This window comes from Dasypus novemcinctus, chromosome 17, assembly GCF_030445035.2.
Source record: "Dasypus novemcinctus isolate mDasNov1 chromosome 17, mDasNov1.1.hap2, whole genome shotgun sequence".
Classification (NCBI taxonomy): domain Eukaryota; kingdom Metazoa; phylum Chordata; class Mammalia; order Cingulata; family Dasypodidae; genus Dasypus; species Dasypus novemcinctus.
This window is the reverse complement of record NC_080689.1, coordinates 86,585,581-86,657,669: the sequence shown is the minus strand read 5'-3', so window position 1 is coordinate 86,657,669 and position 72,089 is coordinate 86,585,581. Positions and strand designations below refer to the sequence as shown.

At 38.3% G+C, this 72,089-nt stretch overlaps 1 non-coding gene, 1 pseudogene and 1 gene segment (V, D, J or C); all 3 read left to right on the top strand.

Annotated features, from left to right (window-relative positions):
- The first annotated feature begins 34,578 nt into the window (after nt 1–34,578).
- LOC131273880 (immunoglobulin kappa variable 3-20-like) lies at nt 34,579–35,199 on the top strand. The segment is given in 2 exon segments: nt 34,579–34,659; nt 34,841–35,199. Coding segments are annotated over 2 exon segments (393 nt in total).
- A 9,691-nt stretch (nt 35,200–44,890) lies between these two features.
- LOC131274124 (small nucleolar RNA SNORA9) lies at nt 44,891–45,025 on the top strand. Its single transcript, XR_009181336.1, has one exon. It is a non-coding gene; the product is annotated as a small nucleolar RNA SNORA9 (small nucleolar RNA).
- Nucleotides 45,026–65,599: 20,574 nt separating this feature from the next.
- LOC139436717 (immunoglobulin kappa variable 3-15-like) lies at nt 65,600–66,205 on the top strand (annotated as a pseudogene).
- Nucleotides 66,206–72,089: the final 5,884 nt, after the last annotated feature.

The following is a 72,089-nucleotide window of genomic DNA, read 5'->3' as shown; positions in this document are numbered from 1 at the left end:
AACTGAAAATTTCAAAATTCTCAAAAAGACATGAATATATCTGTCCAAATTGTGCAGTGTAATGTACTCTGGATAAATTCATATAGACCTAATCCAATATATGTACTGTTCAGAATGACAAATGGCTAATACAATGAGAAAATTCTGAAAGCAGAAAGGGAGAAGTGAAACATCATATATAAGTGATACCCAGAAAGATTTAAAGCAGATATCTCATCAGAAACCATGAAGGTAAGAACATAGTGTTATTATATATTTAAGATACTGGAGGAGAAATATTGCCAGACAATAATTCTTTATCTAACAAAACTGTCCTTCATATGTGGTGATTTTAAATATTCACAAAAGGACAGAAACCAAGTGTTTGTAACAAGAATCAAACTCTACAGATAACACTAAAGGAAGTTCTGCAGCCTGAAAGAAAAATACACAAAGAAAGAATGACTTGCAGGGGAATTTAGAAATTAAGATGATCAGAAAGGATGACCAACTTTGTTAAAAGGACAAAAATAAGATATGATATATAAAAGTCAAAGGATTAAATGACTTAAGTAAGTAATGAATGTTTAATAATAACATCAAATACTAATGGATTAACCTCCCCAATTAAACGATGAAGGATAATAGAATGGAATTAAAAAAAAAAAGAAAACATGAGCTATCCGTATGCTGTGTATAAGAGAGTCACATTAGACTAAAGCATACAAATAGGCTTTATATTTAAAGGATGGAAAATGATATTTCACTCAAACATAGACAAAAATAGCAGGGATAGCTATACAAATATCAATGAAAATAGATTTTAAATTAAAAGGGTTGCATTAGGCAATTATATATTAATGAAATAGGCAATTCACCAGGAAGAGGTAACAGACATAAATATCAATGGACCTAACCAGGGAGCCACAAAATATATGTGGCAAACTCTGCCAATACTGAAAGGAGGAGATTTCTCTGCAGTAATCAATAGATAGAACAACTAGTCCAAGGATAAACATGTAAGCGGAGAACTTGGGCAATGTGATAACAAGCTAGACATAAAAGACAAATAAAGAAAATTGCACCAAAAATGGGCAAGATATGCATTCTTCTAAACTGTTCATGGAGCTTTCTCCAGGAGATATTACATGTGGTGTCAAAAATCAGATCTCAATAAATTTTAAAAAATGAAATTATACAAATCATTTTCATGTACTATAAATGGAATGAAGCTGGAAGTCCATAATAGGCAGAGAATGGGAATATTTGCAAATACATAGACACTAAACAATACATTTTTAAACAATCAGTAGTTCAAAAAGAAATTGCAAGCAATATTAGTAAGTGTCTAGAAATAAATGAAAATGAAAAGATAGCTTATCAAAACTCATAGAATACACAGAAGAAAGTTCTGTGAGTGAAATTTATAGCTCAAATGCATATATTAAAAAGTACAAAAGAGCTAAAATCAAAGACCTAATTGACGTCCAGGAGGAATAAGGAAAAAACAGCATACCAATCCAATACAAGCAGAAAGAAAGAAATAACAAAAATTAGAGCAGGAGGAGGAGGCAAGATGGCGGCTGAGTGAACTTCCCGGTTACTAGCTCCTGGGGGGAATCAGCTGGGAGTCTCGGAGACTCTTTGGGACTGGGCTGTTTTGGGATTTTTCCTGGTCTGCAGGTGTCTGGACATCGATTTGGAGGGAAGGTAACAGAGAGGATCCGTCTGTGAAATAAACACGGAGATCCCAGCTACGTGTGGAGGATTCCCTCCTTGGGTAGGCGGAGCCGAGGCAGCTAGCACCGCGCGGAGCCCCAGCGGGTGGCAGCCAGGGTAGCCTAGCTGGGCCAAGGTGGGAAGCGGGTGGGAGAGCCGAGCCGCGCTGCACCGCGGCGGGCGGCGGGCGGGGGAACCGGGCTCGGCCTAGCCCAGCCGAACCCAGCCGAGCTGTGGCGGGCAGCGGGTGGGGAAGCCGAGCCCAGCCGAGCCTAGCCGTGCCGCAGCGGGCGATGGGCGGGAGAGCCAAGCTGCGCTGTGCCGCGGCGGGCGGCAGGCGGGAGAGCCCAGCCGCGCTGCGCCCTGGCGGGTGGTGGGCGGGGAAGCCGAGCCCGGTTGAGCCTAGCTGAGCCGCGGCGGGCGGGGGGGCCAGGCCCAGCCGAGCTAGGTCGAGCCCAGCAGCGCCGCGCTGCGGCGGGTGGCGGGAGGGGAAGCTGGGCCCAGCCGGGCCCAGCCGAGCCGCGGCGGGCGAGGGAGCCGAGCCCAGGCGAGCCCGGCCGAGCCCAGCCGAACCACGGCGGGCAGCAGGCGGGGGACCGGAGCCCAGCCAAGCCCAGCCGAGCCCAGCCAAGCGTGGCGGCGGGGTTTCTGTTCTTTGTTTTTTGTTTTTTTTTTATTTTTTTATTTTTTATTTTTTGTTGTTATTGTTGTTGTTGTTGTTTGTTTTTTTTGTTTTTTTTTAATCCTCTCTTTCTTGTCCCCAATATTCTTCTTATACTATTTTACCTTAACAATACAATAGGTCCTACAGGAAATACCTCACATTGGCTGGGTTTCCTCACCTTCCACTGCCTCATTTCTCTGTGAATAGATTTAGCCTATCTACACTATCCCCTTTCCCCTACAATTTGATATCCTCCACCATCTGCTATCTCTCCTATATTCCATCTCCCTTTCTTTGATCCACAAAGTGTCTAACTCTTAATTTCTAATACCTTTGTTTAGTTTTCCATCTGGTATTCGTCCCTGAAACTATTACCTTTCTTTTCTCTTTCCCTCTCTCACGAAAACAATAGCCTCTTAGTACGTACCACATTCCTCCCATATTCAGTCGTCTACCTCATTATAGGTACTTTCCTACTACTATAACTCAACACAATTTACATGATGTAACCTCCATCCTCCCAGAACTCATATTGTTGCTTTGTTAACATATATCACCAATACTACTTCACACTTTTTCCTTCCTTACACAATTGCCTTTCCCCAGCACTAATACTTTCCTTTAAAGTGAGCTTAACTAGCAATAAGAAATTGGAATAAGAAGAACAAAGTGACAAAGAGAAGAAATAACACTTACGCAAAAACAACAGCTAATCTCCAAGACTAGACAAAGAAGCTAAGGAACTGATTAAACCCATCAAGAAAAAATGTTGACAAGACAGCAACAAAAATCTACAAACCCAACCAGTAATCAGGAAAACATGGCTGAATCCAATCAACAAGCTAAAAATCAGGAAGGGGGGCAGGACTTCGCACAAGCAATGAAAGATGTCAGAACATTTATCACCGACAAATTTGATGAAGTAATGAAAGAGGTTAACAGCATGAAGACAACACTTGGAGGGGAAATTGCAGACATGCGCAAAAAAATAACAGATATGATGGAAATGAGCACCACAATTCAAGAAATCAAAAATACACTTGCAGCAAATATCAGCAGACTAGAAGAGGCAGAGCAGAGAATTAGTGATGTGGAAGACAGTGCATTGGAAATCAAACAGATAGTAGAAGTGGTCAATAAAAAGGTAGAAAAAATCCAGATAGGACTTAGGGACCTGAATGAAAACGCAAAACGCTCAAACATACGTATTATAGGCATTCCAGAAGGAGAAGAGAAGGGAAAGGGGTCAGAAGGAGTGTTGCAGGAAATAATGGCTGAAAACTTCCCAAATCTACTGAAAGAGACAGATGTACATATCCAAGAAGCACAGCGCACTCCACTGGTCATAAACCCCAACAGGCCCACCCCAAGACATATACTTGTCAAATTATCCAATGCTCAAGACAAAGAAAAAATTCTAAAAGCAGCAAGAAAAAAGAAAACCATCACATACAAGGGAAACTCCATAAGATTAAGTGCTGATTTCTCATCTGAAATGATGGAGGCAAGAAGGCAGTGGTATGATATAGTCAAGGTACTAAAGGAAAAAAATCTCCAACCAAGAATACTCTATCCAGCTAAACTAGCATTCAAAAATGATGGAGAGTTCAAAATATTCACAGATAAACAGAAACTGAAAGAGTATATCAACAAGAAACCTCCCCTTCAAGAAATTCTTAAGGGAGTTCTGCAGGAAGAAAAGAAAAAACAGGACAGTCAGAGATGGAGGAGAGTGTAAAAGCAACAAGAAAGACAAAAATAGAAGGGGAAAATAAAATAATACAAACAAAATATAACAAACACAAATCCAACCAAAATATGGCTACCATAAATAACTCTCTAAACGTAATAACACTGAATGTCAACGGATTAAACTCACCTATCAAAAGATTCAGACTGGGACACTGGATAAGGAAATACGACCCATCTATATGCTGCCTACAAGAGACACATCTTAGACCCAGAGACTCATGGAGGTTGAAAGTGAATGGCTGGAAAACAATCATACAAGCAAACAACAACCAAAAAAAGGCAGGAGTAGCTATATTAATATCAGACAAAATAGACTTTAAATGCGAAACAATTGTGAGAGACAAAGAAGGATACTATATTTTAGTGAAAGGGACAATCTGTCAAGAAGATCGAACAATCATAAATATTTATGCTCCTAACAAGGGCGCCTCTAAATATGTGAGGCAAACGCTGGAAAAACTAAGTGAAAGAATAGATGCATCTACAATTATAGTGGGGGATTTTAATACACCACTATCAACTCTGGACAGAACATTCTCAAAAGAGAATCACTAAAGAAACAAAACATTTGAACAGTATATTAGAAGAGCTGGATCGAATAGACATATATAGATCATTACACCCAAATACAGGAGGATATACATTTTTCTCAAGTGCACATGGAACATTCTCCAAGATTGACCATATGCTAGGCCACAAAGAAAGGCTTAATGAATTCAGAAAGATCAAAATCATACAAAACAATATCTCTGACCACAGTGGAGTGAAGCTGGAAATTTGCAAGGGACAGAGACCCAGACTTCACACGACAATTTGGAAATTAAACAGCACACTCTTAGAAAAACAGTGGGTCAAAGAGGAAATCTCAAAAGAAATCAATGATTACCTTGAAACAAATGATAATGATAAAACAACATACCAAAATTTATGGGATGCAGCAAAAGTGGTACTGAGAGGGAAATTTATAGCCATAAATTCATATATCAAAAAAGAAGAAAGAGCAAAAATTGGAGAACTAACTGCACTTTTGATGGAATTAGAAAAACAACAACAAAGTAACCCAACCAGAGAAGAAGGAAGGAAAAAACAAAGACAAGAGCAGAACTAAATGAAATAGAAAATAAGAAAGCACTTGAAAAAATAAACAAGACCAAGAGCTGGTTTTTTGAGAAGATCAACAAAATTGACAAACCTTTAGCTAGACTAACAAAGAAAAAAAGAGAAAAGATGCAAATACACAAAATAAGAAATGAGAAAGGTGATATCACCACTGACCCCACAGAAATAAAGACTATCATAAGAGGATACTTTGAAAAACTATATTCCAACAAAAATGACAATTTAGAGGAAATGGACAAATTCCTAGAAACACATAAGCAGCCCATACTGATGAAAGAAGAAATTGATGATCTTAACAAACCAATCACAAGCAAAGAGATAGAATCAGTCATTAAAAATCTCCCAACTAAGAAGAGCCCAGGGCCAGACGGCTTCACAGGTGAATTCTACAAAACATTCCGGAAAGAACTAACACCAATCCTGTTGAAACTATTCCAAAAAATCGAAACAGAAGGAACACTGCCTAATTCCTTCTATGATGCCAACATTACCCTAGTACCAAAGCCAAACAAAGACACCACAAGAAAGGAAAATTACAGACCAATTTCTCTAATGAACCTAGATGCAAAAATACTTAACAAAATACTTGCTAATCATATTCAACAACACATTAAATGAATTATACACCATGACCAAGTGGGATTTATTCCAGGTATGCAAGGATGGTTCAACATAAGAAAATCAATCAATGTAATACACCATATAAACAGATTGAGAGAAAAAAACCACATGATTATATCTATAGATGCAGAAAAGGCATTTGACAAAATACAGCACCCCTTCCTGATAAAAACACTCCAAAAGATCGGAATACAAGGAAACTTTTTGAACATGATGAAGAGTATATATGAAAAACCTAAAGCCAATATTGTTTACAATGGCAAAATCCTGAAATCCTTCCCTCTAAACTCAGGAATAAGACAAGGATGCCCATTGTGTCCGCTCCTATTTAACATTGTCTTGGAAGTACTTGCTCAAGCACTGAGACAAGAACCAGATATAAAAGGCATTCAAATTGGAAGGGAAGAAGTCAAAATTTCATTATTTGCAGATGACATGATCCTATATAGAAAACCCTGATGGGAAACGGACTTTGGCCCAGTGGTTAGGGCGTCAGTCTACCATATGGGAGGTCCGCGGTTCAAACCCCGGGCCTCCTTGACCTGTGTGGAGCTGGCCCATGCGCAGTGCTGATGCTCGCAAGGAGTGCCGTGCCATGCAAGGGTGTCCCCCGCATGGGGGAGCCCCACGCGCAAGGAGTGCACCCCGTAAGGAGAGCCACCCAGCGTGAAAAGAAAGAGCAGCCTGCCCAGGAATGGTGCCGCCCACACTTCCTGTGCCGCTGACGACAACAGAAGCGGACAAAGAAACAAAAGCAGACAAAGAAACAAGACGCAGCAAATAGACACCAAGAACAGACAACCAGGGGAGGGGGGGGGAATTAAATAAATAAATAAATCTTTAAAAAAAAAAAAAAAGAAAACCCTGAGAGATCTACAACAAAGCTTCTAGAACTCATAAATGAGTTTAGCAAAGTCGCAGGTTATAAGATCAATGCGCAAAAATCAGTAGCATTTCTGTACACCAATAATGAGCAAGATCAGGAGGAAATCAAGAAACAAATACCATTCACAATAGTAAATAAAAAAATCAAATACTTAGGAATAAATTTAACTAAAGAGGTTAAAAACTTATACATCGAGAACTATACAAGATTGTTCAAGGAAATCAAAGAAGACCTAAATAAATGAAAGAATATTCCCTGTTCATGGATAAGAAGACTGAATATTATTAAGATGTCTATTCTACCAAAACTGATCTACACATCCAATGCAATCCCAATAAAAATCAACACAGCCTTCTTTAAGGAACTAGAAAAACTAACTATGAAATTTATTTGGAATAGAAAGAGGCCCCGAATAGCCAAAGACATATTGAAAAAGAAAAACGAAATAGGAGGAATCACACTTCCTGACTTCAAAACATACTACAAAGCTACAGTAGTGAAAACAGCATGGTACTGGCATAAGGAGAGACACACAGACCAATGGAATCGAATTGAAAGTTCAGATATAGAACCTCATGTATATAGCCATATAATATTCAATAAAGCCACCAAACCCTCTCAACTGGGAGAGAATGGCCTATTCAACAAATGGTGCGTGGAGAACTGGATAGCCATATGTAGAAGAATGAAAGAGGATTACCATCTCACACCTTATACAAAGATCAACTCAAGATGGATCAAAGACCTAAATATAAGAGCCAAGACCATAAAGACCTTAGAAAGCAGTGTAGGGAAACATCTACAGGACCTTGTAATAGGAAATGGCTTCATGAATATCACACCAAAAGCACGAGCAGCAAAAGAACAAATAGATAAATGGGACTACCTCAAAATTAAAGCCTTCTGCACCTCAAAGGAGTTTGTCAAGAAAGTAAAAAGGGAACCCACACAATGGGAGAAAATATTTGGCAACCATATATCTGATAAGAGACTTATAACTTGCATACATAAAGAACTCATATGTCTCGAAAACAAAAAGAAAAACAACCCATTAAAAAATCGGAAAAAGATTTAAACAGACACTTCTCCAAAGAAGAAATACAAATGGCTAAAAAGCACATGAAAAAATGCTCCAAATCTCTAGCTATCAGGGAAATGCAAATCAAAACTACAATGAGATACCATCTTACTCCCATAAGATTGGCAGCCATGAAAAAAACAGTAGAATACAAATGCGGGAGAGGATGTGAAGAAAGGGGAACACTCATCCATTGCTGGTGGGAATGCAGAAGGATCCAACCATTCTGGAGGACAGTTTGGCGGTTTCTCAAAAAATTATCCATAGATTTGCCATATGACCCAGCAATACCACTGCTGGGTATATACCGATCAGATCTGAAAACAAGGACACAAACCGATATATCTACACCAATGTTCATAGCAGCATTGTTCACTATTGCCGAAAGTTGGAATCAATCCAAATGTCCATCAACAAATGAGTGGATCAATAAAATGTGGTATATACACACAATGGAATACTACTCAGCTGTAAGAACCAATACACTACAATTGCACGTGATAACATGGATGAACCTTGAGAATCTTATGTTGAGTGAAGCAACCCAGGCATTGAAGGACAAATACTATATGACCTCAATGATATGAAATAAGTTAACTGCCTCAGAGAGCTAGAGTCTGGAAAAGTGGCTTACAGGAAATCGGGGGGTGGAGGAAGGATGTGAGTTAATGTCTGCAGGGGTGGAATCTGTGATGAGCTGGCGGTAAGTATGAGCACAAAGAAGGGACAAAATGGGGGCAAGGGGTTACCTTCAGGTGGGGTTTTCTGGGTTTGAGGGGGGCTGGGGATGGGAAGAGGGGTAATATTGTCCAAGAAATAGGTGGGAGGGAGGGGCAACATACGAACATGGGAGAGTGTCAGAAGTTCGTTGAGAACTAAATGTTGAGTAAAACGTATCAAAGTATAAGTAGGAGGGTTACCTGGTTAGGACGCTCAGGGGGTATGGTATGATGCAGGACAGACTCCAGAGGGAATAGCTGAAGGCTCATTTTGCCAAGGTGGGTTCTACCATTGGGTGGGGTGGACCCATATCCTGGGGAAGACTAATGCCGTCGAATAGAGAGAACTGTATCTCTCGTGAGAAAGGACGGCTCCCAGGGCATTAGATTTGCAGGCGTTGTGGGCCCCAAGGGGAGGGGAAAATGGATGTGCAATGGATGGAACAAAGGTAAATAAGGGGGCAAAAGAGGAGTTATGTGAGAGTACACGAGGATGAATATAAAACAGCTACTATTACACCAAAAACATATAGGCGACGACAGACTAATAATGAAAACCATAAGACAAAACATAGGATAACTAAAAAATTTAGAAAACTGTACAACCTAAAGTATGGACCACATAGTAAGCACAAATGTCACCTTGTTTGAAAACTATAGTTTCGGAATCTGTACATCAGTTTCAGGAAATATGATATGAATAAGTTAAAAGATTATTGCTGTGGAAGGGAGAAGGTTTTATGGTGGATCTGGGGAAATACTGTATATTGTATATATGAATTTCGGTGATCTAAGACTCTTCTGAAGCTGACATTATGTTGGGATTCACTTTACGGGAAGTTTTGGATCACAGAGTGGTTCGGCAGTGGCAGCGGAGGAATGCTGATGTGGGATGTTATTGGCAGGATATATATGGTTGACAGGGAGTTATACAGGGCATATGCCCAGGGTATATGGTAATGTCTATATATACTCATAGTGGAAACAATTAAGGACAACGGCTGGGGGGTGCTGGGCTCCTGGCCGGGGGATCACTGTTGTGGGCCCTGGGAGAGCAGGGGCAATCCTCCAGGTGCAACGGCGGGAACCAGGAAGGAAGGAGGGCCCAGCAGTGGGCTCTTGATACTAATGGCTACACTTTTGAGCCTGTGCACCTGCAATAAGAACAAGACCTAGAGTAGCATTGTGCCTGGGGGTTTCCTCCTGACAGCCTTCATGTTACTCAAATGTGGCCACTCTCACAGCCAAACTCAGCGTGTAGATGCGATGCATTCCCCCCAGCGTGGGACACGACACCCGGGGTGACCCTCCCTGGCACCGAGGGATCACTACCACATACCAGCTGAAGAAGCAACTAGAAAATGACCTTGAATTAAAGATTCAATGCGGAACAGCAGAATATACCTGTCTACATATAATAACATGACTTCGGGAAGCGGTTTGACCTAATGTAAGGGGGAAATGGAAAGGAGAAATGAGATTATAAGGCTGTGAGTCTCTAAAAAAGAGTCTGGAGGTTGTCAGAAGGAATACCCCTATGTACAACTGAACAGAGTCTAAGAGACAGATGAGGTGGATGCAACCCCAGGTGTTGGTTCTTTTGAGGGATAGAGAGACCCACGGGTTCTATGGTCATGGCAGAGGGGGTTCACTGCCATGACAGATGGCCCTTCTTTGGAGCTGGTGTTTCTGCGTGATGGAATTGGACTCAGAGGGGATCTCTTTTCACAAGACTTGCATGCTACTTTGTTGGAATTGTAGTTGGTGCTGGGTTTGAGGTGTATGTAGGGGATTTGAATCTCTGGACTGATAGTATGACACCCAGGCCCAGAGCCTCAACAGACTTCAGCTCCTACACTTTGATTTATTGGACTTACTCCACTCAGCTGACATGGAGTTGAAGAGGGTCAACCACCACAGCGTGGAGCCTAGAGTGTCTACAACTGGAAGCGGGAGGAGTGCATCCAGTACCCATGTGGAATCCAGGTCCTCAGTTGACATGGGTGTGCAATGGACACAACCAATCCAATGTCCACAGAGAAAATGTGGAATGGGTGTGGGAACAGTGGCCATGGGGGCTGCTGGGTGTGGGGAACGGGAGGAAGAGATGAGATGTGGAGGCATTTTCAGGACATGGAGTTGTCCTGGATAGTGCTTCACGGACAATTACGGGACACTGTAGATCCCCCCAGGGCCCACTGGATGGAACGTGGGAGAGTCTGGGCTATGATGTTGACCGTTGACTATGGGGTGCAGTGATGCTCAGAGATGAACTTACCAGGTGCAATGGATGTGTCATGATGATGGGAGAGAGTGTTGCTGTGGGGGGAGTGGGGGGCGGGGGCAGTGGGGTTGAATGGGACCTCATATTTTTTTTAATGTAATTTTAAAAAATAATAATAATAAATAAATAATTAAAAATTTAAAAAAAATTTGAGCAGAAATAAATGAAGTTGAGATTTTTAAAAAATCCATAGAGAAATTAAGTAAAACCAATATGTGGGTCTTTGAGAATATCCATAAAATTGAAAAATACTTAGCTAGACTAACCAAGAAAAAAGAGAGAAAAGGCAAATAAATATATCCAGGAAAGAAAGGAGGAACATTATGACTGACACCAAACAAATAAAATGGATCATAAGAGGATATCATAAAAAACTTTGTGCCAACATATTAGCCAATCTATGTGAAATGCACAAATTTTGAAGAAGCACAACTACATTGACTTTACTAGGAATCAAGAAGTAAATCCCAATAAAGAAATTGAATTAGTCAAGAAAAATCTACCAACAAATAAAAGCCCATGACAATGGTTTCCCAAGAAAAATTCTATCAAACAAACCTAGAAGAATTTTGACCAATTCTGTTTAAACTCTTGCAAAATATTAAGGACTATGGAACATTACTCATCTTGTTTTATGAAAGCAAACATTGCCTGAATATCAAAATCAGAGTAGATATTAGGGAAAAAAAAATTAGAGTCCAATCTCTGTAATGAACAAAGATGGAAAAATTCTCAACGATATATTTGCAAATCAAATCCAACAGCATTTAAAAGTATTAAACTCCATGAGCAAGTTGGTTTTATTACTGATGAGCAAGGGTGGTTCAATGCAAGAAAATCAATTAACATAATTCACCACATGAACAAATAGAAGGGAAAAAACTTCAAGACTATCTCCACTGATGCTGAAAATGTATATGGCAAAATATTATACCCTTTCTAGATAAAAGTCCTTTGAAAAATAGGAATAGAAGGAAAGTTCCTCAACACAATAATGAGGATGTATTAAAAATTCACAGCCAACGTCATTCTCAATGATGAAAGCATTCCCTCTAAGATTGCAAATATGACAAGAATGCCCATGTCACCACTGTTCTTCAACATTGTACTAGAAGTTCTAGCTAAAGCATTTAGGCAAGAAAAATAAATAAAAGGCACCCAAATTGGAAACAAGGCAGTAACACTCTCATTGTTTGCATATAATATAATCCTATATTTAGAAAATTCTGACATATCTATGATAAAGTTACTAGTGCAAGTAAATGAGTTCAGCAAAGTGGCTTGATGCCAGTACAACTAATAAAAATCAGTAGTGTTTCTAGACACTAATAATGAACAATCTGAATTTTGGAGACTCCATGTATGGAATGTCTTCTTCCAACCTTTCATTTTTGATTTCTTTGTATCCTTAGGCCTAAGGTGAGTCTTTTGGAGATAGCACAGAAACAGCTTAAATATTCTTACCCATTCTGCTAATCTGTCTTTTGGCTGGGAAGTTTAATAAAGTAACATTCACTATTATTACAGTATAGGCAGCTCTTACTTCATCAATTATTTTTAAATTTATTTTTAGAAGTTTTAGATGACAGAAAAGTTACATTAAAAATATAGGAATTTCCATATACCCCTACGCCTTTCCCTGTAACATTCTCCCTTATTAATAATATCTTTATTAATGTGGTATTTGGTTACAAATGATGAGTGCATATTGAAGCATTGCTACTAGCCATGGCCTACAGTTTACATTATAGTTTACACTTTGCAGCTCTCAATTTTATAATTTTGACAAAACGTATAATGGCCAGTATCTGGAATTTCCATATCATGCAGAACAATGCCAATATCTCAAAATTGCCCCGTTACACATATTTTTCCCTCTCCCTCCCCTCAGAAACTCTGGATACCACTGTCTTTTTTTTTCTTTTTCTTTTTTTTTTAATTATTTTTTTTAATTACATTATGAAAAATATGAGGTCCCATTCGACCCCACTGCCCCCGCCCCCCACTCCCCCCACAGCAACACTCTCTCCCATCATCATGACACATCCATTGCACCTGGTAAGTTCATCTCTGAGCATCACTGCACCCCATAGTCAATGGTCCACATCATAGCCCAGACTCTCTCACGTTCCATCCAGTGGGCCCTGGGGGGATCTATAATATCCCGTAATTGTCCGTGAAGCACTATCCAGGACAACTCCACGTCCCGAAAACGCCTCCACATCTCATCTCTTCCTCCCGTTCCCCACACCCAGCAGCCACCATGGCTTTATATCAATATTACAAGATCTTCAGTTACTAGAATATTAGTAAGTTTGCTTTGTTCAATAGCTGCATTCCACCCTTACATGTGTTCATTTCTCAATCATGAGACTTTTGGGGATGGTGATGCCTACTCTGCCTCTGACTTAGAGGTGGCTGAGATCCCATGGGCGAGGTGGATGGCACTTCTTGACTTAAGTTGTAGATACTCTCTGATCTTTTCCAGATGGACATTGTCTATCATCACCATTTTGTTAGTTGTCCTGACTGAGTCATATAAACTGGACAGTAGGTGTTGGCAGGAACTTTTCTGAGATTCAGTCTCAACTGGCTAATGAACAGACTGAAGGTTTAAGGCTTTGGGACAGATATTTAATGGATATAGTGCTAATTATAGCCTCAAATGAAAGGGGAAGAGGAATCATGTGAAAGGAAATTATAAATGATCTTAAGTTGGTTGCATTGGAGAGATAGGTTAACACAAAATCCAAGTTAAGGCCCACTGATGGGGTGCTGATTTGCTGGGGTTGTCTGCCCTGCCCTGTCCAGATGTCTCTAGAGCCCTCAGAAGCTGTGGGTCTGAAGGCAGACCATTTGTACTGTCCTTAAATACGTATTGGATAAAAATGGCTTCAGAGTTAAAAAAAAATTATTTCGTCATTAACTTTTATAAAATTTGGGCTCAAAGTTACACATTTTCTTCTCTACCCTCTCTTCTTTGCTCTTTTTTTGTCCAGTCTTTTCTAGTCTTCTGTCTTTCTTTTGTTATTGTTTAACTGAACCCATTTATATCCATTTATTTGGAAAATTGCCTGTTGTTTAGAAGAGATAAGTCACGATGTTGCAAAATCAGGAGAAGGGTGAAAATTTCAAGTGTCCTGCTAAAGGCAAAGGACACACACTTATAACTGCACAAAACTTACTTGTTTATTCTTTTCCTACCCCTCTGGCACACAAAGTACCATACTTTCTCCTCCACTTTTGCTACAAAAACTTCTTTTAAAGATACTGACTCTAAAAAGAAAGTCCTTGAAGTGAAAGTCTTATGAGATGCCCCAAAAGAAAGTCTAGGAATTCACTTTTCCTATGAAACATGAGTATTCTCAAGCATTGATACAGAGCAAGAGTTCTCTCTTAAGTCTCTTGGCAAGAAAAATCCAGCAGGTGAAATCAAGGGCAACAATTCTAGTAAGTAGTACTGATCTACTCTTGTAGGGTACAGGAATCTCAGAGCTGTTCAATTTTCCTATCCAGGTCCTTCTAAACTTGGATGTATTAACATAATCTGTACCAATTCAATACAGTATCCTCAGAAAGCAATGGGAATTCTATGGTAATTATTAATAAAATACAACAATAATAAAATTATTATATAATAATTTATTTTAATAAAATTATAATATATAATATATAATAATAAAATATAATAAAATTATCATAAAATAATAAAAATAAAATATATAATAATAAAATTAAAATATAAAATAAACTTGTTCCTCAGTTCTTCTTGTCAAATGACAAATTGAAGACCACTCAGAGAGTACATCGTCTGATATCCTGGTGTGCTGAGTCTTTCCTCCTAGCAGGAGGAGGTAGCAGGGATTCCGATACAGAAAGGACAGTTTAGAAAATGTAGTGATGGTCATTGGATTCAGGTGAATCAAGGGCCCTGCACCCTCATCTAGATGGATAAGAATTTCTTCAGAACATATCTAAGTCATATAGGATTACTCTATTCATCCTTAGTAGTCTGTTTGCAATCAGCTTAAATGTCAGGACATGAGATCAGAAGGAGGTTTGATAACATGGTATCATTAGTGCATCTGAACACAAACAGAAGGAGAGAAGTCATTGTGCCTTTCAGCTCCATGTACAAGTCCCATGCAGTTTCTCAGCTTGCTTCTCTTGGATTGCAGAAGAGGTAGGTCGTTAGCAAGAAATGCACAGGAAACTCTCTTTTCCACTATTTTGATGAATAGAGCTTCTTGTTTCATTCAAATTACAGATGTTCCTGACTATTTTTTAAAAATTAATTTATTGAAGTATATCACTTATACATAAACATACATAAACAATATTCTATAATAATAGTTGTGAACTTACAAAACAAACATATATCACATCATACAGGACTCTCATAACTAACCCTACCACTAATAACTTGCATTGTTGTTAAACCTTTTTATCTAATGATTAAAGAGCATTGTCAAAATATTACTACCAACTAAAGTATTTCCCAAACAAACCTACTATTATTATCTTTATATCACTTATATATGAACATACATAAACAATAAGTATATAGCAAAAGTTGTGAACTTAAAAAGCAAACATGCATAATGCCATACAGGGGTCCCATACATTAACCCTCCACTGACATCTTTCATTGTCATGAGATGTTTGCTATAAATTATGAAAGAATATCATCAAAATCTTCCTATTAATCATAGACCTTATCTTACATTTGGTGTGGTTTTCCCCCAATCCATCCTATTATTATTTTTAAATTTTTTTTATGACAGAAGTTGTAAACTTATGAAACAATCATGCGCATGTGAAGAATTTCCAAACGACACGTCTCTATCAACACACCACACTGTGGTGGAACATTTGCTACAAATAAGATATCATCTGATTGTTACCATGACTATAGTGTATATTTGGCTCACATTTTTCATACTGCCTCATTATCAACATACTGCCAACATTATCGAAGTACAACTTTGGCATAAATGCACATAGCTATTACTACAAACCACTGTCCATAGGTCACGCCAGCTGTATTTTCCCCATGCTTCTTCATATTCCCAACACCATGCAGTAGTGATATACATTTCCCTTAGCTAACACAGGAAACTCTTGCATCTGTACCATCAACCACAATTCTCATCCACCTCTTGGTTTACTGTGCTATTCAGTTCCTAGATTATTCTCTAGCATTCTGTCAATTGGCATTTACATACCTAGACTTTGTAAACTAGCTGTTACTCTGTGTTACCATCCACTGCATACATTTCCGCACTTTTACACTAAAGCTATTTAAAACATCTACGTACATTAAATATCAGTAGTCCATCTTAGTCCTCCTCTTACCTCCTTTAAAAATCTACCACCTATCCCCAGGTCATGAAGATATTTTCCTGCAATTTCTTCTAGAAGTTTTATGGTTCCTGCTTTTATTTTTAGGTTTTTGATCCATTTTGTGTTTATTTTTGGATAAGGTGTGAGATAGAAGTCCTCTTTCCTTCTTTCAGCTATCGATATCCAATTCTTTCAGCACCATTTGTTGAATGGATTGTTCTGCCTGAGCTGTCTTAGTTTGACATGTTAGTCAAAAATCACTTGACCTACATGGGAGGGTCTGTTTCTGAACCATAAATTTAGTTCCATTGGTCTATTGTGTCTGTCTTTAGGCCAGTACCATGCTGTAATATGATTTAAAGTCTGGAGATGAAGGTTTGCTTTACATTTTTATGATGTTTCTGACTATTCAGGAACACTTACCCTTCCAAATATATTTGGTGATTGTGTTTTCAATTTTTCTTTACTGCTGGTGGAATTTTCATTGGAATTTTCATTGGGATTGAATCTGTATATCAATTTGAGTAGAATTAACATCTTAATGATATTCTGTCTTCCAATCCATAAGCATGTTATGATCTTCCAGTTATTTAAAACATTTTTTATTTCTTTTAACACTGAGTTGAATTTTTCTGAATACAAGTGCTTTACATTGATGGTTAAGTTTATTCCTATTTGAGTTTTATGTTACATATTTTATTTTCACCACTCTTTTAACACTTTTAGTTACTTTCGTTGATATAATCTACATTTCTAGTCCCTCTTCTGGGCCTTTGTCTCCTATCTTTTCTTTTCAGACTCTAGCACACCCTTTAGCATTTCCTGAAAATCAGGTCTCTTGCTTAGAAATTCACTCCATTTTTCTGTGAATATTCTGATCTCACCCTCATTTTTGTAAAGAGAGTCTTATTGGATATAAGATTCTTGGCTGAAAGTTTTTCTCTTGTAATATCTTAAAAATATCAGAACACTGTCTTCTTGCCTCCATTGTTTCTTGTGAGAAATCAGCAGTTGATCTTATTGGATATCCCTTATATGTTATGCATTGCTTTTCTCTTGCTGTTCTCAGAATTCTTTCTTTTTCTTTGGCATTTGACATTCTGAAGACTATGTGGCACAGAGTTGGTCTATTTGGATTTTTTCGGATGGGAGTACAACTATGAAAGCCATCTGATCCTGGACTTTTCCTGGTTTGGAGGTTTTTGATGACTAATTCAATCCTGTGACTGGTAGTTGAGATTATCAATTTCTTCTTTCATCAATGTAAGTATTGTGTGTTTCTAGAAATCTGTCCATTTCATCTAAGTTAGTCATCTTGTTGGCATACAATTTTTGAGTGTATCCTCTTATGATATGCTTATTTTTGTGGGATCTGCAGTGATATTTCCTCACTCATTTTTTATTTTAATTACACCATTTCTTCTTTTTCAGTCTAGCAAAGGTTTTGTCAAATTTTTTAAAAGCTGATTTTTTTAAAAATTTACTTCATTTTTCTTTATTTACCTCCCCTTTTCCCCAGATGTTCTCATGTCTGTCTACTCATTGTTTGCTCACCTTCTCCAGGAGGTAAGAGGCACCAAACCCAGGACCTCTCACATGACAGGTGAGAGCCCAAAGGACAGGGCCTCATCCACTCCCTGTGGGCTGTGGGATCTGCTGGCTTGTGGCCTCTGCTTGTTGTGGTGGCTGCAGAGTCTAGCTCTGCTGTGGTGGTGTCCTGCTCTTTCACAGTAGCATGTAGCTCTCTTGTGGCTGGAGAAGACATCTGTTCATCTTCTTTTTTAGAACGCACTGGGACCTGAACCTGGGACATCCGTGTGGTAGATGGGTGGCCAAGTGGTTGAGTCATTTCTGATTCCAAGAGTGTGTGTGTTTATTAATTTTCTCAAAGAGCCATTTTTTGAATTTGTTAAAATTTCCTGGTGTTTTTTTAAATTCTCTTATCATTTAGTTATGCTATAAACTTTGGTTTTTCTTATTTTCTGTTTGCCTTGAGATTAGATTTTTCTTCTATTTCTCATTCCTCCATGTGTTCAATTAGGTCTTTGATCTTAGCTCTTTTATTTTTAAATATAAGTTTTTATGGCTGTAAGTTACCCTTTCATCACTGCTTTTGCTGCATCCCATACTTTTTGATATGTTGTGTCCTCATTTTCATTTGATTCAAGGTAGTTTCTGATTTCTTAGGCCATTTCCTCCTTGACCCACTGAGTGTCTAAGAATGTGTTGTTTAACTTTCATATCTTTGTGCCTGTTCTGGTTCTCTGCCCCGTATTAATTTCCAGCTTCATTCTGTTTTGGTCAGGAAAATTACTTTGTAAATGTCAATCTTTCCAAATTTGTTGAGACTTGCTTTGTTACCAACCATGTAGTCTACCCTGGAGAATGATCCATGTGTGCTAGAGAAGAGTCTTCACCAGGAGTAGAAACTATTTCAAGACGTCTTTTATTTTGCTCATTTGTAAGGAGCAACTTCTCATCTATTAAAGTTTATTATGAGATGCAGAAGTTCAGTCCAATCTTCAGGCTCCACTTCTTACTCAAATTCTCTTTCTATATCCACACCATCTGCAGTTACTTTCCATCAACATCTTCCATATGAGTTGGAATCAACTTCTTTCAAAGTCCTGTTAATTTTTACAGTTTGAACTCCTCCCATGAATCACAGATGTACTTAATGTCATCTATATTCACAATTTTTTCCATATACTTTGTTGAGTTCCAAAAGAAGACTCCCTGCCTATGGCAGATGTAGCTTATAAAATGCATTTTTAAATAATAAGGCCTGAAATTCAAAATGACTTCTCAATCCATTGCCTGCAAAATGGATGTTGGGTTATCAGATATGAAAATGATATGAATTTCATTACAACTCCATCAGAGCTCTTGGGTGCCCAAGTGAATTGTCAATGTGCAGTAATATTTTGAAAGGAATCTTTTGTTCTGAGCAGGAGGTCTCTTTAGTGGGCTTAAATTATTCAGCTAACCATGTTGGAAACAGAGGACTGTCATTCAGGATTTCTTGTTCAATTTCAAGAGCACAGACAGAGCAGATTTGGCATATCTTTTTATTGGTCTTTGGATTTTCTGAACGCTAAATGAGCATAGGCTTCATCTTAAAATCACCAGGCACGTTAGCCCCCAACAAGAGAGTCACTCTGTTCTATCAGGTGAGAACAACAAGGAAAGAAGGAAGACAAAATCAAAGAGAAAGTGACTTTTATTTTTACATTTCCTCTTCCAATTTTCACAATCTTACCTTCAAGTCTTTGACAAGATGCTCTCCTTTCCTCTAAAATGATATATGTTACATGTATTCCAGGATTTTATTTGCTTGAGATGAGGCCTAGGAACCCAATAAATAAATTAATTTATCCAAATCAAAGGAATCCTTGTGAGGTAAAATCAACACTGTTTTCTCATAACCATATGAGAAATATAACAGAGATATAGTATTCCTTTAGGAGAAAAAACTGACAGAGAAAATTCTGGCTTCCAAATTAGTTAACCACATGGTTTTCATGGGATTATAGAGTTCATAATTCTACGACTCTTTCACTAGTGTGTTTTAACTGCCTAGAATTCCAAAAAAAAGAAAATCTAGATCTAGTAGAGACACTGAATAATTCAGCATATTTTACCTGACTTCTACATGTTCATGATTCCTGTAAATTATCTGCTTAATTCAGTAAGTTTCCAGTTAATTAATTCCATGTCATTAGCCTTGAGGAAAATATAATTCAAAACAAAACATCCTGCCAATCATGAAACTACTCCAAAAAGGATGAAGAGAAAAGAAACATTTTGATTAATGAATTAAAATAGGAAAGTGATGCACTTCCAGACAATACTCTAAAGGTTTTGCAAAGACAGAACAAAATATCACCTTTTTAGACAGACAGGAGCATAACAACCAATTGCACACAGGTTCTCAAAGTAAATGTTAACTAGTCCTCTGGTAAGAAGACTTGACAGGTCCATTCATCTCAACTAGATCATCTGAGACTCATCTGGCAATGGAGTTGAACCTCTGGCTTAGTTAATTGATGATTTCCAGGGAAACATAAAATTCTCATATTTTTATGGCATGAGGTAGTTTTTCAACCTGGAACCAGGTGTCCATTTAAGTTTTGCATGTAAAATCCCAGAGGAAATGGGAGGGAAGGGTATTGTCTTCCTGATGGTTCCATTCCAAGAGATGGTTCCCAGGTGATTGGGAAAGATTTTCCTTCTATTTTTATAGAGGTTTTAGATTACATAAATGTTACATAAAAAATATGAGGGATTCCTATATACCCCATCACTCATATGTCCCCCCACTAACAAATTTTCATTAGTGTGATATATTTGTTGCAAATGATGAACAAATACTGAAACATTGCTATTAACCATGGTCTATAGCTTATATTATGGTTTATATTTGGACCACACAATTTGAACCACACAATAATTGTACCAGCTATCTTTCCTTCCCCTGGTTGTAACTTTTATGTAATCCAAAACTTCCCCCAAAAACAAAACCAGTTTTTTTTGGTATTGCACCTTTCATCACTGTATGATCTCTCTTTTATGAATATTGATCATTTCTTCTGTATGTTCTCTCAGTGTCTTATTTGTGTTTATCATTTTATTTTCAAAGAAGCTTTAAGACAAAGAAAAGTCACAGAGAAAATACAGGGTCTTCCTCTACACCCCACCCCCTCTCCTCTCACATTTTAACCTATTAATAATATCTGACGTGACTATGGTCCATTGTTAGAATTGATGAACAAATATTGAAGCATTGCTACTATTCATGGACGATGGTCTCCATTGATTTACACTTTGCACTGCACTATTTTATGGGTTTTGACATAATGTATCATAATGCAACCATTATTAAAAAGTAATGTGGAACAATTCCAGTGATCTCAATATACCCTATGTACCTATTCTTCCCTCTCTGTCCCCTTAGAACCTTTGACAACCACTAAGTTTCAGTCTCCCAAGAATAAGTTTCATAGTTTCCCATTCATATTAAGGTCTTGAATGTGTTCATACTGTTCTAGGGTGTCATTTTATTGGGTGGAGACCCACAAAAAAAAAGGAAATATTAAATTCCCATCCTGGTGTGTCCTGCTACATTCTCTAATAGATTTCAAGAATCTCAAGGGTACATATGCAGTGTCTAATAAAAGAAAACAGATTAATATGTTAAGCATCTATTTATCTTTTAAAAATATACACTTTTGACAAATGAGGTAGATTGTGGTATGGAGTATATGGGAACCTCTTATATTTTTTAATGTAACATTTTTTTGTGATCTATATATCTTTTTTAAAAAGCCAATTAAAATAAATTAAAAAGTAAAAACAAAGAAAAATATACATACCTCTGAAGAGGACAGAGAGATCATTTAAAATCTGAATTTTTCTAAAATAGGTGAGTTAAGGAAAAGGAGGAAAGTAAAGGCATCTACCTTTATGAAGTATGAGGGGATATCAAATTTTCTTTTTTTTACATTTGATTTCACCTTTATAAATGACTGCATCTTTCATTTAATATCCTATTTTAATATGATGGACTTTATATCTGAACAGGAGGATGACCTTGGAAGGAAAAAAACATGTTCACGTTTGCACATCTTCTCTCATCTGAAACACAGGGGAGCAGGAGCCAGAGGTTCTAGGATGGTGTTATCATCTTGTTGCCTTTCTTTCTTTATTGAAAACCTGGAATCAGAGCAATTTCCTATGGTTGCCTTGTTTTCATTAATGAAATTCCCAAGACAAGGTCACATTTAAGAGGAAAGCAAATGCTCTGTACTTCTTTACAGGAAAAGTTGTAAAGGCACATGGTCATAAGCATGGAACATGGAGGAGTTAAAAAATTGGGGACATTGAATGTCATGGAAGTCTCTACTGAGAAGGAAAGATTTGATCCAAGTCTTAGTGTTGTGAGAAAATGACAGGAGAGTGAATCAGAGATGTTGTGCAACTCATAATAGGAAAAATAATAAAGCAAAATACAGTCTCTAACTGGGTTAGGTAGAGAAGCTTGTGCAACTGGTAGCATTTGTGTCATATCCTATTTTATTTCTTGGATCTACCTGAATAAGAGGATCATGTACTAGGAAGATTTCTCGTTTGTAAAAAGTTTGTAATAAGAACACTGTAGAACAGGAGCCTGAGTATTTTTCAGCTTATCCCTAATTATTGTTTCTCTGGCCATATACCTCAGATAAAAGGCTCCATTTGTGAGGCTCAGACCAACAATGCTGCTGCAAAATGTATCTTGGCTGAGGGATGTTCCTGCAGTGAACCAGTGAAGATGAAGGTGAAATTCTCAGAGCACAGTGTTAGGGATTAAAACCTTGTAAGCTGGTTTCTCCATATATATGTATATGTATATACACGCACATGAATATGTATATACATACATTTATAAATTCATATATGTTTAAATTTATATAAGTATAGCAGTCATAAATACACATATATAAACAATAAGTGTATACTATCATTTGTGGACTTACAAGTCAAACATACGTAAGATCATTGAGGTCTCTCATACCTCAACTTACTAACAATACCTTGCACTGTTCTGAAATATTTTAAGTAATGATTTAAGAGTAATTTCAAAACATTTCTGCTAACCAAAAGTATTTATCCCCTAACCACTCTATTATTACTTTCATATAATTCATACATGAACATGCATAAATAATAAATGTATAATACAAGTTGGCAACTTACAAGCAAACATGCATAACATCATACAGGGGTCTCTCATGTCAAACCATCACCAATACTTTGCACTGTTTTGAGAATTGGTACAAATTATGAAAGAATATTGCTAAAATATTACTAACTATAGTTGTTATCTTACATTAGGTGTATTTTCCCTCAACCTACTCTATTACTATTTTTCAATATACTTTTATGACAAAAGTTTAAGCTTACAAAACAGTCATGCACATGTGCAGAATTCCCAAACAACATCCCTCTATCAACACACCACACCATGGAGGAACATTTTTTAGAGATTATGAGACAGTATCATCAGATTACTGCACGGTCCTTAGCATACATTTGGCACACCTTTTCCATTATCCCCAATTATCAACACAGTACATCTTTGGCATAGATGCATGAATATTACATTATTACTATTAACCACAGTCCATTAGTCACTCCAGCTGTATTTTTCCCATACTTCTCCACATTCCCACCATGCTGTAATAATGATGTACACCTGCTCTAGCTCAACAAGGTCACTCTCTTCTCTGTACCATCCACCACAATTCTCATCCACTTCAGGGTTTACTGTGCTATTCATTCCCTAGATTTTTCTCTAGCTTTCTTTAATTTGGTACTTACACCGGTAGACTACCTTTTTCAGCCACATTCCAATTTTTAAACCAGCTGTTACTTACTAAACGTATTACCATCCACTCTATACATTTCCACACTTTTACAGTAAAGTTAAATAAAACTTCTACATACATTAAATATCAGTAGCCCATCACAGTCATCCTCTTATTTCCTTTAAGGACCACCACCTACTACAACATCTTGAAGATATTTTCCTACATTTTGTTGTAGAAGCAATATGGTTCTTGCATTTTTATTTAGGCTATTGATCCATTTTAAGTTAAACTTTGGATAAAGTGTGAGAAAGGTATCCTCTTTCCTTATTTTGGGCATGGATATCCAGTTTTTCAGCACCATTTGTTCAATGGACTGTTCTGCTATAACTGAGTGTGTTTGACATGCTAGTCAAAAATCACTTGACCATGGATGTGAGTGTCTGTTTCTGAACCATCAGTTTGGTTCCATTGGTCTATACATTTGTATTTATGACAGTAGCATGCTGTTTTTACCAAGGTACCTAGGTAATACAATTTAAATTCTGGACATGAGAGTTCACCAACTTCGCTTTTCCTCTTTAAGATTCTTCTGCCTAATCAGGACCACTCACCCTTCCCCATAAAATTGTAATCATGTTTTCCATTTATTTAGAACTTCTGGCAGAATGTTTATCTGGATTGTATTGAATCTGTATATCAATTTGAGGAGAACTGACATCAAAATGATGTTTGGTCTTCTAATCCATGAGCATGGAATGTTCTTTCAATTATCTAGGTCTTTCTGATTTCTTTACCAATTAGTTGCATTTTTCTGGATAAAGTGCTTTACATCATTGGTTAAATTTATTCCAGAATATTTGAGTTTTTTCTGTCTTATATTATTTTCACCACTCTTCTGATACTTTTAGTTACTTTTATTGATAAAATCTCCATTTCTTTATGCTCTTCCAGGCCTCTCTCTCCAGTCTTCTGTTTTCAGGCTGTAGCACACACTTTAGTATTTCCTACAAAGGTGGTCTTTTGGTTACAAACTCAGTTTATTTGGAAGTGAGTATGTTGTGCTTATTGATACAGAAATCTATGTCCTTCAGTAGGTTAGGGATATTTTCTTCCATTATGTCATCATATATTCCCTCTGCCCCTTTTCCCTCATTTTCTCCTTCTGGAACAACCATGACACATCTGTTTGCATGTCACTTGCTGTCATTTATTTATTTGAGACTCTGTACAATTTTTTCCCTTATTTACTTCATGTGTTCTTTTGTTAGTTCACTTTCAGAGGCCATTTCTTTGAGCTCACCAATTCTTTCTTCTGCTTCCTCAAATCTGCTATTATATGACTCCAGTGTATTTTAAATTTCATTTACTGTGTCTTTCATTCCAAAAAGGTCTGATATTTTTCTATGTATGATTTCAAATTCTTCTTTGTACTCATTCAATGTCTTCCTATTATCCTTAATCTCTTTAGCCATCTCAATGAATTTATTAGGGAGATTTGTTTGAACATCTATGATTAGTTGTTTCAACTCTTTATGCCATCCAGAGGCCTATCTTACTCCTTTAACTGGGTCACATCTTCCTGGTTCTTCGTGTAGATTTAATTTTTTTTCCTTGTGCATTGATGCCTGGTTTACTAGATTATTCATTCAGGGTGGAGTTTTGCTCTTTAGTTTAGGGCTTTCTTGCCCTTTCTCCCTTGCTGGTTGTGTAGTAGGAGCCAAGGATGCAGTTGGTGTTGTGAGCTGTAGAGGCTCCAGCTGCCCTCAGTGCCCTAGGGACTGATGAATCTTCTTCCACATTTCTTCTTGCCAGGTGTTTGGACAAAGCTACAACTGTGTGTAGCAATCCAAGTTGTGTAGTTCTAGACTATAGTTGCCCAAAGAGACTTATGAAGCTTCAAGTGCCTTTGTTCCCTTCCTGGGGCTGGGATGGAGCTACAGGTATGGAGAGCAATCTATGCAGTGCAGTCCAATATGACTGCAGTTGCCCTTGTACATATCATACTCTTCTGTTTGTGAAATGTGCACCTTCATTTACCTGGAAAGGCTGTTTTGCAGGGCCTGCAAGCTTTCTCCTTGCTAGAGATGGGGCTGAAGCCTAGGCTTGGGCTGCAGGTCAACCTGGGTGAAAGACACCTGTTCCTACAATCACGGTGATTTTCAGTGAGCTTGCTTGTCCTCATGCTTTTTGTGTAGTCAAAATGGCGGCTACCAAACACTTTCTGACTTGGACATTTTAAACTTCAGCTATTTTTAGAGTTATACTTTAACCAGTCAAATTTATTAATCAGTAGCTGAAATCAGTGGTCAATTGTCTCTTCCTCCCCTGTTTTTGGGAAATGGCGCTTCCAATTCCAACCACAGGGTAGCCCCTGAGGCAGCCTGCAGTGCCCAGGTAGGATGATCACCAGCCTCTTTGGTGTGGTCTATATTTTCCCGGATATGCTGGTGCATGCCTTTCCAGCTATGTCCCTGCCATAAATGAGGATGGGGCTCATGCCAGAACTGCAATTTGATCAGGATGAAAAGAAGCTGGTTTATACAAGCACTGTGATTTTCAGTCCGTGTGCTTCCCCGTGTGTCAGGGGTGGAGTCAAAATGGTGTTACTGGCCTCTTTCTGAAATGCACAGGTTTAAACAACTGCTCTTCTTAGGAATATAATATTGTCCACCACATTTACTAATCAGTTTCTTAAGCTGGTGCCTAACCATCTCTTCCATACCCTTTATGGGAAGTGGAGCTACCAATTACAGCCATGGATTTCCCCTTAGGCAGAATATGCAGCCAGTGGAAGATGGGCACCAGCCTCTGGGATGTGGAGTACCCTACTCACAAATATTCTCTGCAGATGGGTAGTAACCTCCTTCTAATCTTCCAACAATGTTCCAGGAGGACCTTCTTATCTCCTGAAGCCAACAGACAGGTGCTTTAGATAGCTTTGGGTGATTACTAATTGCCCTTAGCACACGAGCTGATGCTAGGAGCTCCTTACTTGCCACCATTTTGCTGGTTCTATTTCTTCTTTCTTATATATTTATATGCAGGATGAGGTCATATCTTGTCTTGGATTCTCTAAAAACACTAAGTTGGAAAACAGTAATTGCATTTAGCAATTTATTTACAGTTGCTAGAGTCACACAATTTTGACATAACATGTAGAAAATTTTCTAAGATGCATCTATGAGTCTAAAATATTTCAGACTGAATCCTCTGCTATTATGGCAGTAGTAGATGTCTTCAACCTCCAATGTCTCATGAGTGGCATCCAGCATTGATGTTGTCATCAGGAGTGTCCACCTTCCATCTGTGGTAGGAGTGGGATCATGTCTTTCTCTTTTTGTTATGTCCCAGACTGTGTTAATGCCATCTAACTTCCCCCACATTTCCTATGCTGCCCCTGCTTGTGATCAGATCTGCAAGCCACACGATATTCATTTTATACTTTCATTTTTGCTTAGCATAACCCACTCCATTTCTGTTGTTTGCTTCCAAGTGTACTAATCCCTAAAACATTTTTCATATTTGGTAGCATTACCCTGAATCAAAATTTATTTCACCTTGAATACTTATGGCTATGCTAAACTATATTCATTTCTGCAAATTTATGAAATAACAAAAGAAATCTAAAATTACTCATTAGTTTATTGCTTAAAACTCTGTTTTACTTGTAAATTAAGTTTACCTCATGGATTTATACATTTATTTATCTTTTCATTCACATACTTATTAAACAAATACTAGTTGCAATCTCCTACAGATCTGGTATTCTTTTGTGTAATAGGGTTATACTAATGGCTGTTAATGAATAACCTGACTTTTGGATGAGAGGGGACGGGAGATAAACCCAACAAAGTACAGGGTCCTTCCATCTCAGTGTATTGGTCTTATAAAGGCTCACTTACCTTGTCAAGTAAGTGACAGTACCTCCAGGACTGGACAATGCTTTCTAGGAAGCTTTTTATGCTCTAAATCAACATTCACTCTATGGTGTTATTTCTCCCCTAGCTGTCATTCACAATCCTAGAAAAAAGGGTTGGAAATGCAAGTGGCAACATTCACTATTACCCCAGGGATTCACCAGGAAAGTTTTTATTTCCAGTCCATGCAAATTCAAGCTCAACTGGTCTTCAGGTCTTTGTCCCAAAAGGAGGAGTGCTTCCACCAGGAAACACAAACACTATTCCATTGATCTTGATGATAAGACTGCAGCCTGCCCACTTTGGTCTTTTCATACACTTGAATCAAAAGAGAAAGAAGAGAATTATGGTATTGGCTGGGTTAATTGATTCTATTTAGAGGAAAAGGACTGCTAGTACACATTGGTGATAGGAAGAGTGTACCTGGGATGCAGATGAACTAGGGAACCTCCTAGTATTACTATGCTCTGTGACTAAAGTCAATGGAAAACTGCTACAAGTCAACCCAGGAATGACTCTCAATGGACCTGTGTCCTCAGGAATGAAGGCTTGAGTCATCCCATCAGGCAAAGAAACACAGCCAACTGAGGTGCTGGGTGAGGGTGAAGGGAACACGAAATAGGTAGTGAAAGAATGTAGTGATGAATATGTGCTTTAACCATATGACCAGCTACAGAAATGAAGTCTACAATGGTCATGAATATTTATTCCTAGCTAGAGTTAATAAACAATTTCATTAGATTGTTAGGATACAGGATCAATACGCAAAAATCAGGCTAAATATAATTTATACTAAATACATTTGATTGTACATTTTGGATGGATTCATGCTTTATTGATATCTACCAATAAAATTGATTTATTTTTAAAAAAGAAAGCAATACACAAAAGATGGGCAATCATCTCTTTCTTTCATACTCCTACTAAGAATCACTCTATTTTGTAAATATACCTATCAATAAATGAGTTCAGATTTCTCTATGACCTTGATCCCTAGAGTATGAAGTTTATGTTTATAGTCCAGGCACTTCCTAGTCCTGGAAATTGAAGTTACTTTACTACTCTGTGGTACAATGATATGAAAACTGTTTCATGTTTTTTAGCATTGTTGTGAGGCTCAATGAGTCTATATATGTAAAATATTTGAGAAGTGCCTGGCACTAAGACCACATTTGGGCACTGTCTCCATTTTCAGAATCCACAAGTGGCTGTTTCTTCTCCGTGTATTGTCTCCTGAGTCTTTTTTTTTTTTTTTTTTTTTTGGCATTCTTAAGCACTTCAAAAGTGTCGTGTTGGAAAATACAAGTACATTTATATGAAAACAGTTGTTGCAGAGTCTTTATCATAATAAAGATATATCCTCACACCTTAGAAGCCTCTAGTTCCTGATGTAACCTATTTTTTCACCTATTCTTATCTTGAATAGTCTGCATATTCCTGCTTTTGCCAATACCACAATAAAGTCAGAGATTGACTTTAATTTCAAAATCACATCTACAGGTTTTCAATCCTTAACCAGGTTGTCATTTCTTTGCTTTTAAAATAAATATAATGATCATCATGCTATGCTCTATTTATCTCAATCTTCATAAAATCTGCCTAAAAACATTTAAATTTGGCCTTTATGTCATTGGTACAGCTTACATGTTGCAGCATTAATTTCTAAATTCCTGTTCATGGACTTGAGCAGCCAGGTTACAAATTCAGTGACTTTGCTCAGGAGAGATTTCCAAACTCCAATTCTGAAAATTTTGACTAGTTTGTCCAAATGTGGCTCAAGATTCTTATTTCCAAACATTTTGACACCTGATTCTGATATTCAGCTAATTTGAGATGCTGAGATGATCTTGGTTGATTATGTAATTGGTGAACTTTCAGAGACTGAGATCTTTGGTCAATTTCTCAACCTTCCCTTTTCAATAATGTCTGAAAAAGTCTATCTTTATATCAATTGTTGTAGTGTATTTTGCTGTTTAACATTAGTTCCAAATTTTTTATTACCTAGAAAGTGTCATTAATAGATACAATTTTAAAAATCATTGTGGTTTTAGTAATTTTTTGTTTATGTTTTTGTTCTAGGCTTTGCTCTTGTCTTAGTTAATGAGATCCCAGTGTAGAACAGAGCTGTCTCTACAATGTGGTTAAATCTGAAAGAAACCTGTATCAACAATTCTTGTGTTCCTCACCATTTCCTTATCATCTTGGGAGAGATAACTCCATCTAGTTTCAGAAGATACTGGATGAAATATTTGATGCATCTGAAACCCCCATTCTCTTGGGTACACTCCCTGGGTCTCTGCTGTCTACCTTGATGCACGAAGATGCCAAGTTGTATTTGGTGTAAATAGTGGCAAACATGGGAGCTTATACGTTAATCAAATTTAAAATATTTGATGGAGAATAGACACAGGAGTCCTGCCATGGAAGTAATAAAGGGCAATATAAATTCCCTTGCTAAAGTGGCTCTGTCTTTTAGTGTATGGGGTTCATTGTGACTATTTTCTTGTTTCTCTCCAGCATTTTTTTCTCAAAAAACCTTTTTGGCAGCAATAAAAAAAGAAAAATAAATGCTCAAGAGCAGAAATTAATGAATATTTTTCTTTTTAAAAATGGGTCTATCTTTTTTATACTTTAAAAAAGTTTTCAAAATATTTATATTACATAAATTTTACAAAAAAATATTGCACCCAACCCCTTCCACATTTTGCCACATTAACAACATCCTTATTTTTTGTGGTACATTTGTTATCATTGATGAACACATTTTGGAATACTGCCGCTTGGCATCGATTTTAGTTTATATTGTAATTTACACTATCTCCTGACCATTTTTGTAAATTATGACAAGACATACAATGACCTGTATCTGATTATGCACATGAGGTGGGAACAGAGAGTCAGCAGCACAACTTGGCTTTCTTTGGAAAATCCAATTTAAGAAAGAATCTGAGCAGAATACATAGATCTAGAAATGTATTCCATTAAACCTATTCTCAACCATGGAAAAATCTTTTTGCCTACCAGTGGGACACATACCCTGGTTGAAGATTTTGCTCTAAAGTAGGTTTGTTTGGACCAAAGGGTCCAATTAAGTCAGAAAAATCAGGAGTCAAAAATCACTATTTCAACTTGTGCAACTCTCACTTGCCAAGTGAGATGCTGAATGTCTGGAGCAAGTGTTTTAATGTCACTGCAGATGGGGTCTGGCTTTAGAGTAGGATTATCTTACATGACCTCATCATTTCAGACCTCACTTGGTTAAATACAATGTTCACTCAACTATACAGATATCTCTCTCCACGTGCTTTGTTAAGTAAGTTTTTATTTTTAAATAATTTTAGATTCTTATATAAGTTGTAGAAGTTGTCCTGAGAGTCCCTGCACACCATTGCCTACTTTTTCCTAATATTTACATCTTACATAATCATGGTACATTTGTCAAACTAAGAGCTTTACATTGGTACAAATTTAGTACCTATACTCCAGACTTCATTCAGATGTATCTAATTTTTTACTCCTGTACTGTGCCCCTTCCAGATTCCAATTCAGGACACCACAAGCATTTGGTTTCCATGAATCTATTACAGGATTATCGTGTGACATTTACTGAAAATGTCTTGGTCACTGCTAATGCATTGCTCACATTTTAAGGGAACAGCATAATGTTTTATTCTATACATCTAAATTCTATGCATTTAACAACAAATCTCATCATTTCCAGTTTAAAGATTAATTTTGGCTTCATATTAAGAATTTGCTAACACATTACTTTCATCTATTCATGCCAAAATGAATAGAGCACATTCACTTGGGCCCTGTATCTATACTGGGGAAAAAGAATTCCTTACATAATGTAGAATTGTTTGAGAACCTGAAGCACATTAGGTCTGGCTGCATATGAATCATGCCTCATATATCAATCAGCCTGATTTCATGTCTGCAACAGCAGCACTTGGCTTGACTGCCCCCTGGTAATTTCATGGGGAAGGGTGAGCTGTGCCCAGAAAATGTACTTGCTAAGTTGATTTTATGTATAATTAATTGAGATTTTTTTGGTCACTTGAACAACAGTAGTATACAAAATTAAATAAAACACGTAGAATTGTAAATTCTAAATAAATTAAAGCATAATACAATTTATCTCTTAGATCAAGACAACATGCAACATTCCCATTTTGTCCCAGGTAAAAGGAATGAGTCATCTTGTCTTAAGCAAATGTGAAGACAGCAACTTGGTTCAGGTCTACCTGGGATGTCCCCAGTGCACTGGCCTCTTACCAACAGCCCTGTCTAGAAATTCTTCAGCTCTCAGAGAACATGGCCATGGAAACAGAGGGGACATATCCTCACCACTTTCAAATCTAGTTCTGCTCTTACCTGTATTTTCATAGCACAGTATTCAGCCCTGACCCTATGGATGTGGTAACACATCAGGAAATCACCTGTGGGTAAAAGTGGCATAAAGCACAACACATTTCATGAGAAGAAACATGTGTCAGCATCATTGAACCATGAGCTAAATGGGATGATGACTCTTGTATCTGGATTTATGACTTCCCTTTTCACAGGTGGTTATTTTAATACATATATATATATATATATAATTTACTCTTATTTCATAACTAATTAGCAATTTATTGGGTCAGAGTTTTGTAGATCAGTAGTCTGGGTCCAGTGTTGATGGCTTTCTTCTCAGGTTCCTACATGGTTAAATAGGGCTGCCTTCTGTCCAGAGCACAGAGTTCTCTTCCAAGCTCATGGGGTTTGGCAGAAGCAGTTCCTCAGGTGGCAGTGCTGAGATCCCATGTCCTTGCTGGCTGTCAGCTCTCTCCTCCTAGAGCCTGCCTGCATTCCTTGACACATGGTGCCCTAGAATTCCACAACCAACTTCAGATGTATTCTTCCATTTCAAATACTAATTATTTATGAATTTCTCTGGGCTCTTTCTCTCTGACCAGTAGAGCAAGATTTAATGGAGCCCCTTCTTAAATTTAATAGCTTTAATGATATCTGCAAAATCACATCACAGCAGCACCTGAACAGTGTTTCAACAACTGAGAGAAGGTGTGAATGTACTAGAGACAGGAGTCCCAGGCTTTTTTAGAATTACTCTTAACAAAATGTGTTGTTTTTAAATCATTTGTCAAAGATTTATTTGGTCTAAATTGGATCTTTGGGATTGGGGGAGCATTTGGAAAATTTCACTTTTAAAAATCCTTATATGACAGAAAGCTTGTTTCCCAGCTGCACTGAAACGTTAGTGGCTTCCACTGTGTCTGCATCTTTGGAGTGTTATAGCTTGTAAAATGATCCAAAATACCTGCTAAAATGGAAAATTAATTCAAACTCTTGTTCCATGGATTCTCATAGTACATAACCTAATCCTCAAACTTTCATCGAATTAATATTCCCCTTGAACATGCCTGTTCTGCTTTCACACTCTGTTTCATTAGTTATTCTTAAATATCCAGGACCATCTTTTCCCAAGTCCTGTTCATTTTCTGAAGTGCTCTTCACTGGGCTTTGAAGGACAGCCCCCTCCTCTATTCACACATTAGGCCAACTGTCCCCTACTTGAAGACAACATTTCCTTACTTCACATTTTACGTGGACCCCTCTGGCACAGTTACCCTTCATGACACATCCTCATTTGTTATCCTGTAATCCATGATGGCTTTAAATTTTTGAATGTGTATAAGAATGGAAGAAAACTGTATTGCACTGATGCAGGAAACCTATCAATTAAGGAGTAGAAATTCAAGCAAATAAGTAAACTTAAGAATGTTTATTAAATGCAACTTCATGGAAGAGGAGGAAAAAATACATGGGTGTAAAGAACAAACCTGAATTAATTATTAACATCTTCTAAACACAGATACTTTGCTGTTCTAAGAACAGGGTGGATTGTTAATGGAAGGAATGCCTTCCCTGATGATGTGGGCATCTGCAGTATTATTCCTCAATGCTGGGAGCAGACCCTCTCCTAAGGTAAAGTGCTCATAAGGAGAAAAACTACAGAAAATGAACTAATTAATTAGAATTAGAACAATACATGCCTTGGGACATTCTACATCATGGAAAACCTCAGGAGCTTTGGAAAAAGTCTGCAGGAAAAGTTATACTCATGACAGTGGCAGAATTTTTCATCCATATAATTGTTAAAGGGTCCTAAATTTTCTCTTACCTCTGACTGTTCATGCAGAGGGTTGATCCTGAAATGGACCAGGTTCACATGGCCCTACCTTTCCTGAGTAACAGCTTAGCTCAGAGGAGGAAATCTCAAAGAAGCAGGTTAGTAATGGCTGCAGAAATTTTACTTGTTTACTGTGTAACCTCCCAGTAAAATGAATCATTCTACTTGTTCATAATTTATTGTCTTATGCCTGGAAGTGTTCATGATATTGTTATTTCCATAATTCTAAAAGTATCATTAGTTTTGTGTAGGAATAAATGAAGAAATGCTCTATCAGACCTTGGGAGCTGAAGCCATTTTACCTATGACCTCTAGGTGGAGGTGTTACACTTTAGGTGTGCTACTCCTTACATTAGTGATTTTAGAAAGTGCTCGACTTAAATGATAGTCCTAAGGGTGACTTGTAAATATTGGTAACTCCTTTCTGGGAGTAATATTGTGTTAAGGGCTTACAGAGGACTTGTTTTGGAGGTATTAAGTGAGGTTCTTTTGGGATGTTAAAATTTAGAATAGACTGAGATAGATACACAATATGTGCACTACATCTTAATGTACCCAATGATATGAGTATATCCTACCTAGGTTTTGGCACCATATTTATAACATTTAACTAAGTTCTTATATTACACTTACAGATGCATGTATTTTATTACAAATTCCTTTTGTTTTCAAGATGGGCACAGTTGATTTGAAAGAGTACAATTGCTGATAAAATATTTCATTTTCTGAATTGTGCTGAATATTGTTGAAAATAGTGGTGCTAAGTTGATTAATTGCCTTTAGCAGGTGAGTAGTTACATTTCCTGTGGTCTTGATATTTTTATCTCCTTCCACTATTTATCTTTACAACTCACTGCACAGGAACATTTGCCTTTATACTCTCTATTGATTTGCATATGCTCCTCGGGGACTTGGTTGTCTGCTCAGAGCTCTATTAATGCAGTTTCCCTGGAGATGGGGCCTGAGTACATCAGTCGGGTGAGCAAGATGATGTCACATTCCCAACTGCTCATCCTGCTGGTGTTCTGGGCCTCAGGTGAGAGGTTTAGAAGGGTATTATCTTTATATTTGTAGAATGGTTTAAACATGCAGAGTGAGCAAACCATTTCATCTAAAGCAAATCTGAATACATATGATAAATAAGAAAACCTACATTTAGATACATATTTTATACATTCATGATTTAATGTAAGCTCTATGTTCTTTTCTGGTTGTAGGTGCCAGTGGGGCCATCGTGATGACCCAGTCTCCAGGCTCTGTGGCTGCATCTGCAGGAGAGACCGTCACCCTCAAGTACAAGGCCAGTCAGAGTGTTAGCAGCTACTTAAACTGGTACCACCAGAAACCAGGACAGGCTCCTAAACTGCTCATCTATAATGCATCCAACCGGCCATCTGGGGTCCCTGATCGATTCAGTGGCAGTGGGTCTGGGACAGATTTCACTCTCACCATCAGCAGTTTCCAGCCTGAAGATCTGGGAGATTATTACTGTCTGCAGCATAACAGCTCTCCTCCCACAGTGCTTCAGCCTCGAACACAAACCTCCTCCCCAGGGCTGTAGGGCAATAAGTCTTGCAGCACCAGCTGCTTCCTCCTCAAATAGACTTGAATATGTTTGCTTCCTCCATCTGCCTGAGAAACCACATCCTTTAGGGGACTATAACATAGAAATCTTTTTTTCACTTGGCCAGATCAAATGACAGGGTGAATTGACCTCTAGGCTAGGGTCTTTTAAACTTTACGCCCTGATGGATTGATTCTATATTCCTTGTATCTCCTTAATAATTAAAAATTCATCATTTTCTCTCTTCTCCCCAATCATCCTCTAAAACTGGACCTTTCCAAGATTAAATCCTTGATCCTCTATATTCAAAACTTCCCCTGTGGAAGATCTTTTTCCTCCCTTACTCTTTCCTTCCCTGGACCCATTGTCATTCATGTCTTTCTTTTCAGTGTCACAAAAGATGATTCATTTTGCTACTCTACCTTGTTTTTTTATTTAGATAAATATTTTCATTTCTAATTACCATCAAATAGCAATTGTGTGTGCCTTAATATACTATACTCATTGAAGAATGCTTAGGTTATAAGGGATGATACTCAGCCAATGAAATATGCTGATTTCAGTTTGGATATAAAATTTTCCAGTGAGCTTCATATTCCTGTGATTGTCATGCTATTTCTATAGTTCCCGTATAAAATACTTGAAGTGTAAAACTTGCCAAAAATAAAATGTTGTCCATATTGTTATAAGGTCTGTGTTTACTTCATCTTGTTCCCATATATTTGAAAGGACACACATATAATTTTATTTTTTACAATATTACCCAATGTTGTATGTTCCATCTGTTTAAAAAAGAAAAAATGATTCAAGTAGAATATATGCATATTTGTTGTTGTGAGGCAGTGTGGACCTCAGTAAGTAGGATCTTAAGGTGTAACCTATTGTAGTTGGAACACTTTGAGGAGGTTCCTTCAGTTCATGCCTGGATCACTGTGAGTCTCAGTCCCTTTACTTTAGTCTTTTATAAGAGAATGAGATATAAGTGAAGAAGGAGAAAGCCATAGCAGCAAGAATCTGAAGCAATGAATCCTGAAAGTTATGAAAGAAAGGAGAAACCACCAAGTGTCTTGCCATTTGACAGAGGATTCGAGCATCACTGACAGTTGGTCTTTTGGAAAAAAGCATTGCCTGATGATGCCTTGATTTAGATATTTTTCTCAGTCTCAAAATTGTAAGCTTGCAAGTTAATAAATACCTCTTGTGGAAGCCAACCCATTTCAGCCTGGCTAACTAGAACAGTCTATTTCCAAATATTTATAGTATAACTGAAAATCTGCCTCTTTTTATAAATCCCTTTTCCTTTTCTCCATCGCTTTCAGCTATTCTCATTCTTTCATGGCAACTCTCTAATTCTTCAGCTTTACCCTTCTAGAAATGTTCTGAACTCTTTCACCAATCATCGACTTCCTTTCTACCATCCTTTGGCCCTGAAGGAATTCATGGTTCTTAAAACTGCTATAACCTGAACAATTTAGATAAACTCTATTTATTTATTCATTTATTTATTTTATTTATTTCTCTCCTCTCATGCCCTCTCCCAGACCGTTGTCTGATCTCTGCATCCATTCACTCTGTATTCTACTGTGTCTGCTTGTATTCTTATCAGCAGCACCAGGAATCTGTCTCTTTTTGTTGCAGCATCTTGCTGCGTCAGCTCTCCATGTGTGTGGTGCTACTCCTGGGTGGGCTGTGCTTTTTTGCACGGGGTGGCTCTCCTTATGGTGCACACTCCTTGCACGTGGGACTCCCCTACGCAGGGAACACCCCTGTGTGGCACGGGACTCTTTGCGTGCATCAGCACTGCGCATGCGCCAGCTCCACACGGGTCAAGGAGGCCTGGGGTTTGAACTCTGGGCCTTCCATGTGGTAGATGGATGCCCTAATCACTGGGCCAAGTCTGCCACCTAATCATCAATTATTGATGATTAAATTAGTCTTTTTGTGACTGCTTTAATAAATTGAGGGAAAAAATCTTGATAACTCACAATACCAGAAGTCAAATCACACATGCTTTTGGAAGCCAGAGAATTGAAATCAGTGTCTCAAGGCTGCAGTCAAGGATGCTGTAAGGCCACACTTCTGGAAGCTCTTCAGGAGCATGTATTCCATGACTCTACCAGCCTGTGGAGGCTGCCAGAATTTTTTGATTTGAGACTTCATTACTCCAGCTTTCAAGTCCAGCATCTTCAAATTACTCTATGCTCTTTCCTCTCTTGCATTTTTATGTTTGTCTGCCAAATTATCCTATATCTCTTTTATAGGAATACATGTGATTGTATTTTGGCCTAACCTGAAATCTCAGGATAATCTCTCCATCTCAAATTAAACAAAGTACAATGAATGTTTCATATGAGGCAGCATGCATGGGCACCAGGATTAAAGACAAGGTACTACTTTCAGGCTGGTATTCAGTGTATAGTGTGTTTCCTTCAACCTCAATGATGCCCATTTATCCATATGCAAAATACCTTGTCCTCATCCAAACAAACCCAAATATCCAAACAAATTATAGCCTCAACTCAATTCCCAAGACATCTAAATATCATCTCCTGAACAGTCACAAGTCACCATCTAAATCATCTAAATTAGGTAAATTAAGTATGTATTACATTCTCAGTAGGGCCCAATCTGAGGTAAATTAATTTCTATCTGTAGACCAGTAACAAGAAAAGAATTTCACTGATTACAAAACACCCTGGTGGGGACCGCATAGTATAAATATTGCAGACATCCTGATTCCAAAATGGAGAGGATGAAAGGAAGAAAGGAAGCACAGCTCCCAAGCGATTTTGAAATCCTCAAGTTCTGTTAGTTCCATTGCCTGGGGTCATCTCTATGGCCTGGGAATGATCTTGGTGACACATCTCTGCCCTCTTTTGCTTTGGCTTCTGTACCCAGGTCTCTGGCCTCTGAGCCCATGTTTGTTATAACTCTCCCTGCAGAGCTGACCTCTGTCTTATCAGGTGTAGATTGAATTACATATGTATTCTTAATCATTGTCAGTATTCCTGTCTGTGTGGGCACATTGTAGGTAGGATATTGAATATGTTATTTGAGTTAAGGTGTGGCTGACATGATTGGAAGGGGGCCTTAATCTAGACCATTGGATTCTCTTAAAAGCATGAAAACTTCATTCAAAGATATAGAAGCTATAGGGAGGATCCATAAGATAGAAGTCAACAGAAACCAGAAGAGAAAGTAGAGGACATTGCTATGAAGGCAAGGCAGGGAGAGTAGCCAAGAACCTCAAGGATCTCTGGTAGCCAGCATCAGAATGACTTTTGGGATAAAGCAATGATTGCTGATGTCTCAATATGGACATCTCCTAACCTCAAACTTGTGAGCCCATAAATTCCCACTGTTCCATCCATCGCATTCTATAGTTTCTATGATAGCAGCCTGGCAAAGTAAGGTATCATACTTTGTTTTTCTTCAAAGGTTTTTTGAAGTTCATAGTTTTATCAGCATGTAGAATTTTGTAATTCCACAGCCTTCTTTAATTTTGTCCTCTTATTGTATCTTTCACCTCAGCAGACAGTACTTTGGATAATATAACATTCTCAAAAATATTCTGGTTTAGGAGAACACAAATCAATAATGTGTGGAGGGACTACGGATAAGGAGTCTGAAATTTCATGAATCCTGAGGAACTCTAACAGGCCTTTCTCCTAAACTAGAAAAGTTTGGTTACAACTGGATTCTATTAGAGGGCCATGGTGCTGTACAAGAAACAAGTGCATTAGGATCAAATAAATGGGAACTTTGCAATATTTCCAATTCCTCACAACATCCTCAAATACATTTCTACATACATTCTTTTAAAAAGGTGCATAACCTGAAAGAACAACCAGCAAGATGGGGCAGAGTAAGGAGTGTCTAGAATCAGCTCCTGATACAGGGCAGTTAGTAGACACTCAGAGCTCTTGAGATAGTTGAAGAACCTGCCTGGGGGCTCCAGGAGACCAGAAGTGCATCCTGCAATACTCTTGAAGGAATGAATGGAAGGAGGAGACTGACCATCTGCAGACAAGACTCATAAGTTGAGCACTCCAAGCCATGAGACTGGTGCCATCCTCCAATAGAGGCACAAGCCACCTCAGGATCTGTTCCGCGGCTGAAATTGAAAGCTCCACTTTCAAAATATGGGGGAGGAAGAGATGGTTGGGCACTAACTTCAGCTACTGATGAGTAAATTCAGTGAGTAAAAGTATAACCCTAAGAACAGCTAAAGTTTGAAATTGTCCAAGTGAGAAAGAAGCTGGTAGCTGCCATCTTAACTCTGAGCCTGGCATGAGGGGAAGAAGGGAGGACTGAAAATCACAGTGCTGGTGGGGACTGGATTCTTTCCATCCAGTACATATTGCAGGTCTAGCCTAGGCCCCAGCTCCAATTCTACAGGGAGGAAGCTGGGGGACCTGTGGCAGCCTCTCTAGGAAATTACTGGCCAAGTCTCAGAGGCATTTGGTCATGCTAAGGCAATGCAAATCACCCAGGAGCAATTGTGTGGCTGGAATTGGAAGCTCCATTCCCAAGAACAGGGGAGGAGGAGATGTTTGGCCACTGCTTTCAGCTACTGATTAGGAAATTTGGCTGGCTAAAGTATAATCCTAAGAACATCTAAAGTTTGAAACTGTAGAAGTCTGAGAGGCTGTTTCCCTCCACTTAGACCCCGTCCCCAGCGTGAGGGGTAACAGGGTTGAACAAAAATCACATTGACTGTAGGAACCAGGTTATTTCACCCAGAACACCCTGCAGTCTTAGACCAGGCTTCAGCCCCACCTTTTGCAGGGAGGATGCTGGCGGGCTCTCACCAGTCTATCCAGGTAACTGCAGGTACATTTGTCTGGCAAAGACTGAATAATCAGAAGTCTACTGGGGCAACTGTGGTCATCTTTGGACCTGAACTGCATAGATTGTTGCCCACACCTGCAGCTCCACCCCTATCCAAGGCAAGGGAGAAAGGGATTTGAAGCTTCATTAGTCTCTCTGGGCAACTAGAGTCTAGGCCTGCACAACTTGTATTAGTCCACAAAGCTGTGACTTTGTCCTTACCCCTGACAAAGGAGAAAGTTGGGAAAAGCTGCATTGGTATCTGGACCGATGAGGGCAGCTTCAGCCTCCATATCTTATAACACCAACTACGTCCTTGGCTCCTACCAAACAACCAACAAGGGAGAAAGGGCAGGAAGCCCTAAATTAAAGAGAAAAACTATACCCAGAATAAATACTCTAGTAAGTCAGATGCCAAGACACCAACAAAAACTTATAATCCCCACCAAAAAACAGAAAGGTATGGCCCAGTTAAAGGAACAAGTTAAGCCTCCAGATGATATAAAGAAGTTGAGATAACTAATCATAGAGGTTCAAACAAATCTCCTTAATACATTCAATGAGATGGCTAAAGAGATTGTGGATTTTAAGAAGACACTGATGATCATAAATTAAAATTTGAAAGCATATGCAAAAAATGCAGATCTTTTTGGAATGAATGGTGCAGTAAGTCAAATTTTAAAATATTGGAATCATAAATTGCAGATTTAAGGAGACAGAAGAAAGGATTGGTGAGCTTTAAAAATGGCCTCTGGAAGTGAGCATACAAAAGAACAGATGAAGAAAAGAATGGAAAAAGTTGAACAAGGTCTCAGTGAATTAATGACATGAAAAATCGAGCAAACATACATGTCATGGATGTTCCAGAAGGAGAAGAAAAGGGAAAATGGGCAGAAGGAGTATTTGAAGACATAATGGTAGAAAATTTCCCAAACCTATTGGACATAGACATGCATGTCTAAGAAGCCCAATGTACTGCCATTCAAAATACTCCAAATAGAGCGACTTCGAGACACACACTGATCAAACTGTCCAATGCCAAAGACTCAGAGAGAATTCTGAGAACAAGATAAAAGCTATGCATAAAAAATAAGGATACCCAATAAGATAGAGTTTCTCACAAGAAACCATGGAAGCAAGAATACAGTGGTATGATATATTTATGATACTACAAGAGAAAAACTTCCATTCAAGGATCTTATATTTGGCAAGATTAGATTTCAAAAATGAGAGCAAGTTAGAATATCAGTGATAAACAGATACTGGGACAATTTCTAAAGAAGAGACCTGTTTTTTTAGGAAATACTAAAGGCTGTCCTAGAACATGAAAAGACAGGAGAGAGAGGCTTGAATGAGAATTTGGAAGTGAAGATTATATCAATAAAAGTACCAAATGTCAAAAGAATGGTGAAAATAAAATAACACTCAAATAGGCAGGAATAAACTTAAGCAATGATGTAAAGCACTAGTATTCAGAAAATTGCAACTCAGTGTTAAAAGAAATTTTAAAAAACCTAAATAACTGGAAAAACATTCCATGCTCATGCATTGGAAGACTAAATATCATTAGATGTCAATTTCACTCTAATTTATATATAGATTCAATGCAATCCTGTAAAATTTCCACCAGCATTTAAAAAAAAAAATACACAATTATCAAATTTATTTGGAAGGGTAAAGGGTCCTGAACAGCCAGAAACTTTTAAAAAGGAAAGCAAACTCTCACGTCCAGAGTTTAAAGCATGTTATCTAGCTATAGTGGTAAAAAAGCTTGATACTGGCATAAAAACAGACACACAGACAAATGGATCCAAACTGATGCTTCAGAAACAGACCTTCACATGTATGGTCTAGTGATTTTTGACTAGCATATCAAACCTACACATCTTGGTCAGAAGAGTCCAATCAAGAAATGGTGCTGTAAGAACAATATCTATAGCCAAAAGGAGAAATGAGGGCCCCTACCTCACATCTTATCCAAAAATTAACTCAAAATTGATTTAAAAAAAAAAAACTAAAATCAAGAACCATTAACTTTCTAGAGGAAAATGTAAGAAAATATCTTCAAGACCTGGTGTTAGATGGTGGTTTCTCAAAGGAGATAAGAGCAGGCCAGGGACAGACTACTGATGTTGAATGTATGTTTTAATCAGCTTTACTGTTTAAGTGCTGAAATGTATAGAGTGGACAATAATACATAGTGATTAACAGATTATAAATGGGGTTGTGGCTGAAAATGGATGTCTAGGGATGTAAGAGCCAATCAACAGAATGCTAGAGAATATTCCAGGAACTGAATAGCACAGTAAACCAAGAGGTGGATGAGAATTGTGGTTGATGGTACAAATGCGAGAGTGTCCTTTGTTAGCTAGGGCAAATGTACATCTCTAATGCAGGGTGGTGGGAATGTTGGGTAGCATGGGAAAAATACAACTGGAGTGAACTAAGGATTGTGGTTTGCAGTAATAATATAATATTCTTGCATCTATACCAAAGATGTACTTTGTTGATAATGGGTCAGTATGCAAAATGTGTGCCAAATGTACACTATGGAGGTGGTAATAATCAGAGGACATTATCTTACCTATAAGAAATATCCCACCACTCTGTGGTGTGTTGCTAGAGGGATGTTGTTTGGGAATTCTCCACATGTGCATGATTGTGTTATAAGATTACAACTTCTGTCATAAAAATATATTAAAAAATAATAACAGGGTGGTTTGGGGGAAAATACAGCAAATGCAAGATAATGACTATAATTAGTAGTAAGATTTTGACAATATTCTTTCTTAATGTGTAAGAAACATCTTACCACAATGCAAAGTATTGGTGGAGGGTCGATATATGGGACTTCTGTATGTTACTCATGTTTGCTTTGTAAGTTCACAACTTTTACTATACATTTATTGCTTTTTTATTTTCATATATAAATGATATAAATATAATAATAATAATAATAGGGTGGATTGGGGGAAAATTCTTTGGTTAGTAGTAATATATTGACAATGCTCTTTAATAGCTAGTTAAAAATGTTTAACAACAGTCGAAGGTATTGGTGGTAGGATGAGGTACAAGAGTCCTTTATGATGTTACATATGTTGGTTTTGTAAGTTCACAATTATTATACATGTATTGTTTATGTATGTTTATGCATGAGTGACACAATTCAATAAATTTTTAAAAATGTGAATAACCTGAAAACAATTTCATAGACTGAAATAATTGTTGAATTAATGTTGTCTGTCATTCAACAGAAACTTTTAAGTGGCATCTGTTTGCTTGACTTAGAGAGACTTTGCTACAAAGCAGTATAAAAATCCTAATTTGGAATATGTGTGTACCTGACATAGCTACATGGAAGCTTCCAGGAAGTGTATAAGATAAGACAAGCTAGGATCAATTCCAATTAAGATTTGGTTAAAAAGATGGGTTGAAATCTATTTGGGTTCTTTAGATATTCTTAAAGTCAATAAAAGCAACTATTGCTTGTATGATGGATGATATATGTACGTCAGGTTTAATAATGTAACTACAGTGAATTATACATCTTTTTATTTTATATTAGAAAAAATAAGTGAAATATTATTGAAAATTTAATACCTGATATGAAGGAGTATCAGGTATTAAATTTGCACATGTCTTCTGATTATTTCTCATATCATTAAACAGGAGGGTCCTCCACAGATCTTTCCAGGGTATTCCCATCTCTGTTCCTCATTTCTGCTCCTTGGCTGAAGTGATCCATATGCACATGCCTAATGTCTTTCCACTTGCAAAAGTTGTCAAGTCTCCCTTGACCTTATCTCCAGTTCATTCTTTCTTTACAGTTGATATCTTACTTTTAGCATCTTTTGCAATCCAGACAGATGAAGTATTACCCAAATCATAATTCTTAGTTCCTTTTAACTTAACAGATTTTATTTTCAGTTTACCATTTTCCTTTTCCATTTGTGGTTTGCCTATATAGCAAGATGAACCTGGGACGTGGTTGAACTCTTTGCTTGGAAATCTCCTAGGCTAAGTGTAGAAGTTTATTGATTTCAAGTTCTTCCTTTTACACGAAAAACTCTCAGACAAAATTCAGCAATGTTCGGCCCTTGGGGAGCTGAGCGCTCTTCTTTGCCAGGCCCATTGGGTTAGCATCTTAGCGATACAGCAACAAAGGGCACAAACTGGGTGGCCGGAAACAGCAGAAACTGCCTGGGTCAGCTCGGGATTCCACCACTTGTCCACCAGCCGCCTGGAAAATCCCCACCATCAGCACAGTCTGTGAAGTCCAGGGAACCCCCGAGGGATGCTGGATGGGTCTGTCCACCTTCCCTTCCCTCCAGCTCCTGGAACAACCTCTGCTCGTGGCAGCCTGTCAGAAAAGCTTTATTGAACTAAAAAGCAAACAGAAATGTATTCTCTCACAGTCCTGGGGAGCAGAAGCTGGAAATCAGGGTGTTGCAGGGTTGGCTCCTCTGGAGGCTCAGAGGGAGAAACCGCCCCTCCTCTCCCACAGCTCCCGGGGTTTCCCTCAAGCCTTGGTGTTCCCTGGCTTGCAGGTGTGTCCCTGCACTCCCTACCTGACCTTCCCGAGCTGGATTCCAATCACCCCTCCTTACTAGGACACCAGGCACTGGGTTAGGGCCACCCCAGTCCAGCATGACCTTATGTGAACTAAGTGCATCTGCAAAGACCCTATTTCTAAACAAGGCCACGTTCACAGTATGGGGAGGTTCATATTTCAATATACCATTTTGGGGGACACAATTCATCCCATGAAACGTGGATTTACTAGCTTCAGTCCTGGGGGTCTGGTTTCAGAGTGTTGCTTTCTGAAGCGGAGCTGACGTCAGGTTCATAGATGAATTATAGAGGAACGAGGGGCTTGCAAGGCTCCAGCGTGCATGGATCTGCAGTGACCCTGTGCATTCCTACAGTGCTTGCGAGAACAGGTTTGAAATGGTTTGAGGCCTTGCTCTGCTCCGTCTACAGAGCAAGGTAATAGACATTTCAGACAGTTGCTTCCCCCTCCCTAATCTCCTATACTGGGCATTTTGTCTGAATTGTCTAATACTGTAGCCACCTGGGCATATGTGTCTTGTTTAATGCTAAGTGAAATTTAAGATTCAGATTTTCAGAGGCTCTGAGTCTACAGGATGTTCAATTAGAGAAATGAAGGCTAAGTTTTACTGAGGAGCTGAATGCCTAAGGAGCTAAGGGAGGGTGAGGGCAGTACGAGCTGAATTTAATGGAAGAACATTGGAGAGTCAGGTGAGAATGTCTGCTGAGCATACATCTTGTGCCAAACCTGCTGATACTCAGCTTAGTTTCAATGTTGAGGAATAGTTGTAGCTCCAGAACAGTATGGGAGCAGAGGCTGAACATGTTGGACCTCAGCAGGGTTCCTGTTGGAGACAAATCTTGGCTGTGATATCTTCCCACCACGGTGCACAGCACTTCGGAGTCAACCATTCCCCTGGTGTTTGAGCAGCAAAATTCCCATAATGCCAGAGCTGGAGGATCCTTGAAAGGCTGTTCATTCAGGGCCCATCAAGCTCTTCCACGGAATCTGTGTAGTGTTGAGGAAGTCGATGTGGCTCAAGAAGTTGGGCACCTGCCTACCACACAGGGGTCCCCAGATTTGGTCCTGGTGCCTCATAAAGCAGACAGCAAGCTGATGCAATAAGATGATGCAATGAGGAAACACAATGAGAGGCACAACAAGCAACCAACAGAGGTGGCTCAAGCATTTGGGCACCTCCATCCTACATGGGAGGTCCCAGGTTCAGATCCCTATGCCCCCTTAAAAGAAAAGAAGACGAGCAGACTCTGTGAGTGCAAACAACGGGGAGGGGGAGTTAAATTATCTCCCAAAAAGTCGTTGGAATTTCTGATTCCTGGAGTAACGCTGGTGGGTAAAGGGTCCAGCTGAGGCTTAAGCCTGGGGTGGGGTGGGAGTGGTTGAATAAAGGTGATTTTAAATCTGTGGGGAAAAAAATAATGAGGTGAGCCCTTAATTATTGAATGTGGCTCCCAGGGATGGGTAAGCAAGTTTATGTAATTTGAAGGGATGATATTGAACATTTCTGAACTCTACGCAGACATTCTAAGTTTCAAAAATGTGGTAATAGTGAATATTCTCAAGAGGAAGGATGGCAAGGGGTCTTCCTATCCAGCTTTCCCACCACTGAGCTAACCATGTTGGAAACAGAGGACTGTCATTCAGGATTTCTTGTTCAATTTCAAGAGCACAGGCAGAGCTGATTTGGCATATCTTTTTATTGGTCTTTGGATTTTCTGAACGATGAATGAGCATAGGGTTCAACTTAAAATCACCAGGCACATTAGCCCCCAACAAGAGAGTCACTCTGTTCTATCAAGTGAGGACAATAGAGAAGGAAGGAAGGCAACATCAAAGAGAAAGTGGCTTTTATTTTTACATTTCCTCTTCCAATTTTCACAATCTTACCTTCACGTCTTTGAGAAGATGTTCTCCTTTCCTCTAAAATGACATAAATTACATGTACTCCAGGATTTTATTTGCTTGAGACGAGACCTAAGAACCCAAGAAATGCATTAATTTATCCAAATCAAAGGAATCTTCTTGAGGCAAAATCAACACTGTTTTCTCATAAGCCCTTTCCCAATATAATAGAGATATAAAACTCCTTTAGGAGAAAAAGCTAGCAGAGAAGATTTTGGCTTCCAAATTAGTTAACCACATGTGTTTTCATGGGATTATAGAGTTCATAATTCTCAGACTTTTTCACTATTGTGTTTTATGTGCCTAGAATTCCAAAAAAATAAAAATGTAGTAGGGACACTGAATAATTCAGCATATTTTACCTGACTTCTACATGCCCATAATTCCTGTAAATTATCTGTTTAACTCAGAAAGTTTCCAGTTAATTCAGTCCATGTCATTACACTTGAGGAAAATATAATTCAAAACAAAACATCCTGCCAATCATGAAACTACTCCAAAAAGGTAGAAGAGAAAGGAAACATTTTGATTAATGAATTAAAATAAGAAAGTGGTGCACTTCCAGACAATTCTCTAAATGTTTTGCAAAGACAGAACAAAATATCACCTTTTTAGACAGTCAGGAGGATAACAACTAATTGTAGTAAATGGTAACTAGTCCTCCAGTAAGAAGACTTGACAGCTCCATTCATCTCAAATAGTTCATCTGAAACTCATCTGGCAATTGAGGAGAGCCTCTGGCTTAGTTAATTGATGATTTCCAAGAAAACATAAAAAGAAACATAAAATTCTCATATTTTTATGGCATGAGGTAGATTTTCAATCTGGAGCCAGGTGTCCATTTAAGTTTTGCATGTCATCTCCCAGAGGAAATGGGAGGGAAGGGTATTGTCTTCCTGATGGTTCCATTCCAGGAGATGGTTCCCAGGTGTTTGGGAAAGATATTCCTCCTATTTTTATAGCGGTTTTAGATTACATAAAAGTTATATAAAAAATATGAGGGATTCCTATATACCCATCACTCATATGTCCCCCCACTAACAAATTTTTATTAGTGTGATAATTTGTTGCAAATGATGAGCAAATATTGAAACATTACTACTTACATTGGTCTACATTATGGTTTACACTTGGACCACACAATTTGAACCACACAATAATTGTACCAGTTATACTTCCTGTCATAGTTGTAACTTTAATGTAATCCAAAACTTCCCCCAAAAACAAAACCAAATTTTTTTTGTATTACATCTTTCATCACTGTATGATCTCTCTTTTATGAATATTGATAATTTCTTCTGTTTGTTCCCTCAATGTCTTATTTGTGTTTATCATTTTATTTTCAAAGAAGCTTTAAGTCACAGAAAAGTCACATAGAAAGTATATGGGCTTCCAAAGACCCCCAGCCCCCTCCTCTCACATTTTAACCTATTAATAATATCTGACATGAGTATGGTCCATTGTTAAAATTGATGAATAAATATTGAATAATTGCTATTATCCATGGACAATGGTCTCCATTATGGTTTACATTTTGCACTGCACTATTTTATGGGTTTTGGCATAATATATCATAATGCATCCATCATTGTAAAGTAATGCAGGACAATTCCAGTGATCTCAATATGCCCTATGTACCTATTCTTCCCTCTCTGTCCCCTCAGAAACTTTGATAACCACTAAGTTTCAGCCTCCCAAGAATAATTTTCATAGTTTCAAATTAATATTAAGGTCTTGATTGTGTTCATCTTGTCCTAGGGTGTCATTTTATTGGGTGGAGACCCACATAAAAAAAAAAGGAAATATTAAATTCCCATCCTGGTGTGTCCTGCTACATTCTCTAATAGAGTTCAAAAATCTCAAGAGTACATATGTAGTGTCTAATATAAGAAAACAGATGAGTATGTTAAGCAACTATTTATCTTTTAAAAATATATACCTTTGAAGAGTTGGGGGGCAGGGGTGGGGTATATAGGAACCTCATATTTTTAATGTAACATTTCTTGTGACCTATTTATCTTTTTTTAAAAGCCAATTAAAAATAAATAAAAAATAAAAACAAAAAATATACATACTTCTGAAGAGGACAGAGAACTCATTTAAAATCTGAAGTTTTCTAAAATAGGTGAGCTAAGGAAAAGGAGAAGAGTAAAGTCATCTACTTTCTTGTATGAGGGAAAATCAAATCTTTTTTTTTTACATTTGATTTTACCTTTATAGATGACTGCATCATTTATTTCATATCCTATTTTAATATGATGGACTTTGTATCTGAACAGGAGGAGGACCTTGGAAGGGAAATGCCTTGTTCAAGTTTACACATCTTCTCTCATCTGAAACACAGAGGATCAGGAGCCTGAGCTTCTGGGATGGTCTCATCATCTTGTAGCCTTTCTTTATTTCTTGAAAATCTAGAATCAGAGCAGTTTTTCTATGGTTGCTTTGTTTTGATTAATGGAATTCCCAAAACAAGCTCACATTTAAGAGGAAAGCAAACACTCTATACTTCTTTGTAGGAAAAGTTGTAAAGGCACATGGTCATAAGCATGGAACATGGAGGAGGTAAAAAATGGGGGACATGGAATGTCATGGAAGTCTCTACTGAGAAGGAAAGATTTGATCAAAGTCTTAGTGTTGTGAGGAAATGACAGGGGACTGATCCAGAGATGTTACACAACTCATGATAGGAAAAATAATCAAGCAAAAATACAGTCTCTAACTGTGTTAGATAGAGGAGCTTGTGTTTCTGGTAGCATTTGTGTCATATCCCATTTTATTTCTTGGCTCTATCTAAACAGGATCATGTACTAGGAAGATTTCTGGTGTGTAAAAAGTTTGTAATAAGATCACTGTAGAACAGGACCCTGAGTATTTTTCAGCTTATCCCTAGTTGTTGTTTCTCTGGCCATATACCTCAGATAAAAGGCTCTATTTGTGAGGCTTAGACCAACAATGCTGCTACAAAATGTATCTTGGCTAAGGGAGGTTCCTGCAATGAATCAGTGAAGATGAAGGTGAAATTCTCAGAGCACAGTGTTAGGGATTAAAACCTTGTAAGCTGGTTTCTCCATATATATGTATATGTATATCACATACACATGTATATATATATATACATACATTTATAAAGTCATATGCTCAAAGTTATACAAGTATATCACTCATAAATACATATACATAAACAATAAGTGTATACTAACTGTTGTGGACTTATAAGTCAAATATACATAACATCATCGAGGTCTCTCATACCTCAACCTACCAACAATAACTGGAATTGTTTTGAAACATTTTTAACTAATGAGTAAAGAGTAACTTCAAAATATTCCTGCTAATGCCTTCCCCCCAGCGTGGGACATGACACCCGGGGATGAGCCTCCCTGGCAACGAGGGACCACTATCAACTACCAACTGATGATGCAACTGGAAAATGACCTTATACGGAAGGTTCAATGCGGATCAGCAGAATATCCATGTCTACATAAAATACCATGACTTTAAAATGCTGTTTGACCTAAAGTAAGGGGGAAATGGAAAGGAGAAATGAGTTTATATGGCTACGAGTTTCTAAAAAAGAGTCTGGAGGCTGGCAGAAGGTTTGCCCTCATGCACAACTGAGCAGAGTCAGAGAGACAGATAAAGCAGATACAACCCCCAGATATTGGTTCCTTTGAGGGCTAAAGAGACCCATGGGAGTTATGGTCATGGCCGATGGGGTTAACTACCAGGGCAGATGGCCCCTCTTTGGAAATGGTGTTTATGTGTGATGAATCTGGACTCAGATGGGATCTCCCTTCATAAGACTTTCATGCTAATGTGCTGGAGGTGCAGTTAATGTTGGGGTTTAAGATATATTTAGGGGATTTGAATCTCTGGACTGACAATGTGATAGCCAGATCCTGAGCCTCAACAGACTCCAGCACCTACAATCTGATTTATTGGACTTACCACACTCAGCTAAGATGGAGGTGAAGAAGGACAACCACCACACCATGGAGCCTAGAGTGATTACAACTGAAAATGGGAGGATTGCATCCAGCATCCAGGTGGAATCTGAGCCTCCTCTTGACATAAAGGTGCAATGGACACAACCAATCCAGTGTCCACATAGAAGAGGTGGCATTGGATTGGGAAAAGTGGACATAATGGACAAAGGGTATGGGGAAAGGCAGGAAGAGATGAGAGGTGGAGGCGTCTTCGGGACATGGAGCTGCCCTGGATGGTGCTTCAGAGGTAATCACCGGACATTGTAAATCCTCACAGGGCCTACATGATGGAATAGAGGAGAGTATGGGCCATGATGTGAACCAATGTATATGAGGTGCAGAGGTGCCCAAAGATGTACTTACCAAATCCAATGGATGTGTCATGATGATGGGAACGAGTGTTGTTGGGGGGGCGGAGAGGGGGGGTGGGGGGGTGGGGTTGAATGGGACCTCACATATATATTTTTAATGTAATATTATTACAAAGTCAATAAAAAATAAAAAAATTAATAAAAAAAAATATTCCTGCTAACCAAATCAAAGTATTTTCCCCAAACCATACTATTATTTTGTATATCATTTATATGTGAACATGCATAAATAATAAATGTATAGTACAAGATGGCAACTTACATGCAAACATGCATAACATCATACAGGGATCCCATATGTCAACCCATCACCAATACCTTGCATTGTTTTGAGACATTTGGTACAAATTATGAAAGAATATTTCTAATATTTCTAAGTATAGTCGTTATCTTACATAAGGTGTATTTTCCCTCAACATACTATTTTTTAAATATATTTTTATGACAGAAGTTTAAGCTTACAAAACAATCATACACATGTGCAGAATTCACAAACAACACCCTTCTATCAACACAACACATCATCGAGGAACATTTTTTAGAGATTATGAGAAAGTGTCATCAGATTATTACAAGGTCCTTAGCATATATTTGGCACACCTTTTCCATACTCCCCTATTATCAATGCAGCTCATCTTTGGCATTGATGCATGAATATTACATTATTACTGTTAACCACAGTCCATTAGTCACTCCAGTTGTATTTCTCCCATGCTCCTCCACATTCTCACCACCCTGTAATAATGATGCACACTTGCTCTAGCTCAATAAGGTCACTCTCATCTCTGTACGATAAACCACAATTCTTATCCACTTTTGGGTCTACTGTGCTATTCATTCCCTAGATAATTCTCTAGCTTTCTTTAATTTGGTACTTACATCCCTAGAATACCATTTTCAGCCACATTCAAATTTTTAAACCAGCTGTTACTCACTAAATGTGTTACCATCCACTCTATACATTTCCACACTTTTACAGTAAAGTTAAATAAAATGTCTAGATACATTAAACATCAGTAGCCCATCTCAGTCATCCTCTTATCTCCTTTAAGAAAATACCACCTACTACAACGTCTTGAAGAAATTTTCTACATTTTCTTCTAGAGGCAATAGGTTCTTGCATTTATATTTAGGTTATTAATTCATTTTGTGTTAAAATTCGGATAATGTATGGGATAGGGGTTCTCTTTCCTTCTTTTGGGTATGGATATCTAGTTCTTTCAGCCCCATATGTTGAATGGACTGTTCTGCCAGAGGTAAGTGTGTTCGACATGCTAGTCAAAAATCACTTGACCGTAGATGTGAGTGTCTGCTTCTGAACCATCAATTTTGTTCCATTGGTCTATGTGTTTGTCTTTATGACAGTAGCATGCTGTTTTTACCAAGGTACCTAGATAATACCATTTAAATTCTGGACATGAGAGTTTGCCAACTTCGCTTTTCCTCTTTAAGATGCTTCTGCCTATTCAAGACAGCTCACCCTTCCCCATAAAATTGTAATCATGTTTTCCATTTATTTAAAAATTCTGGTAGAATTTTTATCTGGATTGTATTGAATCTGTATATCAATTTGAGTAAAATTGACATCTTAATGATATTTGTTTTTCTAAACTTTGAGCATGGAATGTTCTTTCAATTATTTAAGTCTTTCTGATTTCTTTTACCAATTAGTTGTATTTTTCTGGATAGAAGTGCTTTACATCATTGGTTAAGTTTATTCCTGAATATTTGTTTAATTCTGTCATATTATTTTCACCACTATTCTGATATTCTTAGTTACTTTTATTGATAAAATATTCATTTCTTTATGCTCTTCCAGGTCTCTCTCTACAGTCTTCTGTTTCAGGTTGTAGCACACCCTTTAGTATGTCCTGCAAAACTGGTCTCTTGGTTTATTTGTATGGGAGTATGTTGTGCTTCTTGATATGGAAATCTCTGTCTTTCAATAGGGTTGGGATATTTTCAACCATTATAACTTCCAATATTCCTTCTGCCCCTTTTCCCTTCTCTTCTCTTTCTGGGAAACCCATGACACATGTAATTACTTTAGCCACCTCAATGAATTTATTAAGGAGAGTTGTTTGAACATCTATGGTTAGTTGTTTCAACTCCTTTATGTCATTTGGAGGCCTATCTTGCTGCTTTAACTGGGTCATATCTTCCTGTTTTTTTGGTGTTGACAGAAATTTTTTGTTGGTACCTTGATGTCTGGCATCCTAGAGTATTCATTCAGGGTGGACTTTTTCTCTTTAGTTTAGGGCTTTCTTGCCCTTTCTCCCTTGCTGTTTGTGTTGTAGGAGCCAAGGATGCACTTGGTGTTGTGAGCTGTGGAGGCTCAAGTTGCCCTCAGTGCCCCAGGGAATTATGAAATTTTTTCCACATTTCATCTTGCGAGGTTTTCCGACCAAGCTACTTCTGTGTATAATAATCCAAGTTGTGTAGTTCTAGACTGCGGTTGCCCAGAGAGACTTATGAAGCTTCAGGTGTCTTTCTCAGCTTCCTGGGACTGGGATGGAGCTACAGATTTGGGGAGCAATTTATGCATTACAGGTCCAAGATGATCGCAGTTGTCCATACATATCACGCTCTTCTGTTAGTGTTAGCCAAATACACCATCATTTATCTGAAAAGGATATTGCAGGGCTCGACAGCTTCCTCCCTACAAGAGGTGGGACTGAATCCTAGGCTTGGGCTGCAGGCCAACCTGGGTGAAAGATACCTGTCCCTACAATCACGGTGATTTTCAGTGAACCTGCTTGTCCTCATGCTGTAGGCATAGTCAATATGGCGGCTACCAGTCATTTTCTGACTTGGACATTTTAAAAACTTAGCTATTTTTAGAGTTATACTCTAGCCATCCAAATTTAGTAATTAGTAGCTGAAATCAGTGGTCAACCATCTCTTCCTCCTTGTTTTTGGGAATTGGAGATTCATATTCCGTCACAGGATAGCTCCTGAGGCAGCCTGCATGGCCAAATAGGATGATCACCAGCCTCCTTTGTGTCGCCTATATTTTCCTGGATCGGCTGGTGCATGCCTTTCCAGCTATGTCTCTGCCAGAGGTGGGGCTGGGGTTTATGCTACAAGGGCAATTTGGTCAGGATGGAAAGAAGTTGGTCCCTACCAGCACTGTGATTTTCAGTACATGCTGCTTCCCTTGTGCCAGAGGAGGAGTTAAAATGGTGTTACTGGCTTCTTTTTGACTTGGACAGGTACAAACTTTAGCTCTTCTTAGGATTATAATATAACCCTCTGTATTTACTAATCAGTATCTTAAATTGCTGCCCAATCATCTCTTCCTTCTCCATTTTTGGGAAGTGGACTTTCCAATGCCAGCCATGGAATCACTCCTTAGGCAGCATGTGTAGCCAGTGGAAGATGGGCACTAATCTCTGGGATGTGGAGTGCCCTACTCGCAAATCTTCACCACAGATGGGGAGTATTCTCCTTCCAATCTTTCAATGATGTTGCAGGATGACCTTCCTGTCTCCTGGAGTCAACAGACAGGTGCTTTAGATAGCTCTGGGTGATTACTAGCTGCCCTGCAGCATGAGCTGACTCTAGGAGCTCCTTACTCTGCCACCTTCTTCCTGGTTCTATTTCTCCTTACTTATATATTTATATGTGGGAAGAGGTCATATCTTGTCTTGAATTTTCTGTTAATGCTAAGTTGGAAAGAAGTAATTGCATTTAGCAATTTTTTACAGTTGTTAGATTCACAGAATGTGGACATAATATGTAGAAATTTTTCTAATATGCATCTCTGAGTCTAAAATATATCAGACTGAATCCTCTGCCATGATGGTGGCAGTAGATTTCTTCAAACTCCAATGTCTCATGACTGGCATCCAGCATTGATGTTGCCATCAGGAGTGTCCACCATCCATCTGTGGTAGAAGTGGGATCATGTCTTTCTCCTTTTGTGATGTCCCAGACTGTGTTAATGCCATCAGACTTCCAAAACATTTTCTATGTTGTCCCAACTTGTGATCAGATCTGTAAGCCACACAATATTCATATTATACTTTCATTTTTGCTTAGCAAAACCCACTCTATTTCTGTTGTTTGCATCCATGGGAACTAATCCCCAAAATATTTTTCACGTTTGGTAACATTACTCTTTATCAAAATTTATTTCCACTTGAATATTTATGGCTATGCTAACCTATTTTCATTTCTGCTAATTTACAAATATCAAAAAAAATCTAAAATTACTTATTAGTTTACTGCTTAGAATTCTTTTACTTATAAATAAAGTTGACATAATTTATGTTATTTATTTATCCTTTCATTCATATACTTATTACACAAATACTATTTGCAATCTCATACAGTCCTCATACTGTATTTTTGTAGTAGGATTATAATAATGGCTTTTAATGAATAGCCAGGCTTTTGGATGAGAGAGGATGGGAGATCAACCCAACAAAATACAGGGTTCTTCCATCTCAGTGTATTGATCCTAATAGAGCTCACTTACCTTGTCAAGTAGGTGACAGTACCTGCAGGGATGGGGCAATGCTTCCCAGGAAGCTTTGTATGCTCTAAATCAGCATTCACTCTATGGTGCTATTTCTCTCCTAGCTGGGATTCACAATCCTGGAATCAAGGGGTGGAAATGCAAGTGGTACCACTCACTATTATCCCTGTGATCCACGAGGAAAGTTTTTGTTTCCTGTCCCTGCAACCTTAAGCTCAACTGGTCTTCAGGTCTTTGTCCCAAAAGGAGGAGTGCTTCCACCAGGAAACACAAATACGATTCCATTGATCTTGAAGGTACGACTGCAGCCTGCTCACTTTGGTTTTTTCATACCTCTGAATCAAAAGAGAAAGAGGGAATTACTGTACTGGCTGGGGTGATTGATCCTATCAAGAGGAAAAGGACTGCTACTACACAATGGTGGTCAGGAAGAGTTTGTCTGTGATGCAGATGACCTAGGGAACCTCCTTTTATTCCCATGCTCTGTGATTAAAGTCAATGGAACACTGCAACAAGTCAACCCAGGCACGACTATCAATGGCCAAGAATCTTCAGGAATGAAGACTTGAGTCATCCCATCAGGCAAAGAAAAACGGCCAACTGAGGTGCTGGTTGAGGGTGAAAGGAATGTGTAGTGGAAGGTAGTGGAAGAATGTAGTGATGAATATGTACTTTGCTATGTGACCAGTTACAGAAATGAAGTCTACAGTGGTCATGAATATTTATTCCTAGCTAACATTAATAAACAATTTCAGTAGAGCTTTAGGATAGAGGATCAATAGGCAAAAATCAGGCTAAAATAAAATTTATACCAGATAAGTTTGATTTTACCCTTTGGGTGAATTCATGCTTTATTGATATCTACCCATTAAATTGATTTATTTTAATATAAGAAAGCAATACACAGAAGATGGCAATCACCTCTTTCTTTCATACACCTACTAAAACCACTCTATTTTGTAAGTATACCTATCAATAAATGAGTACAGTTTTCTCTATGACCTTGATCTCTAAAGTATGAAGTTTACGTTTATAGTCCAGGCACTTTCTAGTCTTAGAAATTGAAGCTACTTTACTACAGTGTGGTACAAGTATATAAAAACTGTTTCATGTTTTTTAGGATTGTTGTGAGGCTCAATGAGTCTATATATGTAAAATATTTGAGAAGTGCCTGGCACTAAGACCACATTTGGGCACTGTCTTCATTTTCAGAATCCACAGGTGGCTGTTTCTTCTTAGTGTATTGTGTCCTGAGTCTTTATCATAATAAAGATATATCCTCACATCTCAGAATCCTCTAGTTTCTGATGTAACCTATATTTTTGCCTGTTCTCTTGAACACTTAGCATATTCCTGCTTTTGCCAAGACTGCAATAAAGTCAGAGATTGATCTTTAATTTCAAAACCACATCTTCATTTTTGAGTCCTCAACCAGTTTGTCATTTCTTTACTTTTAAGATAAATGTAATGATTATCATGTTATGCTTTATTTATCTCAGTCTTCATAAAATGATGATAAAAACATTGAATTCTGTCCTTGGTGTCGTTTGGGCAGCTTATATGTTGCAGCATTAGTTTCTAAATGCTGAATCATGAACTTGTGCAGACAGGCTACAAATTCAGTGACTTTGGTCAGGACAGATTCCCAAACTCCAATTCTGGAAATTCTGACTAGTTTGTCCAAATGTGACTCACGATTCATATTTCTAAGCATTTTGACACCTGATTCTGATATTCAGCTAATTTGAGAGGCCGAATGATCTTAGTTGTTTATGTAATTGGTCAACTTTCAGAGACTGAGTTCTTTTGTTCAATTTCTCGGCCTTCCCTTTTCAATAATGCCTGAAAAACTCTATCTTTATATCAATTGTTGTCATGTATTTTGCTGTTTAACATTTGTTCCAAAATTTTTATTAACTAGAAAGTGTCATTAATAGCTACAATTTAAAAAATCATTGTGGTTTTAGTAATTGCTTGTTTATGTTTTTGCTTCTAGCCTTTGCTCTGGTCTTAGTTAATGAGATCCCAGTGTAGAGAACAGAGCTGTCTCTACATTGTGGTTAAGTCTGGAAGACATCTGTTTCAACAATTCTTGTGTTCCTCACCATTTCCTTATCATCTTGGGAGAGGTAACTCCATCTAGTCTTAGAAGATATTGGATGAAATTTTTGATGCATCTCAAAACCCCCATTCTCTTGGGTACACTCCCTGGGTCTGTGTTGTCCACCCTGATGGACGAAGATGCCAAGTTGGAATTGGTGTAAATAGTGGCAAACATGGGAACTTATAGGTTAATCAAATGTAAAATATTTGCTGGAGAAGAGACACAGGAGTCCTGCTATGGAAATAATAAAGGGCAATATAAATTCCCTTGCTTAAGTGGCTCTGTCTTTTAGTGTATGGTGTCCATTGTGACCATTTTATTGTTTCTCTCCAGCATTTTGTTCTCAAAAAACTTTTTTAGCAGCAATAAAAAAAGAAAAATAAATGCTCAAAAGCAAAAATTAATGAATAGCTTTCTTTTTAAAAATGGGTCTATCTTTTTTATACTTTAAAAAAGTTTTCAAAATATTTATGTTACATAAATTTTACCAAAAAAATTGCACCCAACCCCTTCCACATTTTGCCACATTAACAACATCCTTATTTTTTGTGGTATATTTGTTATCATCGATGAACACATTTTGGAATATTGCCACTTGGCATTGATTTTAGTTTACATTGTAATTAACACTATCTTCTGACCAATTTTGTAAATTATGACAAGACATACAATAGCCTGTATCTGTCTTTACAGTGTCATTCAGGATGATTCCCACATCCTGAAAATGCCCACATAGGAAACCTGTTTTCCCCTCTCCCTCCTCTCAGAAACTCCTGTGCCCAGTTCTCCATACCAATGAGAAAATTTCTTCCTTTGCTAGAATCATATCTATAATAGAATAACAGAAAGTCTACTCTATCTAGTCCATCATTCATTCTCAAATCCTTAGGATTCTTGGATGGTGATGCCAACTCTGCCTCCAATTGAGAGTGGGATTAGGTCCCATGTGGCAGATGGATGGGACTACATTGCTTGCAGGTATAGACTCTCTTTTTTACTGAAATGTTCATTGTCCATCATCATCTCCTTGTTAGTTGTCCTGGGTGAGTCCAATAACCTCAAAAGTAGGTGTTGGTAACTGTTGAGATAAACAGTTACTACTGTCACGTGGACAGCCCAAAGTTTTGTGTCTTGGGCATAATCTTATCAGCTCTAGTACTAACTCTAGGTTCAAATAGGAGGGGTAGAAGGGCCATATTTAGGGAAACTGAGTCCATCTCTGTCACACTGGGGAGGATAATTTCCGAAGTAGGGTTCAGTGGCAGGGCACCAAACTGCTGAGTTATTTGCCCTGCTTTAGTGTCTGGATGTCCCATGGCTCTAGGGTGCCCTGCTATTTAAGGCAATATTTACTTGGGCTGTCAATGAGATCCTGCGGAAATGTGCATAAGCAGGACCTCTGGAATGACCTCCCAACTCACTGTGAAGTCTCTTAAATATATAAACTCATTTTAGCCTTTCCCCTTTTTTTCAAGGTCTTTTTCCAGTTGCATCACTGCTTGGTGTTTGGTAGTAATCCCTCACTGCCAGGCAGGCTCATGCCTCTGAGTTGTGTCCTACATTGGATGTAGGTAATGAATTTATATGCTGAGTGTGGCTTAGAGAAGGGCCACATTTGAGCCACGGGGAAGATCTCAATGATTTCCTTTTTACAAAGAGTAGAAGATAACAAAATTATAACTTGCACTAAAGGTTTATTGAAACTTACAGTATGATAGGAGGGCTAACCTCATTGAAACCAGAACATGAGTGACAGAATACTAGCATCTGTACCTCAGGGAAACTTTTATTTCAATAGCACTATTCCTAACACCAATTTACCACATGTATCTGCTGAGGTTGTATTTAAGTATCTCTGACATGTGAGATTTCATTTAGATCAAATGGGAGTTCTTCTAAATTAATTTTGTTTATCTTTAATTCCATGTTTTTTGGGGGGCAAGTATGAAATATAAAGTGACTTTCTTTTTCTCCAATAGAAAAAGAATGGTTTTGCAAACAGTTCAATGATGTCTCTTATCCATCAATAACCTAAGATGCTTCCATTAGAAAATAGTGTAATGCCAATACTGAGCTCATTTTTCATCATATTTTAAATAACTTTCTGGATGAACCTGCTCGAGGTGCTGTCCTAGACTTTGTCCATGGCATTTGGTTGAGCCACTTCCTGGCCCTGCAGTCCACCATACAGCCAAACCACCAGGGCCTGGAGGGCACACCCTGATCTCCAGCCCCCCAGGAGGATGAAGTGGCACCTGGCAGCTGCAGGGTAAGGGGTTGTCCATGTCCTCCACTGCGCCACCAGATAAGCCTCCCCTCCTGTGGGACCCCAGAGAAGAGATCCAGCATCAGGCCCTTTGGTTGTGCTGCTCAGGTGTGATGCTGACTCTGTCACAGTGGCCTCGACCTTTTTCACAGCCTTTTTCACAGGCAGGTACTTCTGGGACTGACCCTGGCTGGCACCTGGGGTCACAGTGGCCAGTGCATGTGCACTGCCTCTGGTGGGCCTGGGCAGCACCTGGACAGCATGGACACTGCACGAGCGCACCAGCACAGCCAAGGGCATCTTCTTCAAAGTTCTGGAGGCCAGGGTTCAAAATCCAGGTGTCGGCGCAGGCAGTGCCTTTGAGGGTGCGAGGAGAGTCCCTCCACACCTGGGGGCTCCCAGTGCTTGGTGGTGCCTGGTGTGGGGGCAACTGCCTCTCTGCCCGTCTTCACACCGCCCTCCTCTGTGGCTCCAGTCTCCACGTCCCCTCCTAAGAAAGACACAAGCCCCTGGATTTGGTCCCCTATTCCAGGACGACCTCATCTTAATTTAACTAACTCCAACTGTAGTGACCCGATTTCACATTCTGAGGTTCTTTGTGGGCATCAATTCTGGGTGGAAGGGGAGAGAAAAAGCTTCTGAAGATTCATTCTGCTGGAGGTCCAATGTCTCCTATTGTTAGTACTATTGGAAATTCAGTAAAAACTTCAATACTGAAGACAAATGTTCGATGTCTGTGATAACGATAGGAAAGTTTTCTGCAAAGCAAAATGTGGTGGTAAGAATAATTTTCTTTCCTATTTAAGAATGCAAAGATGATGAGATTTTTTTATTTGATTTTGGTAGAAAGTTCTTCATATTTTGATCCAAGAAACCTGTGTTATTCTAGTCATTCAAAGAGAAACTAAGCTGATCAAAATTTACAAATGTTTATATACATAAATATTATAATACATATATATTAAAATATATGTCTAAGCACACATATCTGTACACACATGCTCACACATGCACACACAGCATAACTGAATAGGGACTTAGACAATTTGATAATGAATAAAAACAAAATAATCCATTCCGCACATTCTCTCGTTGCTAAGTATAGTATAATTTCCAACAATTTTTGAGTCTTTGTTCAAACGCATAAAGTAATCAAGGTGCTTTCTATGTTGATGAACATTTTGTAAAGAAATCATGTAAATTTTTCTGAAATTATACTCAAAATTAGTTGGGACTCCTTAATCCCTTTATTCAAACAAGTGGGAAATTCCAGCTTGTACTGTTTAGCTAGATCCAATTAGTAACTGGAAGTTTTCAATCAGGTTGTTATTAAATATAGAAAACAAGAATAAACAGGGTGGACTCAATCTATGAATTTTGAAATTCCCTGATGCAAGTCGGAATATTTGGTCTGACAACGCAAGTAGATTTTCCTTCAGTTTGTTGGGTATGAAATTTTTGGCACCATAGGAGAGTTGCCAGTTTCTGGAGTCATTCATTTTCTGTATGTTTACCCACGTGGATTTCTGAAAAATCCCTGCATTTCTCACTGCATATTTCTTTGGATCCCATTTAAATGCGTCTGGTAAGTTGAGTGCTCACTTATCTTATTAAAGCAGTAAATGGTGATTGTGCACATGAAGTGGGAAAGGAAAATCAGCAGCACAACTTGACTGTTCTTTGAAAAATCCAATTTAAGAAAGAATCTAAGCAGAATACAAAGATCTAGAAATGTATTCCATTAAACCTATTTTCAGCCATGGAAAAATCTTTTTGCCTACCAGTGGGACACATACCCTGGTTGAAGATTTTGCTCTAAAGTACGTTTGTTTGGACCAAAGGGTCCAATTAAGTAGGAAAATCAGGAGTCAGAAATCACTAATTCAAGTTGTGCACTTGCCAAGTGAGATGCTGAATGTCTGGAGCAAGTGTTTTAATGTCACTGCAGATGGGGTCTGGCTTTAGAGTAGGATTATCTTACATGACCTCATCATTTCAGACCTCACTTGGTTAAATACAATGTTCACTCAACTATACAGATATCTCTCTCCACATGTTTTGTTAAATAAGTTTTTATTTTTAAATACTGTTAGATTCCTATATAAGTTGTTGAAGTTGTCCTGAGAGTCCCTGCACACGATTACCTACTTTTCCCTAATATTTACATCTTACATAATCATGGTACATTTGTCAATCTAAGAGATTTACATTGGTACAAATTTAGTACCTATACTCCAGACTTCATTCAGATGTATCTAATTTTTCACTCCTGTACTGTGCCCCTTCCGGATTCCAATTCAGGACACCACATGCATTTGGTTTCCATGAATCTATTATAGGATTATCGTGTGACATTTACTGAAAATGTCTTGGTCATTGCTAATGCATTGCTCGCATTTTAAGGGAACAGCATAATGTTTTATTCTGTACATCAATAGTCTATGCATTTAACAACAAATCTCATCATTTCCAGTTTAAAGATTAATTTTGCCTTCATATTAAGATTTTGCTAACACATTACTTTCATCCATTCCTGCCCAAATGAATTGAGCACATTCACTGGGGCCCTGTATCTGTACTGGGGAACAAGAATCCCTTAGATAATGTAGAATTGTTTGAGAACCTGAAGCATATTAGGTCTGGCTGCATATGAATTGTGCCTCATATATTGATCAGCCTGATTTCATGTCTGTAACAGCAGCACTTGGCTTGACTGCCCCCTGGCAAGTTCATGGGGAAGGGTGAGCTGTGCGTACTTGCTAAGTTGATTTTATATATAATTAACTGAGATTTTTTTGGTCACTTGAACAACAGGAGTATACAAAATTAAATAAAGCATGTAGAATTGTAAATTCTAAATAAATTAAAGCATAATACAGTTTATCTCTTAGATCAAGACAACATGCAACATTCCCATTTTGTCCCAGGTGAAAGGAATGAGTCATCTCGTCTTAAGCAAATGTGAAGACAGCAGCTTGGTTCAGGTCTACCTGGGATGTCCCCAGTGCACTGGCCTTTTACCAACAGCCCTGTCTAGAATTTCTTCAGCTGTCAGAGAACATGGCCATGGAAACAGAGGGGACAAGCTAGTTCTGCTCTTACCTGTATTTTCATAGCACAGTATTCAGCCCTGACCCTATGATATGGTAAACATCAGGAAATCATCTGTGGGTAAAAGTGGCATAAAGCACATCACATTTCATGAGAAGAAACATGTGTCAGCATCATTCAATAATGAGCTAAATGGGATGATAACTCTTGTATCTGGATTTATGACTTCCCTTTTCACATGTGGTTATTTGAATATATATATGTATATATTTATAACTTTACTCTTATTTCATAAATAATTAGCAATTTATTGGGTCAGAGTTTTGTAGATCAGTAGTCTGGGTCCAGTGTTGATGGTTTTCTTCTCAGGTTCCTACATGGTTAAATAGGGCTGCCTTCTGTCCAGAGCACAGCGGTCTCTTCAAGCTCATGGCATTTGGCAGAAGCAGTTCCTCAGGTGGCAGTGCTGAGATCCCGTGTCCTTGCTGGCTGTCAGCTCTCTCCTCCTAGAGCCTGCCTGCATTCCTTGACAAATGGTCCCCTGGAACTCCACAACCAACTTCAGATGTATTCTTCCATTTCAAATACTAATTATTTATAAATTTCTCTGGGCTCTTTCTCTCTGACCAGCAGAACAAGATTTAATGGAGCCCCCTTCTTAAAGTTAATAGATTTAATGATATCTGCAAAATCACATCACAGCAGCACCTGAACAGTGTGTCAACAAATGAGAGAAGGTGTGAATGTACTAGGGACTGGAGTCCCCAGTCTTTTTTAGAATTCCTCCTAACACAATGTGTTCCTTTTACATCACTTATCAAAGACTGATTGGGCCTAAATTGGATCTTTGAGATTGGGAGAGCATTTGGAAAATTTCACTTTTAAAAATCATTATATGACAGAAAGCTTGTTTTCCAGCTGCACTGAAACGTTAGTGGCTTCCACTGTGTCTGCATCTTTGGAGAGTTATAGCTTGTAAAATGACCCACAAGTACCTGCTAAAATGAAAAATTAATTCAAACTCTTGTTCCATGGATTCTCATAGTACATAACCTAATCATACTTCCATCGAATTAATATTCCCCTTGGAACATGCATGTTCTGCTTTCACACTCTGTTTCATTAGTCTTTCTTAAATACCCAGGACCATCTTTTCCCAAGTCCTGTTCATTTTCTGAAGTGCTCTGCACTGGGCTTTGAATTCCAGCCCCCTCATCTATTCACGCATTAGGTCAACTGTCCCCTACTTGAAGACAACATTTCCTTACTTCACATTTTACGTGGACCCCTCTGGCACAGTTACCCTTCATGACACGTCCTCATTTGTTATCCTGTCATCCATGATGGCTTTAAATTTTTGAATGTGTAAGAATGGGAAGGAAATGATATTGCACTGATGCAGGAAAGCCTATCAATTAAGTAGTAGAAATTCAAGCAAAATAAGCAAATTTAAGAATGTATATTAAATGCAACTTCATGGAAGAGGAGGAAAAAATAAAAGGGTGGAAAGAGCAAACCTGAATTAATTTTTAACATCTTCTAAATATAAATACATGGTGAACTAAGAACAGGGCAGATAACTGATAAGGAATGCCTTCCCTGATGATGTGGGCGTCTGCAGCACCATTCCTGAATGCTGGGAGGGGACCCCTCCTAAGGTAAAGTGCTCATAAGGAGACAAAGTACAGGAAATGAACTTATTAATTAGAATTAGAACAATACATGCCTTAGGTCATTCTCCATCAAGGAAAACCTCTTAGGAATTTTGGAAAAAGTCTGCAGGAAAAGATATACTCATAGTTGTGGAAGAATTTTTTATTCATATAATTGTTAAAGTGTCCTAAATTTTCTCTTACCTCTAACTGTTCGTGCAGAGGGTTGATCCTGAAATGGACCAGGTTCACATGGCCCTACCTTTCCTGAGTAACAGCTTAGCTCAGAGGAGGAAATCTCAAAGAAGCAGGTTAGTAATGGCTGCAGAAATGTTACTTGTTTACTCTGTAACCTCTCAGTAAAATGAATCGTTATACTTGTACCTAATTTAAGATCCTATGCCTAGAAGTGTTCATGATGGTGTTATTTGCATAATTCTAAAAGTATCATTCGTTTTGGGTAGGAATAAATGAAGAAATGCTCTATCAGACCTTTTGAACTGAAGCCATTTTACGTATGACCACTAGGTGGAGGTGTTACACTTCATGTCTCCTAATCACTACATAAGTGATTTTAGAAAGTGGTCGACTAAAATGATAGTCCTAAGGGTGACTTGTAAGTATTTGGTGACTCATTTCTGAGGGTAATACTGCACTAAGGGCAATGCAGAGGACTAGATTGGGATATGTTAAGTGAGGTTCCCTTGGGATGTTGAAGAAGAGATTCAAATATCTGTTTAAAATTTAGAATAGACTGAGATAGATGTACATACGTGCACTACATCTTAATCTATCCAATGATATGAGTATATTCCACCTAGGTTTTGGCACCATATTTATAACTTTTATTTAAGTTACGATATTACACTTACAAATGTATGTATTTTCTTACAAATTCCTTTTGTTTTCAAGATGGGCACAGTTGATTTGAAAGAGTACAATTGCTGATAAAATATTTCATTTTCTGAATTGTGCTGAATATTGTTGAAAATAGTGGTGCTAAGTTGATTAATTGCCTTTAGCAGGTGAGTAGTTACATTTCCTGTGGTCTTGATATTTTTATCTCCTTCCACTATTTATCTTTACAACTCACTGCACAGGAACATTTGCCTTTATACTCTCTATTGATTTGCATATGCTCCTCGGGGACTTGGTTGTCTGCTCAGAGCTCTATTAATGCAGTTTCCCTGGAGATGGGGACATCAGTCGGGTGAGCAAGATGATGCCACATTCCCAACTGCTCATCCTGCTGGTGCTCTGGGCCTCAGGTGAGAGGTTTAGAAGAGTATTATCTTTATAAATTTGGAGAATGCTTTTAACATGCAGAGTGAGGAAACCATTTCATCTAAAGCAGATCTGAATATATATGATAAATAAGAAAACCTACATTTAGATACCTATTTAGATACATATTTTATACATTCATGATTTAATGTATCCTCTATATTCTTTTCTGGTTGCAGGTACCAGTGGGGCCATCGTGATGACCCAGTCTCCAGGCTCTGTGGCTGCATCTGCAGGAGAGACCGTCACCCTCAAGTGCAAGCCAGTCAGAGTGTTAGCAGCAACTTAGCCTGGTACCAGCAGAAATCAGGACAGGCTCCTAAACTGCTCATCTATTATACATCAAACCGGCCATCTGGGGTCCCTGATCGATTCAGTGGCAGTGGGTCTGGGACAGATTTCACTCTCACCATCAGTAGATTCCAGCCTGAAGATTCAGGAGATTATTACTGTCAGCAGTATAACAGCTATCCTCCCACAGTGCTTCAACCTCGAACACAAACCTCCTCCCCAGAGCTGTAGGGCAGTGAGTCTTGCAGCATCAGCTGCTTCCTCCTCAAATCGACTTGAATATGTTTGCTTCCTCCATCTGTCTGAGAAACCATGTCCTTTAGGGAAGGGTACTATAGAAATCTTTCTTTCACTTGGTGAGATCAAATGACAGGGTGAATTGACCCTCTAGGCTAGGGATTTTTTAATATTTTATACCCTGATGCATTGATTCTCTATTCATTGTACATCCTTAATATTTAAAATTTTATCATCTTCTTTCCTTATCCCTTGCATCTTCTTCCTTCTCCCCCATCATCCTCCAACTCTGGTCCTTCCCAAAATTAAATCCTTGATCCTTCATATTCAAAACTTCCCCTATGGGAGGGCATTTAACTCCCTTACACATTTCCTTCACTGGACCCTTTGCCATCCATGCCTTTATTTTCATTGCCACAAAAGATGATTTGATTTCCTACTCTACCTTCTTTTTTTATTTAGATAACTATTTTCAATTCTTATTGCCATCAAATAGTAATTTTGTGTGCCTTAATATACTATACTATTGAAGAATGCTTAGGTTATAAGGGATGATGCTCAGCCAATGACATATGTTGATTTTAGTTTGGCCACTCTTCTGTGGCTGGAACTGAAAGCTCCACTCCCAAAATATGGGGGAGGAAGAGACAGTTGGGCACCAACTTCAGCTATTCATGATTAAATTCAGTGGACAAAAATATAATCCTAAGAACAGCTGAAGATCAAAATTGTTCAAGTGAGAAAGAGGCCAGTAGTTGGCATCTTAACTCTCTGCCTGGCAGAGAGAAAGCAGGGTGGACTGAAATTCACAGTGCTGGTGGGGACCGGCTTTGGTCCATCCAGGCCATATTGCAGGTCTAGCCTAGGCCCCAGCCCCACCTCTATAGGGAGGAAGCTGGGGCCTGTGGCAGCTTCTCTAGGAAATTACTGGCCAGGTCTCAGAGGCATGTGATCACCTGATGTTGGCAATGCAAGTCACCCAGTGCAATTCTGTGACTGGAATTGCAAGTTCCATTCCCAAAAAGAGGGGAGGAGATGTTTGGCCACTGCTTTCAGCTACTGATTAGGAAATTTGGCTGGCTAAAGTATAATCCTAAGAATACCTAAAATTTGAAACTGTCAAAGTCTGAAAGAGGGCTGTTGCCCTCCACTTTGACCCTGCCCCCAGAGTGAAGGGTAACAGGGCTGAACAAAAATCACATTGACTGTAGGAACCAGGTTATTTCACCCAGATCACCCTGCAGCCTTAGCCCAGGCTTCAGCCCCACCTCTTGCAGGGAGGATGCTGGCGGGCCCTGCACAAGTCTATCCAGGTAACCTCAGGTACATTAGGCTGGCAAACACTGAATAATCGGAAGTTTACCAGGGTAACTGTGGTCATCTTTGGACCCAAACTGCATAGATTGTTGCCCATACCTGCAGCTCCACCCCTACCCAAGGCAAGAGAGAAAGGGGTGTGAAGCTTCCTCAGTCTCTCTGGCAGCTACAGTCTAGGCCAGCACAAGTAGTGTTATTCCACAAAGCTGTGACTTTGTCCCTACCCCTGGCAAAGGAGAAAGTTGGAAGAAGCTTCCTTGGTGCCTTGTAAAATGAGGGCATCTTCACCCTCCATATCTTATAACACCAACTACATCCTTGGCTCCTACTACACAACCAGCAAGGCAGAAAGGGCAGGAAGCCCTAAACTAAAGTGAAAAACTACACCCAGAATAAATACTGTAGTAAGCCAGATGCCAAGACACCAACAAAAACTTATAATCCCCACCAAGAAACAGGAAACTATGGTCCAATTAGAGGAACAAGATAAGCCTCCATATTATATAAAGGAATTGAGACAACTTATCATATATGTTCAAACAAATCTTCTTAATAAATTCAATGAGGTGGCGAAAGAGATTAAGGATATTAAGAAGAGATTGGATGAGCACAAAATAAAATTTGAAGGCATACATAAAAAAAAAAAGATCTTATGGGAATGAATGGTGCAATAAGTCAAATTAAAAAATATTGGAATCATAAATAGCAGATTTGAGGAGGCAGAAGATAGGATTGGTGGATTTAAAAAATGGCCTCTGAAAGTGAACATACAAAAGAACAGATGAAGAAAAGAATGGAAAAATTTAACAAGACCTCAGGGAACAAATGACATGAAAAGTCATGCAAACATACATCTCATGGGTATCCCAGAATAAGAAGAGAAGGGGAAAGGGGCAGAAGGATATTGAAGAAATAATGGTAGAAAATTTTCCAACCCTATTGAAGGACATAGATATCCCTGTCTAAGAAGCCCAGTGTATTCCCATTCAAAATACTCCAAATAAAACAACTTCAGACATACTCTGATCAAAATTTCAAATGCCAAAGACAAAGTGAGAATTCTGAGAACAAGATAAAAGCAATGCAAAAAAAATTAGGATACCCAATAAGACAGAGGGCTGATTTCTCACAAGAAACCATGGAGAGAAGAAGACAGTGGTATGATATATTTATGATGCTACAAAAGAAAAATATCCATTCAAGCATCTTATATTTGGCAAGATTATATTTCAAAAATGAGCATGAGTTTAGAATATCAGAGATAAACAGAATTTGGGAGAATTTCTAAAGAAGAGACCAGGTTTTCAGGAAACACTAAAGGGTGTGCTAGAGCCTGAAAAGAAAAGACAGGAGAGAGAGGCCTGGAAGAGAGTCTATAAATGAATATTATATCAATAAAAGTACCAAATGTTAAGAGCGGTAAAAATAAAATATCACAGATAACACTCAAATAGGCAGGAATAAACTTAACCAATTATACAAAGCACTAGTATTCAGAAAACTGCAACTCAATGTTAAAAGAAATAAAAATGGCCTAAATAACTGGAGGAACATTCCATTCTCATGCTTTGGAAGATGAAATAACTTTAAGATGTCAACTCTACTCTAATTTATGTTTAGATTCAATGCAATCCTGATAAAAATTCTACCAGCATTTTTTAAAAATTGAAAATGCAATTATCAAAATTTTTTGGAAGAGTAAGGGGGCCTGAATAGCCAGAAACATTTAAAAAGGACAAGCAAACTCTCATCTCCAGATTTTAAAGCATGTTATCTAGCTATAGTGGTAAAACAGCATGGTACTGGCATAAAGAAAGACACATAGACAAATGGAATCCAACTGATGCTTCAGAAACAGACCATCACATGTATGGTCAAGTGATTTTTTTACTAGCCTGTCAAATCTACACATCTTGGGCAGAACAGTCCATTCAACAAATGATGCTGAAAGAACCAGTTTTGGCTAACTGGATATCTATAGCCAAAAGAAGAACAGAGGATCCATTTCTCACACCTTATCCAAAAATTAATTCAAAGTGAATCAAAAATCTAAAAGTAAAAGCAAGAACCATAAAGCTTCTAGAAGAAAATGTAGGAAAATATCTTCAAGACCTGGTGGTAGGTGGAAGATTCTCAAAGGAGATAAGAGGAGGCCAGGTACGGACTACTGATATTTAGTGTTGTATAAGTGTTTAATTAGCTTTACTGTATAAGTGTGGAAATGTATACAATGGATCATAATACATAGTGATTAACAGTTAATTTATAAAAGAAGATGTGGCTGAAAATGGCTGTCTAGGGATGTAAAAGCCAGTCGACAGAATGCTAGAGAATATTCTAGGAACTGAAAAGCATGGCAAACCAAGAGGTGGATGGAAACTGTGTTGGGTGGTACAAATGCAAGAATGTCCTTTGTTAGCTGGGGCAAATGTACATCATTATTTCAGGGTGGTGGGAATGTGGGGAAGCATGGGGAAAATAAAGCTGGAGTGAACTGTGGAATGTGGTTAGTGGCAATTATATACTATTCTTGTGTCTATGCCAAAGATGTTCTTTGTTGATAATGGGGCAGGATGCAAAATGTGTGCCAAATGTATACTATGAAGTGGTAATAATCAGATGACATTATCTTACCTGTAACAAATATCCCGCCACAGTATAATGTGTTGCTAAGGGTGTTGCTTGGACATTCTGCACATGCACATGATTGTTTTATGGGATTACAACTTTTATCATAAAAAATATATTAAAAAATAATAACAGGGTGTTTTGGGGGGAAATACACCAAAGGTAAGATAATGACTATAATTTGTAGTAAGATTTTGACAATATTCTTTCTTCATGTGCAACAAACATCTCACAACAATGCAAGGTGTTGGTGGAAGTTTGATGTATGGGATTCTGGTATGATGTTATGCATGTTTGCTTTGTAAATTCACAACGTTTATCATACATTTATTGTTTTTGTGTCTTCATATATAAATGATACAAATATAAAAATAATAATAGGGTGGGTTGGGGGAAAATTCTTAGGTCAGTAGTAATATATTGACAATGCTCTTTAATAACTAGTTAAGGTTGTGCTGGGGTGTTCCCAAGCCCTGAGCGGGCTGTTTCAGGGGCATGCAGGGTGGGAGGTGTCTGGATGTCAATTTGGTGAGACAGTAACTGAGGAGATTCTTGTTAGTGGTGGAATTTTGGGTTTCTGACATGGAGGTCAGAAGTTGTGGGTAGGACCCTTCCACCTAGGGCTGGCATCCCAGCTGTAGCTATCCCTGAAGTCTTTATTGTGCTGTGGTGTTCCCAGGTCCCATGTTAACCAGATACGTGGTTCCCAGGTCTGTGTCCCCTAAACCCTGGTGGCCCATGCTCCAGAAACACACACCTTGAGTCTCCAATATCACGGACTTCCCACACCTGAATCCACTGCACCCTGAGGTCCATCTGAGGTCCTTCATTGCCCTAGCCCTCTGCATTTTGTGTTGTATTTTTTTCTCTCTCTCTCCTTGAACTTGGAGGAGTGTACCAGCTGACTTGGGGAGAGTCTGGGAAGAAAGGAGAGATGATTCTGCTGAGAAAGCCTAATTTACCTAAATGTCCTGAGATAGGAAACTTGGTCTGGGAGAAGGTGGAGTCAGAAAATCAATTAGAACTCCCGAGCATGCCTAAGGGGGAGGGAATGTAAGACGTGCTAGCCAAGCTTCCAAGAGCATATTTGGGGTTTCTGGTGAGGTGTAGGTGCTCTCACGCTGGAAATAAAGAGCCATAGTCTTCTGTGTTGAGTTGGTTCAACAAGGACCTACCTACTTGAATCTCCTACTGGACCTGTGAGGCAGCTTTCCTGCTGCCCTGGGAGAGAGAGAAGTGAGGAAGGGAGAAAGGGGGATGGTCAGATCCCTAAGCGTACTGTTTAAATGCAATGAGGATTCCTAGCTTGAAATGTTGGTTCTTTTTTTGTTTGTTTTTTGTTTTTGTCATGGTTGCTAATATTACATTGTTTCTAGGTCTTTTCTCCTGTTTTATCCCCCAAGGTTCTTTCTCATTTATTTAATTTTTTTCTTTTTCTTTTTCTTGCTTGTTTCTCTGCTTTTCTTTGCCCCCCTTTTTTCTCTTCCCTTTTTTTCTTTTCTCTCTTTTTCTTCTTTTTTATTTTATTTTCTTTATACAATAGGTGCTGCAGGGAGTGCTTCATATTTGCTGTGTTTCCTCATCCTCCATTTCCTCTTTTCTCTGTGTATTGATTTTGGCCACCTACACTATCCCCATTCCCTTACAACTTTCTATCCTCCATCATTTATGGTTTCTCTTCCATTCCACCTCCCTTTCTCTGGCCCCCAAATTGTCTGACTTTTAAGTTCTAATATCTTTGTTCTGTTTTCTCTCTTTTATCTACTCTTGATATTATTGTCTTTCTTTTCTCTTTCCCTCTCTCATGAAAACACTGGCCTTTTAATTCATACTATATTCCTCCCCATATTCAGTTGACTGTCTCACTATAGGTACTCTACTTACTGCTATAACTCTACACAACTTGTATGGGTCTAATATCCATTCTGCTAGA